This window comes from Camellia sinensis, chromosome 6 (assembly GCF_055761805.1).
Source record: "Camellia sinensis isolate YWXY chromosome 6, ASM5576180v1, whole genome shotgun sequence".
Lineage (NCBI taxonomy): Eukaryota > Viridiplantae > Streptophyta > Magnoliopsida > Ericales > Theaceae > Camellia > Camellia sinensis.
The window spans coordinates 28,893,207-28,965,295 of NC_138966.1; the positions used below are offsets into that span (position 1 = coordinate 28,893,207).

Below are 72,089 nucleotides of genomic sequence, written 5' to 3' on the forward strand. Positions count from 1 at the left end.
GTATTTTCACATATGTATGCACGACCACTCTTCCTGTTATTGCACAAGCTTTAGAGAGTGTAAACCTCGATCCTCGTGCCACCAATCACGTATCTCGATGCATGATGGCCGAGGAGTCGAATTGCACGACTCAATATGAAATGAACGCACATATAAACACAACAAGGCCTAAACTCCATCATGGGTAATCGGGAATGTCGGCGACCGGGAATTGAGACACGTTTCATCACTTTGAGTACAAAACGTCCCTCGTTTCCCGTGTTTGGACTAACCCTACTCCAAACACAATACAATGAGACGGCATACACAATGCGGCTAACATGCAACCTTAAATGCAATGCAACCTAATCATGCTGGCATGCGAGGGATGATATGCACGCATGCAATTAGCATACGCAATGCTATGAACCTAGAATGGCATACTCAATGCACATGAGCTATATGACATACACAATGCAAGATGGACTTAAACCAATATGAGTGGCCTTAGCCACACTCAAATCAGTGGCCATATGATGAAAATGAGACAACCGAAATACATGCAAACATGCACGAATGCAAAGAACCGATCCTAAGGCACAACATGCAACTCTAACAAAGCATGGCAAAGGATGAAATATGGCATAGAATGGCATATGATCATGCTCTGAAATATGATGCACAATGGTCCCAAATCATGCGAACACTTCACACGATGCATGCTAGATGGCCCGAATACCGAAACTAGTGAAGTACGTTACACTAGAGGTACACAAAGCAATGCACAAATGGAAAAACCAACCCCAAATAGACCCTAGGTAGGTCCAAGATAGTGGGAAATCGGTCTAAAACGATGGCTCAGAATGCATTCAAATGAAGCCCATGCAATGGTCAGTAAATGAGGCATACAATCCCGACTCTCTAATGCACTTAAAGAGTGAAAATCATGGGAATATGGCATGCATATAGGCTCTAAAATATGATGTGCAATAACATGAAAACACCTCAGTATATGCATGCGATGGACCTCAAAACTCAAAGTTAAGCATGGATATTGAACTACAGGCATACAAAACAACCATCATTTGACCATGAGACCCAAAAATAGAGCTAAGACAGTCCAAAACATGCACAAAATCAGTTTAAGGCAAGGCCAAAATATGCTAGGAAAGGCGGCCAAAACATCATGCAAAACAAGCTAGTGAACCATGACTTACACTACAACTATATGAAGCATGTGAAGGACTACCGAACCCACCAAAAAACAGAAACAAAACATGCCAAAATATAACCTAAAACCCACTCGAACTCAGCCAACACATGCTAGAATGATGTGCTCCTTTGAAAGGCTATGCAAGGGGTTACTCTACACATGCAAGATAGACATCAAAAATGAAAAAACCACCTCTGGACAGAGGTTATGAGGGCCCTAAAACTCATCAAAAATGGCCTGAAACATGCTCAAGAAGTGTGTAAATATAGGCCCCTTTGTTAGGCCAACAATGTTGGTAAACAAGACAAGGGGTGAGAGGGTCACCCCTCTCTGATTTTGGGGCTCAAAATAGTATGCTAGCCACTAAAAATCCATTGGATTTCAGTGGCTAGAAGGCCAAACGAAGCTCACTTCAAAGGCCTAGATGCATGGCTCAAAACAAGGTGAAAACAAGCATGCAAGGGGGTAGATGACCCCAACAGAAAAATGAACTTAAACAAACTTCAAGAGGAGCTCAAAATAAGATTTTTTTCAGTTCATGACAAATCTCAAATATGCTTGCAAATGGAGCTAAGATGTGAAGCAAAATAATGCTTAAAAGGGGGAAGTGAGTGTTACCCTTGTAGAGAAGACCTCCAGCAGCTTCTGGACCAAAGTAGCAAACCTTCAACCTCTGAAAACCAGCTCCAAGGTGCTTGGATGGATGGTGGAAGGGTTAAGCTAAGGGTTGGTGTGCAAAGGGGCAAGAACTATGGAGTATTTGAGCACAAAAGAGAGAGATATAGAGAGGTGTATATTATATGCCTTAGAAGCAAAGTCTCAACCTTTGCAATGGAAGAGGACCTCTTCCTTTATAGAGGAGAGGGCCTAAAGCTTCTTCAAGAAGCTTAAAACCAAGCTTGAAGATCCTCCATAAACGTGTATGGAGGATCAATTTTGAGGCTTCCAGCTGGCACAGCTGGCTAACACTCAGTGAGACAAAAAATGAGAAAGTTGGCCAACCAATTTAGGTGGTCGGCCGACCCCTTGCCCTGGTCGGGCGGCCAGGTTCAAAAGGATCAATCATCAAAAGCTGGTCAGCAGCCCTGATTGGTGGTCTCCCAGGTGAAAGCAACTCAGTGGTGGTATGGGAGACCAGAAAATGTGGCTCAAAAGTGAAGGAGTGCACTTACCTGTCAAAAAAAATCGGCCGACTGGGGAAAGGTGGTCTCCAAGAAGAAAAGGTGGTCTCCTACCCTTGTACCACCTTCCTAACAATGAAACTAGGGTCTATGCCAAAAATGAACCAAGACGGATGCAAAACGAGGGTTCAAGGGCACAAATCGCGCAGCCAGGTGCCCCGAAAACTGACTATTAAGCATCAAAGGTGGCGTGCGACCACAAAGGTGGTCTCTCGGGCCGTAGTGTCCCTCTAAAGAGAGGAAACAAGGTGTGTGCCAAAAATCGGAGCAAACAGAGGTAGTTAAGCGGTCCCGAACAGAGGCACACGACCGACGGCTTCAAAAATCAGAAACTGGTCTCCAAACGGGAACAGTGGTCAACGACCATGAAAAGTAGCCTGCGGCCACTGAGAGATGGTCTACGAGACCTTTCCCTCCCTTCGTGAAGAGAAAACCGAACCTGGTTCACAAACCGAGGTAAAGCACAAAAAGTCTCGAAGTCCGGAGGCAAGGCTCTCAGCCGAGACTTCATGACCTCAGGACGAGCACAACATGCGCGATCACCGAGCGCTCAATCGATGACATCTGAGTCTTAAGGTCGGTCAAAAATGGGGTGTCTACAGTTGCCCTTCTTTGATAGGACTTGGAAGTCATAAATGACGGGAGTGAATGTCAAAGCCTAGAGACGACCCATTTTTGACAAGGCCGAAGACTTAGACAAACAGGTGAGATAAACAAGAAGTGTGCCCGCAAGCATGCCCGCAGGCAGGGGGCAAAATGCAAAATGACATGCACCAAGCCGAACGTAACTAGTGATCATGCAATGCAGCAAGCTGTAACGAAGCAAATATTCACAATAAATGCAACAATTTTAAGCAAGAATGCGAGGCAAAACTACATTTCATGCAGTAAGAATGTAAGACAATCATTCAATTCTCGCTACGTCTCACATGGAGAAGATGCAATACCTGTGAGGCTCGTCTGGTCGCACCAGCTTTAAATGAACCGTACATACAATATCGTGCCTGCAAAAGAGAGAAACTTAACAAGCACAACATAGTTAGCAACACATGTTTAGCACTACATCGAATGCGGATAGACATGGTGCCGATGAAAAAGCACATCGCAATGCAAGAAGAAACGCGAGCGACAACGCAAATTTAAGCATGGAGGCATGATAATACCAATGAGACGTGCACAACAATGCAAGTGATGTGCATACTAATGCAAGTGACGTGCATAACAGTGCAGGATAAGTGCAACTTCAAAAGCAGGTTTCAAACAAAACATCGAGCAAAGAAATGCAAGCTTTGGCGAGGGCAACTCAAATGCGACCTCCGGTTTACCTCCCAGAGGGGTCGTAATGTACTCAAAAAGGATACATCCTACTCTTGACGAGTAACGATGAAACATGCATCGAAAGTTGGAGTTGAAGTTCCCGCGGAGGGATTTTGTGCCGAAAAGTGCACTTTCCTTGTACTTTCTTGAGTGCCGGGGACTCCAATCACCACCAAAATTTACAGGGAAAACAAAGAGACATTGGAGACCACCCAAGAGTGCCACCGACCAGCCTAGAGTGCAACCAACCAAGTTTTGTACAAGGGGCTGGTCGGCCTATCAGAAAAGGGGGTCGGCCGACCACCTTGCTAAATTTCGGACAGTTTGGTCATTTTACACTTGTTTCTTTAAATACACATGTCCAACTCACTGTTCCTTACAACTTCAGGTCCGAAATCAGCTCTCCTTCCTTTCTAGACCATTTTCTCTCTCAGATCTGCGCTCTATACACGTTTTCTAACGCCCCACGCAAAGTTGTTTCGCGAAATCTTTCAGTTTTCTTCACTTTGGACCGATTAAAATTTGATTTCGGAGCTTCTTTCTCCATTTTCAACACTTGAGGTAAGTTTGTCTCGATATTTGGAACATTTTCACGGGAGTTGACTTTTTTTGACTTTTTCATTTCCGGAGAGTTGACTTTTTCCAATTGTGGCTAATTTTGTTCATTTTTGCTCCTTTTTGCAGATTTCTTGAAATGGCGGGTCATTTTCCTCACGGCGGAGGTCCTCCAGGTGCCGGGGGTGAGCCAGACATTATGTCCTTGCCTCCGAGGATTTGCCCCTTTGATCCCGAGAGGTACGATCCTCAAGAGCATATCCTTTCCCCGAGTGTTTTCTATCATTTTACCGATTTTGATCGACGAGCATCTACAGATCTCCTGCTACGGGAGCCGGAGTCTCACCTCTCTCACCAGACGCGAGAGGTACGTACTTCATTTTTACATTCTCTGCAATGTATTTTGCATTTCTTGCGCATTTCCTGTTTTCGCTATATATGTTCATCTGCTTATTTTGAACACGTTCACACACCATCCGGTCCACTTGGCACACAGCTTATGGGTCACTAGACTTTGCTCGTTTTAGCACACAGCTCAGAACATAGAATTCTATTGAGTTGGTACACAACTTGTTCAGTCTGTAGCACAACATTCTGTTTGCATTTTGAACAAACAGCTCAAGCACTTGAATTTCTGAACACGCGGCTCATGCTTCTGGTTGTGAACACGCAACCCACATTTTTGAAATCTAAACACACGGTTCAAAGTTTTTGTCGTGAACACGCAGCCCATATTTTGGAAGTTAGACACACAGCCCAAACTCTTGATGATGAACACACAGCCCACAGCTTTTGAAAGTTGAACACACAGCCCAAACTTCTCGAGGTGAACACACAGCCCACAGTTTTCTGAAATCTGAACACGCAGCCCAAACTCTTGAGGTGAACACACAATCCACAGTTTTTTTGAAATCCAAACACGCAGCCCAAACTCTTGAGGTGAACACACAGCCCACAGTTTTTGAAATCTGAACACGCAGCCCAAACTCTTGAGGTGAACACACAGTCAGCAGTTTTTGAAATCTGAACACGCAGCCCAAACTCTTGGGGTGAACACACAGCCCACAGTTTTCTGAAAGTCGAACGCACATCCCAAACTTTTGAGGTGAACACACAGCCCACAGTTTTCTGAAAGTCGAACGCACAGCCCAAACTTTTGATGATAAACACACAGCCCACAGTTTCATTTGCACACGGCTCATATACTTTATGTTGAACACGCAGCTCACACACTTCAATTCTGAACACACAGCTCATTCTTTGTGTTTACACGCAGCTGATACATTTTCACTGGTGAACACACAACTCACTCATTGCATTTGTACGCAGCTCATACTGAACACGCAGTCCACAACATTGTATCTGATTTGATTCGTACACAGCTCGTACTTTCATTTTGAAACTGAATACATCTGTTCACTCTGAATGCAGGTATCTTCCCGTGTTACATGGGGCTATGGTTCGATCATCGCCAGGGAGTGGTACGCAGAGCTCCTAGAGACCATTCGTGATCTGGTTGATGAGGCAGGGTTCGGATCCTTCTGCGCGGGGATATCTTACTACCTTGCGAGTAGGACGCTGATGGGGGCACTCGTGGAGAGATGGTGGGACACCACCAACTCTTTCTACTTCTCAGCTACCGGGGATGTGACGATGACCCCGTTCGACTTTGCGATGCTGACTGGCCTTGATGTGGCCGGTCCACCGGTCCCCTATGACGAGGATATGGGCCAGTGGGTGGCTGCCTGGATCTATCTGTTGGGAGCTCGCCCACCGATTGATCGATCTTCGGGAAGAGTCAGGTACACTTGGTTCCCCGTGCAGTATAGGAGGAGTATGCCCAAGACTCTTGAGGAGATAGAGTAGTACGCTCGAGGTTTTTTTATGTTCCTCCTCGGGACCACTTTGTTCTCCGATAAGGGGAACACCGTTGGCCTGTATCTGCTGAGTGCTCTGGTAGACCTATCACAGGTCAGCCAGTATGATTAGGGTGGCGCCGGCCTTGTTACCCTCTACTGCTATATGAGCGTGACCTCCCGCCGGCGGGGGAACATAGTTGGCGGCTACTGGAGAGTTTGGGAGATACTTTCTGCCCTCTTGATTTACATTCCTATTTTTCATTAGTTGTACACTGCACACAGCACACCTTACATTCGGTATTCTATATTCTGCACTCAGCATTCTGTATTTTCCATTCTGTATATTGTAGATTCATATTCTACACTCAGTATTCTGTATTCTCTGCACATTCTGCATTCTAATGGCTATTGCCCTGTTTTCCACAGCTATGGGTTTTAGCATACTTTCCAACACTAGCCCCGGAGCTCGAGGTGGAGGCGCCTCTTGTGATTCCTTACTCGCTTGTATTTGAGGGCCAGTACCGGCCGAGGGCTCGGGAGTCTCTGCCCTACCTACGACAGTTTTTTGATACAGTGCGGACGACCGAGGTAATTCAGAACTCTCAGTTCTCCATGTTTTCATCTTTGATTCATCTTGCACATTTGTGATTTCTAATCGGCTCATGCACCTGATTATCCGCAGATCACCTGGTAGCCATGGGCGCCCTTGGGTGGAGATACCCGATTTCAGTTTCCTGGGGGATGGGCCACTTCTCGGTACAAGATCCTATTTGAGAGGCTAGTTGGCAGGGCTTGGTTTCTGGGGGACCGTTTTCTGTGTCAGACGATGGAGAGCAAAGTATCTCCGCAGCATCTCTGGACGATATGCGGTCCGCAGAGGGACTCACTCCCCAGGAGGTTGATTTGGCTATGCTGGGCACTGATGCAGCTCTACATTTGGAGGAGGGGGAGTACGCGACCTACTGTCATACATACTTGATGCCCCCATTGACAGGTGTCCGTACTCTCACTCGGAGGGCTACTGGCATGCCATCATCGAGTCGAGCCCGGGCTGCAGATATCCCTTCGACTAGTAGGGCTGGCCTATCAAGAGGTGGGGCTGGACTGGTTCCCCTAACTTATCAGCACGCTGGGTGGCCAGGTCTTCCGACCGAGTTGACTGGATGGCGATATGGGTCATCTTACCCGATTCCGATAGAGCCTCCTACGCCCGATCACCGATGTGTCAGTGATCCTGACTCACCACCGGTATGTTCCACTGCTTTTCATTTACCACTCAGATACTTAGGCATTCATTTATTCATTGATGACTTGAGCTTGTATTTGCAGCCTCCCAGGGAGTATACGGAAGGGTTACTCGGGTTAGTAGCCTCACTCGAGGGCATGGTCCTGCGGAGAGAGACGCAGCTGTTCATTGCCGATGTTTCGGTACTTTTCAGTTTTCTTGCATTTATCATACTTTTGATGACATGCCGAATTCGAATATTTCACTACATTGGTTGACTGTATGTGTAGAGCACATCTGACACACACCACATTCATATACTATGTCTGCATGCACCCACTCCATGTAGTTTTCTTGCCACTGCATCTGATATACATATTGGATAATGTATTCAAATTGCACTTTTCCTTTTCAGATGCCACCGCTACAGGCTGGGCCATCTAGGCCTTCTCAGGGAGCCGGGAGAGGGGGTTCAACCCGCAGCCGAGACGGACGCAGAGCGCCTGTCATAGAGAAGGTGTCTAGTGAGGAGGAGGAGTCCGCGTACCCCCAGTCGGAGACATCCGCAGGCAGGGAGGAGGACTCGAGCTCCGGTTCTAATAGTGGAGATGATGCCGAGGAGGGTTCTGAGGACGGCAGCTCTGATTCAGATGATGACGCTGGTGCAGAGGTTGTTCCACAGAAGAGAATGAAGAGGGCCTCTTATTCCTGCGCTTGATAGCACTGATGCAGATGCCTCTGCTTTATTTTCCCTTTTTTACTAGTAGTTGTAGCACATTAGCTTTTAGGTAGTTTTATTTTCTGTAAAACTTGTACCCTTGTTGTAAAATGTTGTGACAAAGGAAGCGTGATGGAATGAAACACCTTTTTTGAAAAAGTGTTGTATTTTATGTTCTCAGCATCGCATCGCATCATTTTGCACAAAAATGAGATTTGAATGAAAATTAAGCATTGAATATTGCCAAGTCGGGTAGTGAACCGACACCACAAACTAAACAACTCAACTTACTAAGAAACAACAAAACCTTAGCAAGTTTACAACTGGATAAGCAAAGCTCGACAACGTTGATTAAACAAAGAGTAACAACTCAGTATACAAATCTCGACAACTCAACAAAACCCAACGAGTCGATAAACAAAACAATCTCAGCAAGCAAAATAACAATTCGATAAGCAAAATAGCAACTCGATAAGCAAGACTTAACAACAACTCGATAAGCAAATGCATTTCAGAGAATCGAGGTAACGGAACGCATCCAAAACAGAGGGAAATGGAGACCTTTGATACTCCCAACACATAGAAATGCTAGGAACTCTCTTCTAGAGGCTAGAATAAGACCAAAGCCACACTTCTCTCCATGGCCGACCACCTAAGGAAGCTGGCCGACCAGTTTTCTCTCTTGGAGACCAAAGGGGTGGTCGGCCTACCAGAAAAAGTGGTCGGCCGACCACCTAGTTTGGCAACCACTAGATTTGTGACACATGTCCCCCGAATAGTGCCTTATCCTCTATAAAGGTCCCATCTTCATGGTTCATTCATTTCGTCTCAGTTTTGCATCAAAATGGAGGCGTTCCTTATTGAAAATTTCATAGCTTGGGTTGCTACTTTGGATGGCTCGAAAAAGTTGAACTTCTGGGGCTTTGGCTTGAATGCACTATTCACGCTGGGCCTACTCCGCTGCATCTTCCTTTCCTTCATGCCGCGACGAGGTTTTGGAATCCAGTAACACACGTCTTTAGCTTTAGTGGACAAGAAATGTGTCCTATTTTCGAAGATTTCCAAGCTTTGATGGAATCCGAGCGCAACGAGGAAATCTTGCCTCAACTCCGATTCGGCCACGTCCAAGCCTTAGGACAAATGTGCGGCCCCACTTTGCATGACGCTCGATCATTAATTCACGACAGGGAGCTGGACATCCCAAGCTTGGTTGGCTGGTTTTCTGATGCTGGTAACCGCGGCGACCATCAGTGGCAGGGCTATCGGCGACACGCGCTTTGCCTATGCTTGTTATCTCATTTCTTGCGTGCCCTGGGCTCCGGTGGGTTTAGCACTCATTTGATTGAAGTGGCCAAGGGCCTGAAAGAGGGCAAAAACTGCATTGCCATGACATTGGCTGAGACATTGATGGGCTTAGACGCTTTTCATCGCCGGTGGATGGCTAGGTTTGCGGGGAGCCCACTACTATTGCAGGTAATGTTTCCTACCCCATCTCACATATATATTGCTCACATCTCTCAGCCCTCAGGCTTGGTTCTTCTCACAAAACCCTTTTCTCGCTTTTCTCTCATCGTACGTCTCTCTATTCTTTAATCTCTCATTTTTCATCCTTCCCCAGGTATGGTTGATGGACAAGTTGAGAGTAGTGGACTCGTGTCCGGTATACTCAGCTCGCAGCTATTTATTCCGACGACGTCTAGTCGATGCCCGGGATGAGGGGTGGTGATACAACTGGATGTGCAGTTTGTCCGCGAACCACATTGCTTGGCCTTGCCCTTGGCTCAATCTGCCGGCAATGAGTTACAACATGACCCGTCAACCTGGGATTCAATTGATTGGCATGACACACTGTATCTTCTATTTTCCGTTCCGGTTCCGGCGCAAATTCGGACATGATCAGACTTGCCCGCCAAAGGAGATAGAGTACCCTGCTGCATTCCCAGCCCGAGGCGCACAGCTTGCCCGGTATGCCACAGCATGGAGGACTAGAGAGCTCCTGGCCCTCGCTCCCACTTTCAGTTGCACCTTGTCTGATGAGTGCATAGATTGGCTCAATGAAGAGGAACAGATTGGGACCAACTTGGCATCAGAGGCTTCGGCTAGCTCTAGGAGGGGGCGCAGGAACATCTGACTTATCTATGCCCCGGATTTATTGCTTTATTAGTACTTTCAAGTTTTCTTTATGAATGTAATAAAAAACAACTTCAATTTGTATGCAAGAGCAGGAGAACTCTATATTGAAATCAATGAAATTGAAGGTTGTGGGTACTAAATTTTTTTCGCTTTGGTCCAAAAATAGTCTAAGTTGTAAAAAGATTAATTTGAGCAAAATCAACTTTTATTAAAAATTTTCAAAACCATTTTCGGAGTGGATCAGAACTGGACACGCCTGAGATCTGTCACTAAGATGCACAACCCTGGATCCCAGCAACTGGAAAGTTACCCCTAGTTTGAATAGCACTGCACCGGAGATAACAATCGAACTCTTGAATGCTGAATAGCCAAAGATGACTGGGATGATCGAATGGACAAAGTTGATCGGGGAAAAGTTTATGGCTGAACTTCAGGATGAAGTTGCCTACGTATCCCAAAGATGGGAATCAAGCCTTACATAGTTCAGGCTCGGGTTCACTCGAGTATTTTCACTCTCCTTTTGTGCTCTAACTTTTGCCAAGGCCGCCCTTTGCGGGTTTTCAACCTTGCGAGCTCAGTTTTTGTAATTTCAAATTTTTCACGCTCTAATTTTTGCCTAGGTCGCCCTTTCGGGTTTTCGGCCTAGCGAGCCTCTCAGGGGTAATATTTATTCAACTTGTCCATGTTGATCGGCTGTGAGAACTCTAGGCCATCTACCATCAGAACGACAGCTCCACCCGACCAGATAGACTTAATGATGTAGGGACTAGTTCGATTGGGTCTGAACTTGCCCCTAGGGTCGTGGATGGGAGCTCGGTTGTCTTTCCGCACCAAATCTCCCTCTTTTAGATTCCTGGACTTAACTTTCTTGTTGAAAGCCCTGGCAATTCTACTTTGATAACCTTGAACATGGTATAGTGCTTTCAGTCTTCTTTCATCGAAAAGCATGAGTTTTTCAAATCTGCTCTACTGCCAATCTGCTTTGGCTATCTGACACTCAGTCAGCACTCTTAGTGATGGAACCTCAATTTCAATAGGTAGAACAGCCTCCATCCCATAAACTAATGAATACGGAGTCGCCCCAGTAGAAGTTCTAATTGAAGTCCGGTAGCCCCACAGAGCAAATGGCAGTTTATCTGGCCAGTCCCGGTAGGTTTCCACCATCTTCTACAAGATGCGTTTGATGTTCTTGTTAGCGGCCTCAACTGCTCCATTGGTCTGAGGTCGGTATGTGGATGACTTATGAAAAGCTACGTTGTATTTCTCCAACAAGTCAATCACCTCCTTTTTGAAGTGGGAACCATTATCTGAGATAATCTCGTTCGGGACTCCATAGCGACAGATGATGTTGTTCCTGATAAACTTTGCAACGTGCGGCGCTTTTAACACCGCATAAGATTGGACCTCAACCCACTTTGTGAAATAGTCTATCGCGACTAGAATGAACTCATGCCCATTAGACCCTTTTGGAGTGACAGCCCCGATCACATCGATTCCCCAAACTAAAAATGGCCATGGCGAAGTCATATTGTACAGCTTCGACGGCGGGATGTTCATGCGGTTTGCATGGATCTGACATTTGTGGCATCGCCGAACAAAGCCGATACAATCCTTCTCTATGGTGGACCAGTAGTAACCCTATCTGAGGATCTTCCGAGCTAACATTACCCCGTTCATATGTGCTCCGCATTCCCCTCCATGGATGGCCTCCATTAGGTGCTTCGACTCTTTAGCCTCAACACACAACTTATGCATTCCCAGATGACCCCTCTTATACAATTTTCCTCCGCAGATGATGAATTGAGCAGCCATTCTTCTGATCGCCCTTTTATCCTAGGCATTTGCCCCTGGCGGATACGCCTCTTTTTCCAGGAAATTCCAAACATCGTAGTACCAGGGGTTCTCATCTTGAATCTCTTCTATGGCGGCAATTGACTCGTAGGCCAGTGCAAACTTCTGGTCAATAATGATCGGACGTATCCGGACTCCAAAAGGGATGTCTATCATGGAAGATAGAGTTGCTAGTAAATCTTCGAACCTGTTGTTTTCTCTTAGTAGATGAGTGAAGTTTAGCTTCTCAAACCGAGGAGTCAGCAGGTCCAAGGTCTGGTGGTACTTTATCATCTTTTCCTCTTTGACTTTCCAATCCCCCTTAGCTTGGGATACAACAAGGTTCGAGTCCCCAATGACGTCCAACCGTCTTGCCCCTAGTTCCAGGGCTGCTTCTAAACCAGCAATGTATGCTTTGTACTCTGCTTCGTTGTTCGAGACTTTGAATCGGAGTTTAAATGCTAAAGGGATATGGGAATTGTCGGGTGCTATCAGCAACACCCCTATCCCATACCCATACTAGTTCGACGCTTCGTCAAAGTACATCGTCCAAAACTCATCTTCGATATGCAAAATGGCCTCATCTAGGAATAAGTACTCAACTACATCACCTCTTTCAACTGGATGATCGGCTAAGAACTTCGCTACCGCTCTTCCCTTGACTGACTTGCGCGTCACATATTTCAGATCGAATTCGGAAAGCAACAGCAACCAACGAGCTAGCCTACCCGTAAGTGCCAGTTTCTCGAAGAGATATTTGATGGGATATAATCTTGAAACCAGCATTACAGAGTGAGCTAACAGGTAGTGCCGCAGCTTCCTGGTAGCCCATACCAAGGCTAAGCAAGCCTTTTCCAATGGTGTGTAGCGGATTTCATACTCCAACATCTTCTTGCTCAGATAGTAGATAGCCCTCTCCACCTTGTCCTCAGACTCTTGCGCAAGCATGCAGCCCATTGTGGTCTCAGTCACTGAAAGATACAAAATCAACGGCTTCCCCGGCTCAGGCGGTGACAGCACATGCGGGTTCTGTAAGTATTCCTTGATTTGTTCAAAAGCAACTTGGCATCGGCCGTCCCATTGGAACTTCTTTCCTTTCTTCAGGAGGCCAAAAAGTGGTTCACAAGTCAAGGTTAATTTTGAGATAAACCGTCTTATGAATTGCACTTTACCCAGAAAGCCTCGCACCTCATTTTCAGTCCTTGGTGGTGGCATTTCTAGGATGGCCTTGATTTTGGAAGGGTCGACTTTGATACCTTTCTGTGTAATCAGAAACCCCAGCATTTTCCCTACTGTAACACCAAACGTACACTTCTGAGGATTCAGCCGCAACCGAAACTCTCTGATCCTTTGGAAAAACTTTTGCAAGGCGGTGTAGTGGCCCAATTTTTCTTTGGACTTGACAATCATGTCGTCCACATATACCTCAACCTCTTTGTGGATCATGTCGTGCAATATTGTGGTCGCGAATCGTTGATATGTAGCTCCAGCATTCTTCAACCCAAATGGCATTACCCTGTAACAGTAAGTCCCCCACGGTGTGGTGAAAGCAGTCTTCTCTCGATCTTTAGGTGCCATCACTATCTGATTATAGCCCGAGAATCCATCCATGAACGAAAGCAAAGCATGCCCTGCTGTGAAGTCTACTAGCTTCTCAATATGCGGTAAGGGAAAGTCGTCCTTCAGACTGGCTTTGTTTAAATCCCTGAAATCCACGCATACTTGGATCTTACTATCCTTCTTCGACACCGAAACAATGTTGGCCAACCAAGTTGGGTATTCGGATACCAGCAGGAACCCTGCGTCAATTTGCTTGGTGACCTCTTCTTTAATCTTGAGGGCCCAGTCCGGGCGGATCCTTCTGAGTTTCTGTTTAACGGGTCGGGCCTCTGGGTCAAGAGGGATCCGGTGCTGTACAATCTCAGGATCGATTCCAGGCATGTCTTCGTAGGACCACGCGAAAACATCTTTGAAATCTTTTAATAAAGCGACTAAGCGCTCGCGTTCCTCCGAAGACAACGTGGACCCGATCTGGACCAGCTGCGGGTCCTCCTCAGTACCAACATTAACAGTAGTGATTTCATCAACTAAAGGTTTAACAAATCTTTCATGCTTTTGATCAATTAAGCGTTGCAAAACCGGAGGAATTTCTTCCTCGTCATTTTTATCAAAATTTTGTAAGTCCTAATTAATACAATAAATCAAGGGCACAGAAAAGTACTCAGAAACCACATCCATTCCATTCTCATTAAGTATTTCCAAATCGTCCAATTCTTCTGTTACAACAGACTCAAAAGAGAAAGAAAAAGACAACGTAGACAGGACTGTAGGATCCGGGTTATCACCCCCAGGAGTACCGGACTCAGACTCAGACTCAGACGAGTTGGAACCTGATTCCGACTCAACAGATTCGGTGGAATCAGATTCCGGCTCACTACCTGACCCGATGCTGCTTGACAAAAATCTCTCTTCATACTACCAGATGAGAGAGGGTGCGATGGATGCATCCAAAATGTTTGATGGTAGGCCCGTAGCCGTTTCATTCCCAATCATGGACACCGAGAAGTTATCCCCCAAGAACTTCTGTATGATCGGAGGATCTGAAAGTAGACAAGCCAGTGCTACCCCCATTTCAATTTCAGCACTCTCGGAATCCACATTTTTACACTGCTCAACCTCAGCTGATGGGTCTGTCTGCTCCTCGGCAACATCATCCCCGTATAACTGCAGGTCGAAGAAGATCTCAAAACCTGGCACGCGCTTCATCTCCGCATTCAACCATGGCTCTGGGAAGCCGCAGAATGGAAAATCCTTCCCCTCCCGGACAAAGCGTCCGTTTGGGGTACCCTGAATGGGTCAGTGCATTAACTCATATGGCTTCCCTTCCTTCTTTGCTCTGGCTCTTCCAGCTATCTCCTTACCTTTCCTTACACAATCCTCTTTGGTGGGCAGATAACCCAAGCCAAAGGTATGCGGGTTGTGCGGCGCTTCGGCCGATACTGCGATGCCTTTCCGGCCACTCTTTCCCAATCCCATCCCGGGGATATGTTGAAGCTTGTTCATGAGGTATATTGATTACGCGCTGACATACACCCCCTCATCAAAAGCCAAGATGTTTTGCACGACTCGAGCCTCAGCCAAAGTAAACCCCGATAAGAACACATCCTCCATGCCGTGCTCGATTTCCAAGACTGGTATAGACACCTCCGGCGGTGGATGGATTGATGAGTTTCCAAAAACTATAGCTACCTCCTTTCCGTGAAGGTATTTCAACATCTGGTGCAAGATGGAAGAAACTGCCTTGGAAAGTAGGTTAAAGGTTGCGGGAACGTCCAAGACATGGAAATCAATCTCTGGTTGTCCTGGACCAACTTGGGTCTGAATTTTGACAGTCCCCATTACCTCCCTGCTTGTGTTATCATATGCCCAAATCACCTAGACAGTTGGCACGAAGTCCGCGGGCTTCAACCTAATTGCATATGCCATCCTCGACGGGCACACATTAATGGCGGATCCCGTGTCAACAAGAACCACTGGTACCCACTTGCCTCTACATTCCACAGAGACGTAGAGAGGTTTTGTTGTGATTTGCGCCCTCAGGCGGTAGTTCTTTGTCCGAAAAGGTCAACGTCGGGGAACCTCCTCCCGGAAAGACCAGTCCAACTAGCTGCTCTGGTATGGTGTCAATGGAGAGCTTGGCCTTGTCCATGGCTGAAAGGACGGCCTGTCTGTGTACTCGAGAAGCCATAAACAGTCCCTAGATGGAGATGTCTGCTTGTATCTTTTTCAACTGTTTCAACACAGCCTCTTCTTCGAGTTGCTTCTCTTTTTGTTTCTCTGCTTCCTTGTCCTTCCCGGATGCCTCTAGCTGATCTAGGTGTGGAGGCTTGAAATACCGCCCGCTCCTAGTCATATGGTCAACTTCACCAATGTACCAGGTATCATCCGGTTAATTGCTTCCCCAGTCCTCATCCGTGTGGGCAAGACATAGATCATCGTCCTCCCACCACATTCCATCGGCAGCCAACAGACACCTGTCTGGCCCCGTTACCACTGTCTTTGTACTCACGGTACTTTCTGTCCAGGCATTCGCAGCACCTTCTGTTCCTGTGCACACAACACTCTCAGTCCCCGCAGGGGCCTTGGCTTTTCTGGCTCTTTCAAAGTCTTCAATTCCTTTCCGTTCTAGCTGCGTCAATGCAGTCTGTTGTTCAACATCTCTTATATTCAAAATGCCTAGATCCAGTGCGAAATTCTTGGCACCGGCGCTCTCCAGCGATGTATTTTGATCCCCGACCCTTCCGGCCACAATTCGTGCCCCTGACGGGCCCTTTTCCACTTGAGATTCTTCGACAATATCTGGTTGGTCGTCAAGCCACCTTGTAACCTCTGCTGACTCCTCAAAATTAGACCAGTTGACTGCCACGCCCCCTGGATCTTGTTCATTGAAAAACTGGAGGTTAGCAAAATCCCCCTCCACAGTCGCCAAGTCATCTATCCTCTGACGAAACCCATCCCCCTGTATCACACAAAGTTCTGCCCCTGCCGGCAATTCCACATTTGACCCAACCTGGCCTACTGACAGAATGTAGTCACTCAAACTGTATACCTCCTCAGCAAAACTCCCAGATTCCTCAGATTCTAACTCAACAATCCCATTCTCCACTGAAGTCTCCCCTGTTCTGTCTTCGACAGTCACCACCATGGGTTCAGGTTGGGTTCTAAAGATGTCCAACATGCACAAGTCAGTGCAGTCAGGAAGGAGCACCTCCGACTTGGGTAGGTGAGACGGGGTAATATGTATGTTAGGATCATAAGACATGACCCCAGTCTGGATAAAGTTGATGCGTTTGGGAGGTGGAGCTTGGTTGTGCGATGGGAGAGGGTTGGTTGTGACGTTGGGTTTTTCTGGAGGCACAATCACCTGTTTGTCAATGAGGTCTTGAATCTCATGACACAATCTGAAACATTGGTCGGTGTCATGACCGTGTTGTTAGTGATATGCGTAGTATTTTGCCGGGTTATGAGAGGGTGGGAGTGGATTTGGCAATGGCCTCAACTCCAGGGGCTTCAAGTGCCCTTTTCTGATTAAAACCCCCAGAGCTTTGGACAGGGGCATATATAATGGGGTGAAGGTTCTTTGGCCTCGAGGTTGGTATTTGGTTGTTTGTGTATTGCTTTCGGATGAACCAGAGAATGGTGTAGCTGCCGGAATTCTTGGAGGCGGAATGGTGGTGACCATGCTTACTTCTGAAGTTCTATTATTTGCGGTGTTGCTGGTGCCTGTATTGGTGTTGTGGTTGAAGGTTCTTCTGGGTTAGTCTCTGTCATTATCAATCAAGCCTCGCTCAAGGCATCCTCAATCTGTACTCTTATCTCATGCAAATCTGAAAAGATAGGGAAGGGGAGTACGATCATTTTCTGCATAAGCTTAGGCTGGAGATTGCGCACAATCATCCGTATTTGATCTTTGTCAGTTGGCCTAAGGGTCATCATCGAGGCCTTGGCCCTTCAGCGGGTTACGAATTCAGAGAAACTCTCCTTAGGCTCCTGCCTAGTCGTCTCGAGATCACGGGTTGTAATCTCGATTTGCGTGTAATAGGAGTACTGTGCAATGAAAGCCTCGGCCATCTCATCCTAGTTCCACCTGACATCGTCTTCCAATTTTGCGTACCAGATGGCCGCCACACCCAACAGGGTCCGGCCAAACAATGAAAGCTTCTGTAGTCTGGTGAGGCCCACCGGCCTTAGTATGTCTGAAAACAAACGTGGATGCACCATGGGATCCCCAGACCCGTCAAAACGGTCGATTTGTGGCATCTTGAATCGATCTGGCAATGTTACAACCGTGTCGGTATACCCGTCCTCAATGTCTGGGATGGACTTTACCCTTTGGGATTTCTTGAACAATTTTTCAAGCTTGCTCAACTTCAACGCTGTAGGATCGACCTCGAACTCAAAGAGAGAGTCCGGTTGATTGATAGGCGTAGGTGCCTTGGATAGTTGAGGTAGAATTGGAGGCATAGCTAGCCCTGTCGGAATGTCCGTCTCTCCCTGGACATTTGGTGCCTCCCCGAGTGTTGGAACTCCTGGTGGGGGAGGAGCTTGGTGCAAAGCAGATGCTCCGGTTTGCTGTTGTAGCCGGGTAATTAGCTCTGCCTGTTGGGCCATGACAACGGCCTACTGTTTGGCAAATTCTGCTTGACGAACAACATCCTCTTGCATGGCTTTCATGCTCTCCTGGAGCTGATGCACCATGTCTTCCATCCCTGACATATTGCCCCCTGACATACTGCCCTGATTTATCTGAATTGCCGGTGTATCTATCTTTGTAGTAGACTCGGAAACCTCAACCTGACTATTCAAAGACCACTGATCTGGCAACCTCTGCTCGGATACACTGCGTCTTCTCGACCTCCGTCTGATAACCGGGGGTAAGGAATAAAACATTGGTTGTCCGTCGACCAGATCATCAGATCGATTGAGTCAGCGATCTCTAGTCCAGAGTGCTTGGGGAATATCTGCTTGGTCTGTAGCAATTGTGCTAAACTACCTATCAAAAAGATAAATAAAGCAATAATAAGGACATAAACAACCAGATAAACGGACGGCATAACAGCGTAAATAACACACAACACGCAGTTGGGCATCACAACACACAGTCGATAAGCTGAATAGACTGTTCTCAAACACTGATCATTGTTCCCAAATCACTGCCCCCAAAACTGAATCTGAAACTCGCAGATAATTGATTCCCAAGATACTGAACCGGTGCCCGCAGGCCTGATACCCAAACTTGTAAACTGATACATAAAAGCATATAGCAAACAAGTGAGAGCCAAAACACCCCTATGTTGGGGTAGGGTTTCCTTGTCCTATTTTGTCAGGAGCTAAGGATTCACTATGCACGCAGCGGTTTCAAAGAACCTATGATCGGGTAAGCAACCTGTCCTAGTTTGGAATGGTCACTATGGATTCCGAATATGCGCTAGGTCGAATGGTCAAAGAGGGTGCCCCAGTAAAATCGAGGTTTGTGTTCCCGTCGTGGTAGAGCCAGCAACTGGTCAGCTTTATGGCACGCTTCTCGAAGTGAGCCTCCGAAAAACTATTCAGGAATAGCATACGGCAAACACGGTGTCCTAGGCGCACCAATGCATATGCAATGCAAAGAAACACATAAGTGTAGTCAAAACACGACATCATGAGTTCGAGTTAAGTTCTCTAACTCCCCAGCAGAGTCACCAGAAACTGTAGACATCCCCGAACGTCCCGGGAGGGAATCCCGTTTTGTTCATATGGGCCTACTACAGTTCAGGACTCAAATGTCACGGTCCTGTATCTAACCTCACAGAGTGCAATGCAAGACCGATGAATCATCAAAGAGTCCAAATCTAGCAAATCGTTTTTGAAAACAAATTTTTTTGTAAGAAGTGCCAAACATGGACTGCTTTGCCAGATATAGAGTCGCCACCTAAATATTTTATTTTGGGAAATTTAGGAAACCCTGACTCGTTTGCCTAAGGCCACGCGTCCATCATCACCAAAGTTGTCTCGGCTTGGGAACTTGGGTACGATTGGGGAAGGTCACTTCGTGAGCACCCCCGCTCGCCCGATCAAAGATCGGCCTCAACTAACCATGATATCGAGTTTTAAAAACATTATGTGGTCTTATTCTAGTTATTAGCCTAGATTTACTACGTGATGCACACAGCATACAAGTATAGATTGGATCGCCTAATTGGAACAAAACACCTCATGTTTACTTTTGAAACGGTTTGCTACTCGCAAGTAGGCTAAAATGCGAATTTGCCACCCTCAGGTGGGCTTAGAAAACAAGATGATTTGCCACTCTCAAGTGGGCTTAAAACTCACAGTCAATGCATTATTCCAATTCAGATAATCCAACCTTCACCCACAGGCATTCAGGCAGGTATATCACATAAGCAGTTAGCCTCATGGTAAACATGCTATCATGATAGTCACTCACACGCATGCAAGGATGCTAAAGCATAAACACTTACCGAGTACTCCGAGCCAAAACAGAAACTAGTTAGTAATCAATGCATGATCCTAGTTCATGTTAAGATGTCTAATACAACACATGCAAAATGCAACTAGAAATAAGCTCGGCTATCCTAAGAATGGCATATGAGATGCTACAGCTAACACGTGTTCAACTTGAAATTGGAATACAATGCAGTTAGTATGATGCGAGCCTGGTGCATGCAATACAGATGAATGATGCAAACATGCAAGCATAAGTATACTAATTGAAACATGCCCTAATCTAACCATCATAAGTTGGTAAATAAAAAGGAGAAAGACGTGGGGTTGGAAGACATACATCACACACACGCACACTTATTACAATTGTGTCCTCGCTCGGAGGGTCCGAATAAACAATACAGTCCGAATAAATAATTAATTGCTCTAGCTAATTAAATATTACAAAACCCTAATTAATCAACAAATTAACTAGAAAAGCAAATAAATTAGCATGCAAGCCAAATGGACCGCCTCAGCTCTGTTCCGAATGATGAAAGATGCATGCATGCTCGAGCCGCCACGTCGGGAAATTCCTCGCGATGCCCCGATTCGCCTCTGTTTACAATTGATCCCGGAGTGCTGTACAAAACTCCAGATGGTTGTTGACCGATTTTTGCTGTCGGTTTCTAGCTTGCTGCAACAGAGAGCAAGAAAGGGTCATGGCAAAGTATTTTCACATATGTATGCACGATCGCTCTCCCTGTTATTGCACACGCTCTAGGGAGTGTAGACCTCGATTCTCGTGCCAGCAATCACGCATCTCGATGCATGATGGCCGAGGAGTTGAATTGCACGACTCAATATGAAATGAACGCACATATAAACACAACAAAGCCTAAACTCCATCTTGGGTAATCCGGAGTGTCGGCGACCGGGAATTGAGACATGTTTCATCACTTTGAGTACGAAACGTCCCTCGTTTCCCGTGTTTTGACTAACCCTACTCTAAACACAATGCAATGAGATGGCATACACAATGCGGCTAACATGCAACCCTAAATGCAATGCAACCTAATCATGCTGGCATGCGAGGGATGATATGCACGCATGCAATTAGCATACGCAATGCTATTAACCTAGAATGGCAAACTCAATACACATGAGCTATATGGCATACACAATGCAAGATGGACTTAAACCAATATGAGTGGACCTCAGCCACATTCAAATCAGTGGCCATATGATGAAAATGAGGCAACCGAAATACATGTAAATATGCACGAATGCAAAGAACCGATCCTAAGGCACAACATGCAACTCTAACAAAGCATGGCAAAGGATGAAATATGGCATAGAATGGCACATGATCCTGATCTGAAATATGATGCACAATGGTCCCGAATCATGCAAACACTTCACACGATGCATGCTAGATGGCCCAAATACCGAAACTAGTGAAGTACGTTACACTAGAGGTACACAAAACAATGCACAAATGGCAAAACCAACCCCAAATAGACCCTAGGTAGGTCCAAGATAGTGGGAAATTGGTCTAAAACGATGGCTTGGAATGCATTCAAATGAAGCCCATGCAATGGTCGGTAAATGAGGCATACAAGTCCGACTCTCTAATGCACTTAAAGAGTGAAAATCATGGGAATATGGCATGCATATAGGCTCTGAAATATGATGTGCAATGGCCCTAAAACATGAAAATACCTCAGTATATGCATGTGATGGACCTCAAAACTCAAAGTTAAGCATGGATATTGAACTACAGGCATCCAAAACAAGCATCATTTGACCATGAGACCCAAAAAAAGAGCTAAGTCAATCCAAAAAATACACAAAATCAGTTTAAGGCAAGGCCAAAATATGCTAGGAAAGGCGGCCAAAACATCATGCAAAACAAGCTAGTGAACCTTGACTTACACTACAACTATATGAAGCATGTGAAGGACTACCAAACTCACCAAAAACAGAAACAAAGCATTCCAAAATATGACCTAAAACCCACTCGAACTCAGTCAACACATGCTAGAATGATGTGCTCCTTTGAAAGGCTATGCAAGGGGTTACTCTACACATGCAAGATAGACATCAAAAATGGAAAAACCACCTCTAGATAGAGGTTATTAAGGCCCTAAAACTCATCAAAAATGGCCTGAAACGTGCTCAAGAAGCGTGTAAATATAGGCTCCTTTGTTAGGCCAACAATGTTAGTAAATAAGACAAGGGGTCTCACCCCTCTCTGGTTTTGGGGCTCAAAACAGTATGTTAGCCACTAAAAATCCACTGGATTTCAGTGGCTAGAAGGCCAAACGAAGCTCATTTCAAAGGCCTAGATGCATGGCTTAAAACAAGGTGAAAACAAGCATGTAAGGGGGTAGATGACCCCCAACAGAAAAATGACCTTAAACAAACTTCAAGAGGAGCTCAAAATAATATTTTTTTCAATTTATGACAAAGCCCAAATATGCTTGCAAATGGAGCTTAGATGTGAAGCAAAATAATGCTTAAAAGGGAAAAATGAGTGTTACCCTTGTAGAGAAGACCTCCAGCAGCTTTTGGACCAAAGTAGCAAACCTTCAACCTCTGAAAACCAGCTCCAAGGTGCTTGGATGGATGGTGGAAGGGTTAAGCTAAGGGTTGGTGTGCAAAGGGGCAAGAACTATGGAGTATTTGAGCACAAAAGAGAGAGATATAGAGAGGTGTATATTGTATGCCTTAGAAGCAAAGTCTCAACTTTTGCAATGGAAGAGGACCTCTTCCTTTATAGAGGAGAGGGGCTAAAGCTTCCTCAAGAAGCTTAAAACCAACCTTAAAGATCCTCTATACACGTGTATGAAGGATCAATTCTGAGGCTTCCAGCTGGCACAGCTGGCTAACACTCAGTGAGACAAAAAAAGAGAAAGCTGACCGACCAGTTTAGGTGGTTGGCCGACCCCTTGCCCTGGTCGGCCGACCAGGTTCAAAAGGGTCAATCATCAAAAGCTAGTCGACAGCCCTGATTGGTGGTCTCCCTGGTGAAAGCAACTCAGTGGTGGTATGGGAGACTAGAAAATATGGCTCAAAAGTGAGGGAGACCACTTACCTGTCAAGAAAAATCGACCGACCGGGGAAAGGTGGTCTCCAAGAATAAAAGGTGCTCTCCCACCCTTGTACCACTTTCCTAACAATAAAACTAGGGTCTATGCCAAAAATGAACAAAGACGGATGCAAAACGAGGGTTCGGGGGCCCAAAACGCGCAGCCGAGGTGCCCCGAAAACTGACTGTTAAGCATCAAAGGTGGCGTGTGACCACAAAAGTGGTCTCCCGGGCCACAGTGTCCCTCTAAAGAGAGGAAACAAGGTGTGTGCCAAAAATCGGAGCAAACGGAGGTAGTTAAGCGGTCCTGAACCGAGGCACACAACCGACGGCTCCGAAAATCGAAAACTGGTCTCCAAACGGGAACAGTGGTCTACGACCACGAAAAGTAGCCTACGGCCACTGAGAGATGGTCTACGAGACCTCTCCCTCTCTTCGGAAAGAGAAAACAGAACCTGATTCGCAAACCGAGGTGAAGCACAAAAAGTCCCGAAGTCTGGAGGCAAGGCTCTCAGCCGAGACTTCGTGACCTCAGGACGAGCACAACATACGCGATCATCAAGCGCTCAATCAATGACATCTGAGTCTTAAGGTCGGTCAAAAATGGGGTGTCTACACATGCATGCACCATAACATACCGTATAACTAATGTGACAGTTGATATCCAAAGATATATAGATATGTTTTCTTATTTCCCAAAATGTTCTCTTAACTCAACACAGAATAAAATCATTCATTTTCTTTCTAACTTTTGTTTCATTTCAAAACCATTTTCTTTACTCTTAAACTTTTTTATGTTGACATACAAGAGTCCCATTCAAATTTTAGTTTTGAAAACACGTTCACATCTACAAGTCATAACTTGGCTCCACATGCTAATACACTGCACACCTCACCAACACATCTACCACATTTCCTGGATATAGGCCCAAGGGCATGAGACAACCATAATTTGAAATCGAAAACGTACACATCCAAAAATAAATAATTGATAGTAATACAAATTGCAAATCCTATTTCTACCGGTATATAGCACATATGGCAAACGATGCAACCCAACAACATATAACGCTTTATCGGCCTCACTCGGAGGGGAACAACCCAAATCCTATTTCCACCTGCATACAACATAGATGGAAAATGATACACCAACAACACATAGTGCTTTACCAGCCTCACCCGGAGGGGAACGACCCCAAGGTCATACTTTACCGAGTGCAAACTGGAAGGGAGAAGAATCTATCACAAGACACCACACTTAGCGGGCTCAATATGGCAAGAAATGGACATCTTTTCACACTTTACCGGGCATAAACCGAAAAGGATGAGGAAACTTCTGTCAATGTGCGATGCTTTACTGGCTCAATACGGTGGGAAACGGACCCCCAAACAACGTCACAACAACGTACATACTAGATACACAAATAAATATACGAGTGAAATACATATACTTAATCCACTCAACACCACAATAATCTCTAACTGTTATGTAATGCCCCAAAACAATTGCTAAAACCCATACTCAACATTAATAAGTGATCAAGATGACAAAACAATTATCTCTCATTGATTCACAATTAAGCTTTACAAAAGTTGACATATTAGAGAGTCAAAATGAAAATTAGACAAATAAGAAATGCCCTAAAGGCTTACATCTTTCTAAGATGATGCTTGGTGTAGCTTGCTTTTCCTGCTCCTTTTGAATATGATAGCCCTACAATTTGGACTCCCGTGATTCTAAATTTGATCTTACAAGTGTAATGTGAAATAGATAAACACAAAAGAGTCTAAATCCGACAAATCTTTTGAAAAATTGATTTTGAATAAAAAATGCCAAAAAATGGACTGTTTTGCCAAATTACAGAGTCGCCACCTAAATATTTTTGAAAAATTTAAGAAACCCGAGACTCGTGCCAAAGGCCACTTATCCGTCATCACCAAAGTGTCTCGGCTCGTGAACATACGTACGAGAGAGGAAGGTCATGAATTGAGCACCTTACTCGCCTGATCAAAAATCGGCCTCTACTAATCATGATGTGATTCTTATTTACATTATATGCTCTTCTTCTGATTATTAAGCTGACTTACTATGTGACGCACACAAGTATAGACCAATTTGCACAAGTTAGAACACTTTGATTTATGTGTGTTTGAATTTTTTTTGAATATGTACCCCTTGAAAAAGTGATCTCATATGTACATTCATCAAATTATCCCAATTTGAGCAACTAGCCTTCATCCACAGGCATTCAAGAGTAGATCAACTAAGCACTTAGCCTCATGGAAAACATGCTTGTCATGGCAACAATCACACGCATGCAATATGCTAAAGCAAGAAATGCTCATTGAGTACTCCAAGGCAAGCCAAAATAAAGAAAAATAATTAAAAAACATACATGTCTCTAACTAATGTAACATGACTAATGCAACACATGCGATATACAACTAGTAGGCTCTGCTACTAGTTATGACATATGAATCAACTTGAGAGCATGTAGTTCAAGCACGTATTCAAGTAAGTAATGAGTAATAACGTGAGTTAGAACGATGCGCCGAGCCTAATGCATACAAGACAATGGATGCAAATCATGAGAAATGTTAAACATGATGCTCTAAACTATTCATCATAAGCAGGTAAATAAAAGGGAGAAAGACGTGAGGTTGGAAGACATGCACATTATTACAAGTTTGCGCTCGCGTAGGAGGGTCCGAATGAACGAATTAGCTAAGCTAGCTAACTAATTATTACAACACCAAATTTAACTAACTATTCTAGCTAATTGAATAATTACAACACAAAATTAATTAACTAAGTAATTAATTACAAGTTCACTACTTTAGGTACAACATACTACCATTAAAAAACAAGTTTAACGGGTCCCAAGGAGCAAGGAAATAGCTTATGCATGCACATGAATTTCTCCCCCAAGAATGCCTCTGCACTGTTTTACACGCCAGCCTCTGCTTTGCTCAGCTTAAAAAGTGGTACTGCCTGTCTGAAAAAGGTGGCCGGCAGGCCAAAAGTGGTGGCCGGCCGCCCACTAATAGTGTCTACCGTACGGTAAAGGTGGTCTGCCAACCACTAATGTTGGGTTTCTCCTGCTACAACAAAAAATAAACAAAGCACAAACAGAGCATTCTTAGGGAATGTTTATCCAACTTGCCTCTCCTTATCATCAGACAGATCAAAGGAGGGGTAAGCTTGATTCACAAGCCATCAATCGGCGCAAATTCATTGTGTGATGACTTATGAACCAAGGGATACAATTTCAATAAATGAAACTAAAGACCAACAAAAACATCCTCCTTATCATGATATTGATCAAGGGAAGGGGTTGACATTGACTCTTGAACCGTTTTCATCACTAACAAGTATGAAACGACTTGAGACTCAATGGGTTCAATTAACGTCAGATTGAACCCAAAACCATTTTATTATCTTGTTCCATTTTATTCCAATTTTAATACCTCTTTTAATTATCTTTCCATTCCTTCGTCATTTTAGTCCAAAAATGATAGTTAAGTCCACTAATGGAAATAAGTGTTAAACAAAGGGTTGTTTTGGGCATGAGAGAGATGTCATGCCATTGGTAATGAACCTTCGAAGAGATTAAACCATTAAGCACAATGATCTCTATCTCAAGCTTAAACAAACAATTGTTTTGAAACGACTCTCAAAGCAAGGAAGTGGCCAAGAAATGAGATAAGTACAGAGATGATTAGAGGTGAACACAAGTATGGAAAGCTTGAAATAAATGCTATCAACTGAAATAGGTTGGTGTCTAATGCCTAAAACCCCAAACCTATGAGGACTGTTACACTACAAGCATGCAATACAAAGAATAAATGACATGAAAACTTAAAACAGTCCTAAAATCGGCTAAAACAACACTGAAATTAAGATAAAAACATTTACAAAAGCAAGATAAAATAATGGAGCAATTAAGCTAGTAAACAAGTCAAAGGAGGGGAGGCTAACCCCTCCATTTTTGGGACTTCAAAACCACATTTTAGCCTATGAAAAATCACCGTTGAAAATCAGTGGTAAAAATCAGAAAAAGAGTTGATGAAGAGATGGGAAACACAAGGGTAAAGGCCTAAGAAACAAGGTTCAAAGAAGGGTGATCCATCCCTCTACCTTTAATGGCCTTAAACCACAAGTTTCAGCCCATAAACACAGGTGAAAAATAGTACAAAAACAACAATAAATGATGGTAAATAAAATAGGGGAAATAAGCTTGGAGTTATACCTCTTGAAGAGGAATGACCCTTTGGATTACAAACCACCAATTTCACACCCTCAAGAACTTAAAATGCAAGCTCAAACACCTCAGCAAAGAACCCTCAAGGTTTGGTTTAGAGTGTCTAGGCAAAGGGTGTAGAAGTTGTAACAGAGAGAGAGAAACATAGAGAGAGAAATATTTTCCAAAATGTTTGCTATACAAATTTTTCTAACCCTAATTTTTGAGAGAGAGTCATCTATATATAGAAATATATGAGACTATCTCGAAAATATCCATACAGGTACAACTGGTGTAATGCATGCATCTGTGGAGACAATTGGCACAGCTGGCAAAAAGATCTGATTTTTTACACAAGTGCCCGGTAGGCCACTAATAGGGAGCGGCCGTCCACCATTAGTAGCCGGCAGGCCACTAGTGGGTCTGCAAGCCCCTTGGATGGTCAGGCTTGAAAAACCATTATTTCGGTCCAAAAACAAGGTATAAGGTTTGTAGGTTCAAAACTGAAGTTTCCTGCTAAGGAAATCAAGCATTTGAACAAGTGTATAAATTCATCAGTGGGTGATCAAATCAGTGGCACCCAAGTCTTAAGGGCAGTAAAAAATGAGTGTTTACAGTTGCCTCTCTTTGACAGAGCTCGAAGTCATGAAATGACGTGAGTGAATGTCAAAGCCCGAAGACGACCCATTTTGACAAGGCCGTAAGACTTGGGCGAACAATCAAGACATAAATTAAATTGGTTAAGCCTACAAGCTGCCTATGTATCCCTTTACAAAGAATCAAACTAGCGTAGTTCAAGGGCAAGATACAAATGTTATACACAAAGAATACACTTTGAAAGCTGGACTCACACGCTTCGCGAAGTCGGCTATTTTGAAAATCCCTGATCATGGAAGATGATGCAATGAGCAATAACAAGATAATCGCAAATAAGTCCAACCACGTTTCACGTGGGAAGAAATAAAAACACACTCTAACCACATCGAAATCGTGAGAAGAGGAGAAAAATCACTCATGGTCGTGCCTCCGCACATCGCGAGATGATATGATAGATGCAAAAAGTATGAGATTGCGTGATAGATGCACAAGGCAGTAAGAGTGTATGATAGATGTACAAAGTAAACAGGTGCGATAGATGCACAATGTGAACGAGTGTAATAGATGCACAAAGTGAGCGAGTGTGATAGATGCACATAGTGAGTGAGTGCGATAGATGCACAAAGTGAGTGAGTGCGACAGATGCACAAAGTGAATGGGTGCGATAGATGCACAAAGTGAGCGAGTGCAATAGATGCACAAAGTGAATGGATGCGATAGATGCACAAAGTGAGCGAGTGCGATAGATGCATAAAGTAAACAGGTGCGATAGATGCACAAAATGAGCGGGTGCGATAGATGCACAAAGTAAATAGGATTGAAAATAAATACAATGACAACGCATGTTCTATGCAAGATACTAAACAGCCGACATATGATGTTAATTGAAAGCATGTTCTATACAAGAATCGAAATGCAAGATAATTGAAAGCATGTTCTACGCAAGATAATCGAAAGCATGTGCCATGCAAGATTATGCAAGATATTTGAAAGCATGTTCTATGCGCTATGCAAACTAGATAAACATATGAGTTACGAACGATGCAATGCGCACATGCAACATAAGAGGTATGTGAGCATAATGGTTCTATGTAGAAAAAGATAATAGATATGTAAATTGACAAAACGAACAAAAACGACGTTCGACGGCAACCTCCAACTTACCCCTCGGAGGCTGTGCAAAATGTTCAAAAGGATACAACTTGCTTATATTTAAAATTAGGGCACGTTCGCAGGTCGGAGTACAATAGGCATTGGAACGGCGCAATCAGAACACAATTTCGAGCTCCTCGGAAATCAAATCCAATTCAAATACCTAAATCCTTCTTTCCAGACCCAAAATAAGGCCTCCCATACACTGTTAGGGCAAAAAGGGGAACAAAACTAGCACTGGGCCACAAAAGAGGCCGGCTGGGCGGCCACTAATGCAATTTTCGGGGGGCACTTTGGTCTTTTTGGCATAGGTCTCTTTAAATATGCCACTACACCTCATTTCCTCATACCCACATGATCGAGATCACTCTCCCTCTCTCTCTAGGTGCTTCCTTTCTCTAGATTTGTGCTTTATACGCGTTTTTCAATGCCCCACGTAAACTTTATTCGTAAACCTTCTTTGGCCCTCTTCACTTTGAACCGATTTTTTCGGGTTTTCAACACTTTGGGCTTGTTCCCCTCGAGGTTTTCTTGGGTTTTGTGAACTTTTTCGGGTTTTGACTTTTTCTCCCATTTTCTCTTTCCTAGGGTAGAATTTTTCCAAGTTTTTTCCTTATTTTTTCATTTTTCACCCACTTTCCAGATGACAGATGATGTCCCTTATGACGACACTCCTCCTGAGGTACCTATGCTTCAGCCTGCTGTCGAGGTTGAGGAGCCTATAGCTGATGAGGCTGGTGAGGCAGCGGAGGGCATTGTCACTGACTTCGAGACAGAGGCAGAGGTCTTCGCCCCAAGGCCCGAGCCTGAGTTACCACCATTGAGGGTGAGGCCCTTTGATCCGACCACTTACCACTCTCGCACGCACATGATGGCGCCTAGAGGCATGATGCGTTTTGACAACTTCATTGATGGCGTGCCCGAGGATATTTTGCTGAGAAAGCCAGACTCCCACCTTTCCTACTGCGCTATTGAGGTACAAACTTTATTTTCATGCTTTACTGCCTTTTATTTGGCTGTCTTGCACTGTATTTCATCTGACTCTTCTTTTATCACCGTCTTTCATCTGATTCACTCTTTGTTTACCACAGGAGGACTCTCACTTCTGTAAAGGTTACGGTATAGTGATGGCCAAGGATTAGTATCATGAGCTCTCCCCTGGTCTGCGACCTTGTCGACGAGGCAGGTTTTGGCTTACTCTGCACCGAGCTCACGCACCACATGGCTAGCCAGGCCCTACTCGGAGCATTAGTGGAAAGGTGGTGGGATACCACTAACTCCTTCTACTTTTCTTCAGTTGGGGAGATGACGATAACCCCTAAGACCTTGCGATGATCATAGGCTTAGGAGTAGGGGGTGATCCAATCCCTTAGACATGGACATGGGCCAGTAGAAGGCTGCTTAGATCTACCTGCTCGGAATGAGCCCGTCTCTATATAGGCCAACTATGGTGCGATACAGTTGGTTCCCCGAGCGGTTCCGTAGGAGTCAGCCTGAGACATAGGAGGAGGTAGAGTAGTGCACCCGAGGCTTCTTCATGTACCTTCTCGGCACCACCTTGTTTGCGAACTGGTGGAATACCGTGGGTTTATACTTGTTGAGCGCCCTTATGACCTTGTCCCAGGTCCGATTTTACGACGAGAGTGGATCCAGCCTTGCCACACTCTACGACTACATGAGTTCCAGTTCTCGCATGAAGGGAAACAGGATCGGAGTCTACTGGAGAGCCTGGGAGGTATGCGCTGCACTTTTGACTTTATTTACTTCTTCTTATGCTTTCTGCTTTGCATTTTCTGCCTTATATCTGTTCATGCATTGTGCTTTTTGCCTTGCATTTTCTGTCTAATATCTATTCACATACTGTGCCTTCTACTTTACACTTTTTATTTGATATCTGTTCACACACTATTTAATTCACATTGCCAACTTTTTCTTGCAGCTGTGGGTTAACGCCTTTTTCCCGGCCTTTGTTCCAAAGCCAATGGATGAGATTGCTTCGACCGTCCCCTACTCGCGGTGGTATGATAACAGGTGATGCCGCCGGAGCCGCAAGGATATAACCTTTGCCTTCTATCGTCGCTACTTAGACATAGTTGTTGCCTATGAGGTAACCCAAAACTCACAGTCGTTTCTGCTTTATTTCCATTGCTATTGTTCTGAGCCATATTCTGACAACTGATATCAACTAACAACTTTTAAATTTTCTATTGCACATCACCTAGCAACCATGGGCGACGATGCCAGCTGGAGTTAGAGACTAGTATGTCGAAGCCTAGGCTATTTCTCGATACCAGATCCTGTTGGAGGGCCCATTCTGTCAGGCCTGGTTCTTGGGAGAGCCGTTTGTACGCCAGACACTGGGCTTGCCTATCCCGATTTTTCTTATGTCTCCAGCATCCATAAGGACAGCTGATAGCCTCTTAGCTGAGATTATTATTTAGTTCATGGTGGGGCATGATGCTAACTACTTCCGAGGGGACAAAGATTACACGGCTTTCATCCAGACTCATCTTATGCCGCCCCTAACTGGAGTTCGCACCGGCGATGTAGCGGGTGCTCCCTTGGCTGGAGGGGCTGCTCAAGAGGTCGAGGCTAGTATTGGAGGGACCCCTCCTGCTGTGCGGGCTGGCGATTGGCTGGTGATTCCAACCACAATCCTTTGCGGCACTACAACAAAATTGACTTTTTATGGCACCACATCAACGGTATACAATAAATGCATGCCGTAGGTTCTCACTTTTACGACTTGCTTTTTTTGCACGTCGTAAATATTTTTCCAACCACGGCGTGTCTATTGCATAGGCCGCGAATGGTAATAATGATGATTTTTTTAAGGCTTGCAATGCACGCTGTAAATAATAAAACTTTCTATGACGTGCATATGGCGTACCATTAATACATCAATTATACACAACACATATATGCCAGTCGTGAAAAGTGAATACTTTTTACAACGCACACAACGCCCGCCGTTAAAAGTGTTTCACTTTTTACAAAGCACATATCGCTCGCTATTAAAAGTATTACCTTTTTACGACGCACAATGCATGGCGTGAATTATATAAAAAAAAAAAAAAAACAAACAAATAAACAACACAAAACAAAAGCGCGAAAATGAAATTTGAGCGCCAATCGCCCAAAAAAATATCTTAGAATTTTTTTTTCCCCACAATAACTATTTTGCTTCCTTTAATTATAATGGAACATCACAAGTTTCAATCTCTCTCTCTGATGATGATAGAGGTTGAATCAATTGCTAGGTTACCAGGATCATCTCATCTCATCTCTTCGGTTGTGTATCCGAAATCAAAGGTATATATCATCGTCTCATGCTTCTCTTCTCTTCTCTTCTTGGTTGTGTATCTGAAATGCCTAATTTATTCTCACTCCCAACCCAGTCCTGCCCTAGTCTCTTTCGCTTCTCTCTCTCTTTCAACGTTCGACGCAAAATCAAACTCTGTTGTTGTCTCGTCGGAGCAACCAATGACCACAATCGGTGGTGAATCCGTGAAAGAGGAGGTTAAGCTTGTCGCAGTGAAGGTTTCGAACCCTTGCCCAGACATGCCTTCGTTGAAGCTCCAAGCCGACGAATGTGACCACAACACCAACCCTATTGTTCTCTGGCAGGTACTGTATTATGTAATTCAAGCCTTTGCCAATTTTCAAATTGCCTTTTTGAGTTTTATTTGTCTCTTACTTCGTGTATATTCATGAATTTGTTGTTTGTTTACTGACAAAATCATCCAAGTTGTGAGTATTTATTTCTTTTATTATAAGGAAAGAAGAAGAAGAAAGAAAGAAAGATACTCTAGGTCATGGATTTGAGATTCATCACTTATTTGTGAGATAGGAAAAGAGATTTGATACCCACAATTTAAAGTCCCACAATTGTACTCACGATGACATAGCAAGTTATGTGTAATAACTCCCTTGTGGGTGAATTGTGGGACTTCAATTGTGATCTCTAGCATTTCTGGATAGTTTGGTGAAATTGGGATTCAGATTGGAGTATGCGCAAAACTGGGATAAACTTTGGCTGTTAATTGACAATACTTTGACCAAACTTGGGTTTGGACTGGATTCAGAATTTAGTTAAATATGACAAGTAAATTGAATATTCGTTCGAGATTTAGTGAAAGAATCTCAAATTTGGATGAATCATAAGAACCTAAGTCGGCGACAAACAGAAGGGCAAATAATGTTTTGGTTTTATTAGTAGAGGTTTCAATAATGTTTCTAAATTTTCCGTTGTTTTGGTCGTATTCTCGCTGACCAGACTACTATATTAGGAAGAAAATATCAAATATATGAAGTTTTCATTATTGGGATGCTTCTGGAAAGATTTGAGATTAGCTATAGTCTCAAGATTTTGATTTTATTGACATTCAATTGTGTAAACGAATTTATAGAATCTAAACCACACATTTATTTTGTAACGCTAAGAAGCACGGACACATGACACAACACGGATATGACACAGACACGCAAACATAGAAATTTAAAAAAAAAAATGCAAGACACAACATGCCAGGGGCACGTGCAAAAAAATATATTTTTATTCATTTACTATATGTCATAATTTTTAATGTTATATATTTATTTTATATCAAATATTTAATCTCATCAAATTCATTAATTTGGGTATGCTATTTCCGTAAAAATTTATTTAAAATAAATAATTAAATAAGACACAAGGTGGACGAATGTCGAACATCGGTATGTGATTTGTACAGAGGTAAACGCGCTTCATAGTTGTAAAGATTGTACTAAAAATTTTATGCCTGTCTGTAATAGTTTCTTGGAGGAGGGTATACGTGTTATTTATAGAATGTAACAAAGTGTTTCATTTCACGTGTAAGAAAAAGTCTGGGAAAGAAAAATTTAAGGTGAACTATATATTTGTCTTTAAAAGAGTGGCCTCCATCTCATAAAAAAAGGTAGCAATAATAATGATAAGTTGTGCTACTTAAAAAATAAATAAATGAATGAGATGTATGAGAGGGTTGCCGAAGTAGAGTAATAGAAGAATGGTACTCAAGATTAGAGACAACAGGTATTTGGTATTGAACAGTGTTACATGGACTCTTCCATGGACCCAATATCCCCATGTCCACCAAATATTATAAAGGTAAGGGTGTGGGATAGGTATCTAACGCCTACACTCAAATTAAATACTTGGATGCTGTATTTTCTTATGATGTTTAAAGAAGTAGAAACTTACTTTTGATGGTAAAGAAAAATTCTAACCGCTAACATGGGGGGAGGGGCTTGTTAATTGTGAAACTAAAATGACTGAAATAAAATTTTGAGAAATATAAGAATGCCCTCATTAACATAGTGCCAATGCCACATACAATTCCATCTTCACAATCCAACCCCTTCTCTCTAAACCTCTTTTTGTGCCATTGTCACCACCCTTATAAAACCCTCTACAAGAGTAGGTCCACCACCCAGTGGTTACATCCTACGTTACACGGACTCGAGTGCGGACATTGGGTGTGGATATGTATCTAGGGGTCTGACACTTCAAAACTAAAAATTGGGGATACGTAGATATGAATCCAAATGAGGATACGGGTACGGGAATACGTTAAATATTTAATTTTTAAAATATATTTATTATATAAAAATAAGTTAAATAGTTATTTTTTAAATATATTTATTATTTTTATCTTATGTATTACTTTTATTGATAATTTTTTTATATAATTGAATTGATATGTATTATAAATAACAAAAATATAATAACTAAGGAATAACAATTTATGTTAAAATAAATTATATTATATTATATATTATTTAATAACAAAAATAACAAATTGAAATATATATTATTTATATATTATTATATAAATTATATAGAAATAACAAAAATATAATAACTAATTGACATATATATATTTGTATTATTTATGATAAATTATATTATATGTATATTATTTATGATATAATTTATAGTATATATTATTTATATGATTGGCATTGATTAAAACGGAGAGAGGAGAGAATAAAGTCAAGAGAGAAGAATACAGAGAGAAGAAAACAGAGGGAAGGAGAGACGAAGTTGATCGAACCAGAGAGAAGAGAGAGATGAAGATGATCGAGAGCGAGAGAAGAGACAGACGAAGAGAACGATTGAGAGTGAGAGTGAGAGTGAGAGAGAAAAGAAGACAGTTCGAGAGAAGAAGATCGCATCCCTAATCGCAGGATCGAAGCCCTAATCGCAGTTTTCGTAGCCCTAATCACAGGTATGCCATCTTTCTTCCATATGCTATATTCACTTCTTCCATGCCGTATCCCGTTCGGATTCCGTACCCGTACCCGTGTCGTGTCGTATCGACATGGGTACTTTACCAAAACTGACGAGTCCATGTAACGTAGGTTACATCCACCAAGCATCACTACCTCGTGATCTACCACCATCGAATAACCCTTTCCCCCACAAAAGGAAAGGTGTCGGTATGGAGTCATGTCAGTTGTGGACCATCTCGTGAGCTCCCCCACCATCCTACAACCCCTTCCCTGCCACCCTTGTGAACAACCACCAGTGAACAAACCTTATATCACCAGCTCACGAATGCTACCCAGATGAAGATCTTGATGATAAAAGCAAGCATAGAAGTTTCTAGAATTAGGCCTTCCAAGTAAAAAATCTAAACCAAAATCTCCTAATTTGCAGCAACAAGGTGATGCATTTTCTATACAATTGGAAGTCAATATGAGCATCCATGTTAACCCCCATTGCTGTGTGTTTATATTTACATGTATATAGTGTATATATTGATAAGAGTATAGCTCAAGACCACAGTGCAGCAAGTGCAACCAGTGCAGATGAGTGCAGCAACACAGCAACAGCACCACAGCAAGTGCAGTAGCACCACAACAGTAACAGAGGATAATTTCTCTGTTCAATTGATTCAGTTAGAATAATATTTATATGTATAGAGTGTATGAGTGTTGGTAAGTAGTTGGTTAGATTAGTTAGATTTTCTGTATAAATACTGATGTAGTATCTCTTTATCAAATAAGATTGAAGATTTCACATTTCTTATCATAGTATCAGAGCATCTACACTCCAACGAGTTATGATCCTACTCTTTCTTTTCTTCTTGCTTCCATTTCATTGTTGAGTTCCAGTTCTTCAAGCTGCTACAATGGCGACTGGATCCTCTCTTCCTCCTAGCCTCACACTTCTAATCTCCAATCTCAGTTCTTTTGTTACTGTCAAATTAGATTCCACAAATTATATTGTTTGGAAAACACAACTACAGAACATACTTCGAGCAACAAATCTGCTCTGCTATGTTGGTGGTACTCTGGATTCTCCACCTGCAACAGTCAAAGATTCTGAGGGAACAGATGTAATCAACTCCGAATTTCTGAGTTGGACACAGATTGATTCACACCTATTAAGTTGCATTACAGCAACCCTAACTTCCTCAGTATTCACTTCAGTGTTGCATTACAAAAGCTGTCATGAAGTTTGGATCTATCTTGATAAACGCTTCACATCACTTTCCAGGTCTCACATCCATCAACTCAAGAATTGACTAAATGGTGTCAAGAAGAAATCTGAATCCATTGAGGATTATCTTCTTCAGATCAAGAATTTTGCTGATCAACTGGCACTTGCTTCCTCTCCAGTTGAGAATTTTGATGAATCTTTTTTTTCCTTTTACTTCTTCTTCCCCTACTTCTTCTACACCTAGTCTTTCTCAGTTATTTCCTTTTTCTGGTCCTCTTTGCCTTCCCAGTCCTCTTTTCCTCTATCTTCAATCTCTGTTCCAGTGGTTTCTTTCCTTCAGCCATCAGTTGTTCTGCCTGCTGCTTCCACAGAGCCAGCAGGACAGACTGCATCAGTGCAGCAAGCAAGACAGACTGCACGACAGACTGCATCAGTGCAGTAAGCAAGACAGACTGCACCAGTTCAGGCTGCCCCAGTTCAGCCTTTCCTATCTCAACCTATCCCTATTTCTTCTCTTACTGTTGACCTTCCTTTATCCACACATCACTCTCCTTCCAATATCCATCCCATGATCACTCGGTCAAAGGCTTCTTCAGCAGGATGTTCACAGAAGCAATATCTTCTTTTGTTTCTGTCCCCTGGCATGCCCATTATGTTCAAATTTGTGGTGGTGTTTATGTGAGGTTGCTTTTGTTTTTGTTTTTGTTTTTGTTTTTGTTTTGGTTTTTTATTTTTTATTTTTGTTTTTGATCTTTGCAATATCGTTTCTGCTTCATTGGAAGATATTCAATCTATTTTTATTTGCAGTTGGACCTCATTTATTTAATTTCTATCAATGCTCAGAAATTGTTTTGCATTTCTTTTCCAATGCTTGTAATAAAAAACAGAATAACTGTATTCTTATCTTTACTAATATTTGTTGCTTCCTCCAGATACATGCATGATGAGCTAATTCATTGCAAGGTATCCATTGTTGAACCAAGAGAGTAACAAGAGTTGCTAAGGTCATATTCGAATCATTGATATGATTAGCATATACCCCACACTGAAGCTTCAATCCTTTGAAGTTGCTGCAAAGCAATAAATATTGAGCTGAAGCAATTTTCTCATCATGAGTGTTTATGTTTTTTTCAGGTTATGGTTAAGAAAATGGGACTTCCTGATGGATTGGATTTTGGTACATCTAAAGGTTATGGTGATGTTCTACGTAAGTTACAATTATAACTTATGTTTTTGTTGTTTACTAAACATGTTTACGTGGCTGCTAATGTGTTCCATTTAATTTTATGTAGTTGAAGGTTGTTGTCAGACGTGGAGTAAGATTGAAAGACGGATTGCCACTCTTGAGTTTGACCATGATAGGAAATCGATGGGAGTTATAGTGAGTTCCAGCTCAGGAAGAAAGTCATTGCTTGTAAAGGTGCATACACCACCTTTTCCCTCCCTCACTCTTCTTTCATTCAACCACGTGGAGTTTTATAGTTTTTAATTCGATATATTGTCACACAGGAGAAACTGATTTTCTGATAAGAATTGCAAAACTATAAAATGTGGTTCCACCATTTTAATCTTTGTTTCAATTTTTTTCGTCTCTTTGCTAGTATTTTTTGCTACTTCAATTTGCGTGCGAGATAGATTGTGAACAAATTTACTTGGAACTTTAATGGGGAAGAGTATGATGAATGGGTGCTCAATGAACAAACAGAAAAAGGGTTGATGGAACTTTAATTCCATAAGTTAAATTAAAGATTATATTTTTGTTTTTGTTTTGTTGTTGTTGGGTTAGTAATCTGATTTTTTGAAAATTTATTTACTATTCTAAAATCATAGGAAATGGTTACAAAAGGCTTCACTATGTACTAGGTGCATGTGCTCTATGTGTTGACTTGAAATCTAAACAAATCTTAAGAATTTACTTGGGGCTTTGTAGGCAATAGTTAAACCAAATATTAGAATTCAACATTTCAATTTATTTCTCCACTTTAAACTTCAAATATTTAAAATCTAAATTCTTTTTGAATTTTTCTCAGAATATAATTCTTTTTGGTTTTTCTTTGGGATCTTTGTATGTTTACTTAGAATGGAGATCCAAAGGCAACACAAACTTTTTCTAAAAAATTGAAAGAGTTAACCCAATCAAATACATTTTTAAGTATGCAAAAGGAATGATGCAACTCATAGTAACTTTTTTTTTTAATATTTTTTTTAATGTGATGAGATCAATTATTTATGTGATGAGATCAACTCTTAGTTAGATGATATATAATTGATTTTTATGTGATGAGGTCAATTATTTATTTATTTTGAAATTGTGACTCATTAGGCTCATTCTTATATTGTCATTGTGTTGGTTTTGAGAAAAATGGATTTTGATTTTACTCTATTTGATAATCTTTCAATTTGCTTATGATTGTGTATGCTAAGAAAGTGGGAACCAAACTTAAAAAATCGGGTACTAATTGATTAGGAATGCTTCATGATATGTTATGACAACGCTCTTGATTTCCTTTTTAATAAATGAAGGACTGATTTTTGAAACCACGATGATTTAATTATGAATCAAATAAATGTAATACTTGCGAAATATTTCAAGAATAAGAGCTGTAAATTTGATTGTAAGAAGAGTTGGTCATTGTCTTTTATTTGGCAATAGACAGGTATACAGGGAGGTGTTTGAATCCCTTGCTGATTTCTGTGCAAGGAGGGTGGTGTAGGAAGGGATAAAGTCTTAAGACTCTATCATTGTGCTCTATCCCTCGCTTGCTCTCCCTTAACTTCTATGCCATGTGAGTTATACATTTTCTCATGTTCTCTTTTGCATCCCCAATGGCTATGTATATGTCTTGTTTTCCTTTGAAAATAATCTAGAATAGAAATTGTATCCCTTAGCCTTTTTGTAACTTTGTTGATAGTTGTGAAGTATCTATGATATAATTGTGCTTTGAAGCAAGCTTTTCAGTTGGCTAATGTTTCAATTCTTTTGGTTAAACTCACCATTTTTCTCCTACATTATTTATTTATTCAAAGCTAATCTTCTTTTCAAAGAACCATGGTCCTTGATCCATCCAAATTTCTACTTAACCAATGCCATAGGTTTTAAGCCATCGGGATTATGATAGTGTTGCAGCAGATGTCTGATCATGTGGAGTCATCCTGTATGTTTTGATGGCTGGATATCTTCCATTTGATAACATAAACCTTCTAACTTTGTACAAAAAGGTTACTTGTTCTTATTCTTTTACATGCAATTTTGCTTCTCTCTAGTTGAATTAATTTCAGTGTGTGAACACATTGCTCAACTGATCATAGAAAAAAAAAAAAAAATTGTATTTGACAGATTGAGATAAGTCCAGTTATCTCCATCCTAAACGAAACCCGCCTTAGCTTCCATAACTATTGCTTAATCTTTTGTTGTTCTTTAACTTGTTCTTGATCGTTAAGAAATTAGAACATGGTCAAAGCAATTCTTTTCAACTTAGAAAGTAAAGTTCTGGATAAGTTATTCTTTTCAATTGGAGGAAGAGACATGTAAACTTATATGTTAGGTATTATAGAGCTTAGAATGCATTGTTTGGTTGCTGAGAATCTGGGAAAAATATGAGGAAAATAGGGAATTACTAGTCTTTAGGTGGGTTGGAATTTGTTGGATCCTAAATGAAGTATATTTGCTCCTATATTGTTAGTTTAAATAGATTTATCTCATCTCATGCTTATGTTTCTTGTATAATTGTATTGTTTACTTCAATAGGTCAGATCACCATATTTCTATATGCTAATAATTCAATAGTTGCACATCCTGGGTTCTTCACAATCTATTGAATATGGCTTCTGCTAAATGCTAATAGCGAGAACTTAAACTATTTTCTCCTTTTCATCTTCCCTGGAGAGCAGATAGAATGGTTTTATTGGTTTGTATTGCAATCTAGATATTTGCTTGTCTGGTGTTTGACTAGACTGTGCATTATTGTTTTGTGCCTTTAGGTACAACAGTAGCACTTTAAAATAAAGATTGAGATATTTGCTTGTTTTGTGCCTAAAATCTTTCAGGTTTCTATTTTTATGGCTATGAAAATCGTGGCAGAGAAGTGTTTATATTGGATATTTATTTCTTGGTGGTGATGTGAGTTTAGGGTGCATTGTGAAGAAAGTGGTGAAGAAATCTCAGAGATGGAATCGGTGTATGCACTGAAGTGCCACATATCACATGAAGTGAACCATTTACATGAGGGGCTTAAGCATGTAAGTGCTATTGATGAACTGATGTAAGGCTTCTCCTTCTTTGGGCCATAGTGCGATTTACATTAAAGATTCACGTATCACTGGCTTGCCAAGGTAAAAACTGGCTTTAAACTTTTCTTGATTGTTGTCTTGAAACATGAAGCATTAGGTCTCAAATAGTACTTGATTTGTTTATTATTTTATTATTTTATTATTTTATTATTTTATATTTTATATTTTTGTTCCCCCCTCCCCAAATAAACAGGTACTTGACCATTCAGTTTGTGCGGTTTCTGGAAAAGGGAATCAAATCAGAAGGCCAAGATTTTGTGGGTAACTTCAGTTTTCAACATGCTCATATTTTTTAAGGAGAATGCATCCCTGCACTGTACCCCTGTTTACTGTGGCATGGTTAGGTCTTATCTGGTGAAGTTGGTGGTCAAGCTCCCAAGAGAACAAAAACCTTGATACTAAGAGAAGTCCTTGGTAAAAGCTTAAATGGTTGGATAATGGGTGGTCTATCAATCTAAGTTCATGCAACTTGGGCCTGTGACCACCTCTCAGGTGCTTCATTGTAAAATAAATGTACTGTATTCTTTGAATTTGGCCAGGAAAACTTTAAAAATATTTTGATCATACTTTTGTATGCCCTTTTAATAATATTTTTTTTGGACGGTTTTGAAGTTGAGGATAATTTTTAATGTTTAGAAATATAGTTTTTGGATGGTTTGGAATGCACAGATATTTTTTGGATGTTTGAAATTTATGTATAGTTTTTTTGATATTTGAAATAATATTTTGGTGGTTGATTGATGTTTTGTAATGTTTGTAATATTTGTTAGATTGTACAAAACTAATTAAATAGAATTTGCTGATTTTTTTTTTTTTTAAAAAAAAAAAATTGTACATTCTACGGTAGGCATAATAAGTTGTTTTACATATTTTACGACGTGCAATCAGCATCGTTATTTGTCTTACCAATTAATGGCGTGCAAAAGTAGTCATAGAAAAAATAATAACGACGCACAAAATCTGTAGTTAAATAGTTTTTAATGGCGTATTATAGCATGTCGTAGAAAAAATAATAACGATACACAAAATCTGTTGTTAAATAGTTTTTAATGGCGTACAAAGCATGCCGTTGAAAATGAATGACTTTCCATGACTGGTCATAATATGACGCGCGTTGCACGTCGTAAAAGGGTTTTTACGGCATGCATTGTGCGCTGTAAAAACCCTTTTTTGTTGTAATGCGGGCGGTTGAGCGAGACGACCTATTAGTTCCCGATAGAGCCCCTGGAGGTAGGGCAAGTGTATGTCAGAGCCTCAGGCGCACCTCAAGTATGGACCACACTTGACAATTTGCATTCCACTCTTTTCCTTTTCAGATACTGATTATTCAACTTCACTTGCAGGCACCCACAGAGTATACGGAGGGCTTTCTTCAGCTGGTTGCCTCCCTAGTTCACATGGTGCAAAGAAAGGAGATGCTGCTCGCTTTGCACGGTATCTAGGTATACTTCCATTCCCCTCATGCATTGCATTGCTTCCCACACTGTACTGATATGCCATATTTCCACTGATACACGATACTCATACTGCGCGACACTCACCGTGATACAATGCATACTGACTTACATTTTGATACTACTTCACACTGCACTGACACACTGCACCCATGTTACATCTATCTTCTGTACCATACTCACACTGCATACTACATTCTGTAACAATACATACACTGTATCTGATATGTTGATGCTTGTTTTTCAGGTTTCACCTGCGCCGAGGGCACTAGCAGCAGCAGCGACACCTCCTCCAGCGGCAGAGAGGAGAGGTAGACAGGCTCCAGCACGCGGCCGAGACGAGCATCGAGGCCGAGGTAGACGCAGAGGTGCTCAGAGTCGGAGTGGCTTAGAGTCGATTTTGAGTAAGGATGATACTAAAACTAGTGATTCCGAGGAGGCAGTGAGTCAACGCTCTGAGTTTGAGAGCGGGGATGATGATGCTGGCTCGGGATCAGTAGGAATGGCAACGGGGCGAGGCGGGGCGGGGCGGGGCCGGGGATCACCCTCCCTGTCCCCGATCCCCGATGGTCAAATTTTCCCCGACCCCGGCCTCGATCCTCGATGGGGAACGTATCACAGCCCCCATCCCCGTCCCCTAACGGGGATCAGGTTTCCCTGACCCCGAACATTCCCCGGCTTAAAAAAAAAAAAAAAAAAAAAAATACAACCATTCATCATCATCAACTAAACAGATTCAAACAACACAGATTTATAATCATCATCATCCATTAAACAGATTCAAACAAGACAGATCTAGAATCATCATCATCCACTAAACAGATTCAAGCAACACTAATCTAGAAAATGAGATCGGCAATGGAGAGACTTGAGATCGACGATGGAGAAAATGAGATCTGAGGTTTTTGTCCTAAGTCGATGTCGTTATCTGTAGATCGAAGTCTAGACCAGCGGTGGTGGTGGTGTCGACGACTGGTGTGCGATCAGCGGCTGAAGAGGAGAGATGAGAGAGCAAACGAGGTGTGAGAGAGAGAGAGTGGTGATGGTGTTGCCGTGTCGGTGACTGAGAGTGAGAGAGAGACGAGTCGGTGACTGTGTCGCCGTGTCGGTGAGAGTGAGAGAGAGAAGAATGAGAGAGTGAGAGAGACAAGAGAGTTGAGAGAGTTAGAGAGAGAATGAGAGTTGAGAGAGTGAGTCAGTGAAAGAGTTGAGAGAGTCAAAGAATGAGCGAGGTATATATATATATATAATACAACTAAACACACAGGCAGGGATTTCTTGGGGAAATTTTGGGGCCGGGCCGGGCCGGGGCTAGGGCCAGGGCCGGAGAATCTATCACCGTCCCTGGCCCAAAAATCATCGGGGATGTATTTTTCAATACCAGCCCCGGCCCTATAGGGAATAATTTTTGAAAAAACCCTATTTATCGGGACGGGGCGGTCCGGGTCCCCGTCGGGTCGGGTTCATATTGCCATCCCTAGGGATCAGAGAGTAAGGAGGACGCTGAGGCTGGTTTTGATTTAGAGAGCAGAAATGATGATACTGGCTCTGGCTTGGAGTCCGATTCTGATAGCGGCACCGATGGAGATAGTGCCCCTGAGTCCCCTCCAAGAAATATGACGAAGAGGGCCTCTTGAGCTTGATACGATTGGCACAGATTTTTATACTTTTTACTTAGTTTTTATTTTTTATTTTATTTTGGTAGCTTAGCACATATATAGCTTCAGATAGGCTTACTTTCGCTTTTGAAAACTTGTACTCTCTTTTGTAAAAAACTATGATCAAAGTAAAACCTCGTAGTTTTATGAAAAGAGTTATTGTTTTTGCATCATGAGCATCACATTTGCATAGAATGAAAATGAAATTGGATTTGAAACTGAGAATGCTTGTATTGGAATGATATTCTTAATTGGATAATGAACCGACCAACGACTAATATACAAAATACAACTCGATAAATGGAAAATAAAGTAAAAACAACTTAAACATGACTATGTACACCTGCTAAAAACAAAAGACTCAAAACAAGACCTAAAACACAAAGACCAAGACAAAACCAAAACGCCAAATTGCCAGGCCACAAAAGTGGACTGCCGACCACAAAAAGTCGGCGGCCGGCCACTTGTGGTGATCCACCAGTTAGCTGATAGCTGGCCTCCACTCACAGTCTTATCTTCTACAAAAGGTCCTCCTTCTCCATTTCTTCACTAGAACCTCATTTCAACTACTATTTCCCTTGAAAATGAAGATCTTCCTTGCCGAGAAGCTCATGGATTGGATAGCCACTTTAGACGGCACGAAAAAGGTAAATTTTTGAGGTTTTGGCATAAATACGCTTTTTCCGTTGAGATGTACTCCACTTTGTTTTCCATTCCTCCACGTCGCGGCCTAACATTGGGACCTAATTCCGCATGTATTTTGCTTTGGAGCACAGGAAATGTGTCCGACTCTTGAAGAGTTTCAAGCATTGCTAGAATCCTAACGTGACGAGGAAATCATGCCTCAGCCCCGTTTTGACCATGCCCTGGCTTTGGGATGGATATGTGGGCTTACTTTGCACGAAGATCAATCTTTGGCTCATGACGGAGAGCTAGATGTACCTAGCTTGATTCATCGGTTTTCTGATGTTGGAGAAAGAGGTGACCTTCTTCAGCAAGGCTTTCGGCAACATACCGTTTGTTTATGTGTACTCACGCATTTCCTTCTTGCTCCTAGTTACAACGAAGCCAACATTAAGCTAATCTAAGTAGCCCATTGCTTGAAAGAGGGTAAGAGTTGCATTGCTTTAGCACTGGCTGAGACCCTGATGGGTTTAGATGCTTTTCATTGGCAAAAGACCACAGGGTTTGCGGGGAGTCCACTATGTGATTCTCACATCACTCGGCACTTACGCTCTATTTTCTCTCAAAACCTTTTTCTTTCCTGTTCTTTCCATGTACATATCTATATTCTTTAATCTCTCTTATTTTTCGTCCCTTCCCAGGTATGGCTCATGGATAAGCTAAAAGTGGTGGACCCTTGCCCCGAGTATTCAACCCGTGCTTACTTCTTCCGCCAGCGACTAGTGGACTTTCCCATAGAGAGATGGTGGTGCAATTGGATGTGCGGTCGATCCGCAGCTAACATAGCCAGGCATTGCCCCTAGCTTAACCTGACAGAGATGAGCTGTAGTATGACCCGACAACCGGGTATACAGTTGATTGGCCTCACGCACTACGTGTTCTACTTCCTTTTTTGGTTCAGATGCCATTTTGGACATGATCAGACCCGACCAGACCAGAAGAGGAGGTAGAATACCCCATTTCATTTCCTATTCATGGTTCACACCTGACTCGATACCTCACTGCTTGGAGGACGAGAGAGCTTCAGGTCCCTGTCCCTAGCTTCAGTTATGCCCTTTCTGGCGAGTGCTTGACTTGGCTCGAGGACGAGGCACAAGTTGGGCCAACTTTTGCTGCAGAGGCTTCCGCCAGCACGAGCAGAGGACATAGGAACACCTGACTCACCTATGCCCCTAGTTTATTGCTTTTACATTTCTTTTCAAGTTTTACGATGTAAAAGCAACTTTGATTGCAATCAGAGAGTTGGAGAATATACTTTGTGTTGAAATCAATGGAATTAAAGTTGTGAGCACTAAATTTTTTTCTTTTGGTCCCAAACTGGTCTAGGTTGTAAAAGGTAAAATTTTAAGCAAAATCCACTTATTAAAACCTTTCAAAACCATTTTCTCGTGTGATCACTGCCTGACACGTATGGAATCAACCCTCAGGATGCACAGCCTCGAATCAAGAGATCGCAACTGCCCATAACTGCGTTCGACAACACTGCTCTATCTTGAAACTGGCCTTTCTGCCAGAATGAAGATCACATAACCGAGCTAACTAATAATAGAGAAAGATGGCCTGATCAAAATGAACGTATAGGATAGTTGAGTCAAAGATGATTACGGCCGAACTTCAGGATGAAGTTGCCTACGTACCCAAAAATGGGAATCAGGCCTTATGCAGTTCGGTTTTGGTTCGCTCGAGTATTAACTCTATCTTTTTATGCTCTAACTTTTGCCAAAGGCACCCTTCCGGGTTTTCGACTTTGCAAACTCAGTTTTTTTTTTAATTTTTAATTTCTAAATTTTCATGCTCTAACTTTTGCCTAGGTCGCCCTTCCGGGTTTTCGGCCTAGCGAGCCTCTCAAAGGTAATATTTCTTCAACTTGTCCATATTGATCGGCTGTGAAAACTCCAAACCATCTAGGTCCATGAGAATAATTGCCCCTCCTGACTAGATAGATTTGATGATAGAAGGACCAGTCCAATTGGATCTAAACTTGCCTCTAAGGTCATGGATAAGAGCTCGGTTGTCCTTGAGCACCATGTCGCTTTCTTTGAGATTCCTGGACTTGACCTTCTTGTTAAAAGCCCTAGCAATTCTGCACTGGTAGCCCTGAACATGATACAATGCCTTTAGCATTCTCTTATCAAACAACATCAACTCCTCAAACATGCGCTGTTGCTAATTCGCCTCTGCTATCTGACACTCAGCCATAACTCGTAGTGACGGTACTTCAATCTCTATTGGCAGAATGACTTCCATCCCATAGACGAGAGAATATGGGGTTGCCCTTGTGGATGTTCGAATTGATGTCCGGTAGCCCCAAAGTGCAAACGATAGTTTATCCGACCAATCCCTGTAAGTTTCCATCATCTTCCGCAAGATATTCTTGATATTTTTGTTCGCGGCCTCAATAGCTCTGTTGGTCTGTGGTCTGTATATTGACGACTTGTGGAAAGCCACATTATATTTCTCAAGTAGATCCAGCACCTCTTTCTTGAAATGTGAGCCATTATCGGAGATGATCTCGTTTGGAACCCCATATCGGCAGATGATGTTGTTCTTGATAAACTTAGCCACATGCGATGCCTTCAGCACAACATAGGACTGAGCTTTTACTCACTTCGTGAAGTAGTTGATTGCTACCAAGATGAACTCATGCCCGTTTGACCCCTTTGGTGTGACTCTACTAATAACGTCGATTCCCCAAAATGAAAAAGGCCATGGTGAAGTCATATTGTAGAGCTTAGACGGCGGTAGGTTCATGCGATTAGCATGGATCTGACATTTGTGGCATTGCCGTACAAAACCAATGCAATCCTCCTTCGTGGTTGACCAGTAATAACCTTGTCTGAGAATCTTCCGCGCTAGCATCACACCGTTCATGTGTGCTTCACACTCCCCTTCGTGGATAGCCTCCATGAGGTGCTTCGATTCCTCCTCTTCAACACACAACTTGTGCATTCCCAGATGGCCTCTTTTGTACAATTTATCCCCGCAGATGATATATTGGACGGCCAGACACGGTATGCCCCGTTTGTCTTTGGCATTTGCCCCTGGTTGATATGTCTCTTTTTCTAGAAAATTCCAAATATCATAATACCAGGGGTTTTTGTCTTGCACTTCATCTATAGCAGTGATGGTCTCATAAGTCGGCATGTATTTTTGTTCAATGATGATTGGACGCATCTTCACTCCCAACGGGATGTCTACCATAGAAGATAGAGTTGCCAGGGCATCAACGAACCGGTTGTTCTCTCTAAGAAGATACATAAATGTTAGTTTTTCAAACCTCGGAATCAGCATATCTAGGGTCTGATGATAAACCTTCATTTTCTCTTCTTTGATCTTCCAGCCGTTGTTTGCTTGGGAAACAACCAAGTTCGATTCTCCGATAACGTCCAACCTTATTGCCCCTAGTTCTAGGGTAGCTTCTAAACTAGCAATGCATGCTTCGTATTCTGCTTCGTTGTTGGACACTTTGAATCCGAGTTTGAAGGCTAAGAGTATAAGGGAATCATCGGGTGCTATCAGCAACACACTTATCCTATAACCGTATTGATTGGACAGTCTATCAAAGTACATCGTCCAAGTTTCCCCTTCCACTTGCAAAATGTCTTCATCTGGGAATAAGTATTCCACCGCCTCATCTCCTTCTACTGGATGATCTGTCAAGAATTCCGCTACAGCTCTCCTCTTAACAGACTCGCCCGTAACAAATTTGAGATCAAATTCGGAGAGAAGATGTAGCCAACGAGCTAGACTACCTGTAAGTGCTAGTTTCTCAAAAAGATATTTGACGAGATCTAATCGCGAAACTAGGATTATAGAGTGAGCTAACAAGTAGTGCCTCAACTTCCTGGTAGCCCATACTAAGGCTAAGCAAGTTTTCTCCAAGGGAGTGTAGTTGGTCTCATAGTCTAGCATCTTCTTGCTTAAGTAATAGATGGCTTTCTCCACTTTACCCTCATATTCCTGGGCGAGCATGCACCCCATAGTTGAGCCCGTTATTGAAAAATATAGAATTAGAGGTTTCTCCAGTTCTGGTGGTGACAACACGGACGGATTTTGGAGGTACTGCTTGACCTGTTCGAAAGCAAACTGACAGCGATCGTCCCATGGAAACTTCTTTCCTTTCTTTAGGAGACCAAATAGTGGTTCACAAGTCAAGGTTAATTTGGAAATAAACCACCTTATAAATTACACTTTACCCAGAAAGCTGCGCACCTCCTTTTCAGTCCTTGGTGGTGGCATTTCTAAGATGGCCTTAGTTTTGAAAGGATCTACTTCAATTCCCCTCTGAGTGATCAGAAAGCCCAGCATTTTCCTTGCCGTTACGCTGAAGGTGCATTTCTGCGGATTTAACCTCAATCTATATTCCCTGATCCTTTAAAAGAAATTTTCCAGGGTGGTGTAGTGGCCTTCTCGCTCTTTGGACTTGGCAATCATGTCGTCCACGTACACCTTAACCTCTTTGTGGATCATATCATGCAGAATGGTGGTCGCAGCCCTCTGATAGGTAGCCCTAACATTTTTTAACTCAAACGGCATGACTCGGTAGTAGTATGTACCCTATGGCGTGGTGAATGCAATCTTTTCTCTGTCTTTCGGTGCCATTAGAATATGATTGTACCTAGAAAACCCATCCACAAATGAAAGTAAAGCATGGCCTACGGTGAAATCTACTAGCTCATCTATGTGTGGCAGTGGAAAGTCGTCCTTCAAACTTGCTCTTTTTAGGTCCTGAAAGTCGACACAAACCAGAATTCTGCCATCCTTCTTTGGCACTGGGACGATATTGGCTAACCAGGTCGGATACTCGGACACTAACAAGAATCCTGCATCAATCTGCTTGGTGACCTCTTTCTTGATTTTCAGTGCCCAATCCGAATGAACTCTGCGCAAGTTCTACTTTACTAGGCGAGTCTCAGGGTCAAGAGGGATTTGGTGCTGTACTATCTCAGGGTCGATTCTAGGCATGTCTTCGTAGGACCATACGAAAACATCTTTGAAATTTTTTAACAAAGCGATTAAACACTCGCGTTCCTTCGAAGACAACGTGGACCCAATCTGGACCAAGTGTGGATCCTTTTCAGTGCCCACATTAATGGCAATGATTTCATCAAAACAGGGCTTAGCAAACCTCTCCTCCCCTCAATTAATCAAGTTTTTCAAAGCCAAAGGAATTTCTTCCTCTTTGTTTTCGTTAAAATTCTAAAAATCTTGGTCAATACAATAAACCAATGGCACAGAGAAGTACACAGAATCTACAGTGTTTTCATTCAAAAGGTTTAGATCTTCGGTTACAGACTCCCCAGTCTCCCCCAGAAATACTAGATTTAGACTCCCCAGACTGACTTGAATCTGATTCTGACTCCTTAGATTGACTTGAATTTGATTCCGACTCCGTAGACTCAGTGGAATCATATTCTGGTTTAGCACTGTAGACATCCCATTTTTGAATGCCCTTACGACTTGGACTCTATTGCTTGCACACCCAATGATGAGTCTATATGCTTGTCAAGTGCTCGAAGTCCTTAGCGGAATGCCACAGCTTTGAGTTTTTCAAACCATGCACCCCTGTTGCCTCATTTTTGAACCAAACCCTGTGCTTTTCAAGCCTGCAATCCTTGGTGGCCTGCCGGCCACCTTTTTGGGCTGTTGGCCATCCCTCTTGGTTGCCAGCCACTGATGTGGCCTGCCGGCCACCAATGATGGCCGGCCGACCACTAGTGTCTTTTGTAGATATTTTGTGCCAACTGTTCCAGCTGTTTGCACAGATGCATGCATCTGCTCCCACGTGTAGGGCTGGATATTTATGAGGGAGATTCATGTTTTCTATATATAGAGGGCCTCCCTATCATGTTTTAAGGTTAGAAAAATTTTGGAGCAAAATTTTTCCTCTCTCTCTACAATTCTCTCTCTCTTGTGCAAATTTCTACACTTTTGTTTACATATCCTTCACCTTTGCCTATACATCCTTAACCAAATCTCTCCATATTTGAGCCGAGATGTCTTTGAGGATAGTTGAAGCTCTTGAGGGTGTGTTTGCTTGGTTTTGTTGCTTGGGCCTTTGCCTCTTTACTTGCTTTAACTACTCTTTTTCTTGCAATTTTCCAAGTGTTTTTGGGCTGTAAAAAACTCTTATTTTTTGGTTGAAACTTGGGTTTTAAGGCCATTGAAGGTTGGGGTGGTTCATCCTTCTTTGTACCTTGTTTTGAAGGCCTTTTCCCTTGTGTTTCCCATCCTTTTACTATCTTTTTTTGAGCTTTTAAACATTGATTTTTTGAGTTATTTCAGCGGCCAAAATTAAGTTTTGAAGCCCAAAATTGGAGGAGTTAGCCTTCCCTCCTTGTGTCTTGCTTACTAGTCTAGCTTGTGCTATGTTTTAGCTTATTAATCTGGGTTTGGTTATGGTGTGCAACTTACACCTTACACCTTATACCTTACACTTACACTTACACCTTTTGTAAAAAATTAAACCTTACACTTACACCTTTTTTGAGGTTGCACACCATGTGCAACCCACTTACACCTTACACCTTACACTTACACCTTACACTTACACCTTATACTTATACTTACACCTTACACTTACACTTTTTGTATAAGTGGCACATGGTGTGCACTTGCACACTTAAGAAAACTCCTATTAATCTAGCATTTTTTGTCTTAATTTCAGCATGTTTTAGGACTGTTTTTAGACTATTTTAGCTTTGTTTTTGGTTGATAGTTGCATTTGAGATTTGTTTTGTATGCTTATAGTATAATTGTCCTCATAAGTTTGGTGTTCTAGGCCTTAGACACCATCTTATTTGAGTTGATTGCATTTATTTATGGCTTTTCATACTTGTAATCACTCTTAATCATCTCTGCAACCTCCCTCCTTTCTTGGCTTTTGTTTTGCTTTGAAAGTGGTTTCAAAGAAACGTGAGATTGAGATGTCATGCTTAATGGTTTAATCCCTTAGGGGGTTCATTACCAACGGTATGATGTCTTTTTCGTGCCCAAGACAACACTTGGTTTGAGCCCTCTTTCCAGTAGAGGACTTAACTTTACCCTTTGGACTCAATGAACTAAATGATGGTTGGTAGTTAAAATGAAGTAAATAAAGTGGAACTAAAATAGTGCAAGATAAGAATTTGGTTTTGTGTTCAACCGAACGTTAATTGAACACATAGAAGCTTGAGGCATTTCATACTAGTGATGAAATGATTCAAGTTTCCAAAGTCACCACTTCTCTTGATCAATTTATGAGAGGGAGGAGGTTAGAGCCTTATTTTGTTGCATTTATTGAAATTGCACACTTTGATTCACAAGCCATCATGCAATGAAATTGCTTGAGTTCGTGGTTTGTGGACCAAGTTTACTACTCCTTTGATTTGTTCGTGATAAGGAGGGGTGAATTGTGAAAACAAATCCTTGAAAATACCCTGTGCATGCTCTGTTTGTTCTCTTTTGTAGGAAGTTGAACCCTACAGTGGTGGCCGGCAGGCCCTTACTCCTGGCCGGCCGGCCACCAATGCAAAATTCAGCAGTGTGTTTTTTGAGCAGGGCAGAGCTATTTTGGAGGTGGACAAAGGTGTAAGTGTGCTACTGTGCAACAGAGACCTTCTAGAAGCAAAACAGTGGCCTTTTCAGGTGGAAACCGAGCACGTGCATGAGCATTCCTCGCATACCGAGCATATTTAAGTTTAAATATTTAGTTTAGATATTTTTTGTAATTAATTAGTTGTAACTAGTTAATTTTGTAAAGTGTTGTAATAATTAGTTAGTTAACTAGTTGTCTGATTTCGTCTTGTAATTATTTTAGTTAACTACAATAGTTAATTCATTTGTTGTAATAGTTATTTAAGTAGTTTAGCTAATTTAATTTGTTTTGTAATAATTAGTTAGCATAGCTAGTTAGTTAGTTAGTTTATTCGGACTCTCCTTTGTGAGAGCGAAATGTTGTAATAATGTGTATGTCTTCTAACCCCACGTCTTTATCCCTTTTATTTACTATTTTATGATTGTTAGTTTAGGGACATCATGTTTTGTTTAGTATACTTCATGTTTGCATCCATTTGTATTGCATACACCGAGGCTCGGTTTATCATTCTAACTTGCATTGTTAGTTTAAAAATTCTTTGAATACGTGCTTAAACCGCATGCTATCAAATTGATTCATATGCCATGTTAAGTAGCCGAGCCTATTTAGATTTCATATTGTATGTGTTGCATTAGTCATTTTGCACAGTTAGAAATCATGCATTTTTCTAACTTATTCCTTTTTTGGATTGGAGTACTAGGTAAGCCTTTACTTGATTTAGCATATCACATGTGTGTGATTTTTGCCATGTTTAGCATGCTTGCTATGAGGCTAATTGCTTAAGTGATATAATTGTTTGAATGCCTATGGATGAAAGCTAATTGCTTGAATTGAAATAATTTGAGTAATGTTTTTATGCGATCACTTTTTCAAGTGATACATATTCAAACCAAGTTTCAAAACAAACATGAATCAAGTGTTCCAATTCTTGCAAATCAATCTATACTTGTGTGTGTGCGCATCACATAGTAATGCTAGCCTAATAAACTAGAACAAGAACATATAATGTACATAAGATTCATATCATGATTAGTAGAGGCCGATCTTTGATCGGGCGAGCGGGGGTGCTCAATTCATGACCTTCCCCTCTCGTACCTAAGTTTCCGAGCTGAGACAATCTTGGTGATGACGGACACGTGGCCTTTGGCATGAGTCGTGGGTTTCCTAAATTTCTCCAAAATAAAATATTTAGGTGGTGACTCTGCATCTGGAAAAGCAGTCTACTTTTGGAATTTTTTGATTCAAAATTGATTTTCCAAAAAGATTTGCCGGATTGGGACTCTTTGCTGATTATCTATTTCACATTGCACTTGTGAGATCAGATTCAGAACTGCAGGAGTCCGATACTGTAGGGCTTATTTCGACTTCTGAAAGGGGGCATGAAAAATCCGAGCTACAGTTTCTGGTGACTTTGCTGGGGAAATTAGAGAACTTGACTTGAAATTTGTGATGTGAAATTTTATCTACATACATATGTTTCTTAGCATTGCATTTGCATTGGTGCACCTAAGTCACAGTGTTTGCCATCTACTATTCCTGGACGGTTTGCCAGAGGCTTACCTGAAAAGCTTGCCAAAAGGCTGATCGGTCACGGGCTCTGCCATGATGGGAACACAACCCTTGGATTTGGACTATCGCTGTACCGTTTGATCCTCCTTTCACTTCTCGAAGTTAGGTGTGAGAGGTTTTACCGAGGTACCCTTCTGACCAATTGGCCTAGTTGCATATCGAAAAGCCGTAGAGACTGTTCCAAACTAGGACAGGATGCTTACTTGAATGTAGGATTGTGTGAAACTGCTTTGTTTGAATAATGAATCCTAGTTCCTGAAGAAACTAAGACAGGGTAACCCTACTCCCTCATAGGGGTGTTTTGGCTCTCGCTTAATTGGTATGTGCTTTACAGTGAAACTGTACAAGAATGTTCGTATCAGTTGCAAGTTTGGTATCCATTTTGAGGGGTAGAATTCAGTGTTGAGTGCAGTCTTACAGTTTTGATTACATCTGTGTTGGTAACATCAATAGCTGGGGTCCTGTGCAGTTTCTGATTACTATTTTCTTTTTACTTTGTTTCTTTTTGCTAGGTAGTATAACACCATAGCTTCGAAAAGTTCAGATATCTCCTAAGTGCTCTGGACCTGAGCCAGGAGGCTTTGCAAAGCCGGAGATCTTGTTAGGGGACAGTCCGTGTTTACTTTGCTTCCATTGGTTACTAGATGGAGGAGAGTCAGGCAGAGTTCATCGGTCCAGTTTCTACAATAGTCACCCCTCACTTCACCTGCATCTAGTCAGGCTCAGGGATAGTCTTCTACATCTAGTCCAGTACAAGATCACTCGCCTATTCTGATGGCACATTATCCTCCAGTCAGTATAGAGGACTTGATTCATTATCTCCAACAAACAATTGAAACCTTACAGCAAGATGCTGCTCATCAGGCCGAGGTCATAGCTCGTCAGGCTGAGGTAATTAACAGGTTGCAACAACAACAACCACAGCCGACAGCGGCTTCTGCATCTCATGCACCTCTTACGGGTATCGCAGTGCCCAAAGCCACTGCCCATACTGCTAATGCTCAAGAGAATCAGGGTAATCCAGCAGAGCCGATTCCACCACAAGCCTCTAAAGCACCTGTGTATCAAACTGAGGCTCCATTTGAATTTGAGGTTGACCCAACTGTGCTTAAGGTCAACAAGCTAGAGAAGTTATTCAAGCGAGCACAAGGTGTTAACTCCATCCCCGACATAGAAGATGGGTATACCGACTCTGCAATGACATTGCCAGATCGGTTCAAAATGCCACACATCGATCGATTCGATGGCTTTGGAGACCCCATGGATCATCTTCAGTTGTTTTCAGACATCCTACGGTGGATGGGCCTGACCAGGCTACAAAAGCTCTCTCTTTTTGGCCGGACCATGTTAGGAATAGCAGCTATATGGTACGCGAAGCTAAAGGATTCTGTTAAGCAGAGTTGGGAGGAAATGGCCGAGGCCTTTGTTGCTCCTTATTCGTACAACACACAAATTGAGGTCACAACTCATGATCTCGAGGCAATGAGCTAGGAGCCGAAGGAGGACTTCTCAGAATTCGTGACGAGGTGGAGGGCTACGGCTTCAATGATGACCACACGGCCTTCTGAGAAAGATCAGATAAGGATGGTAGTCCGTAATCTACATGGGAAGTTGTTATAGAAAATGATCATCCTACCTCTGTTCACATTCACCGAGCTTTATGAGATGGGAGTTCAAATTGAAGACGCCATGAAACAAGGACTGATTATTGATGAGAAAAAGCAGGCCAAAAAGCCTTTTGTACGCAGTTCCAATGTAACACCAGTGGTAGCACAGCTGCGCGGCGGTCGAATGTGAACGTTGTCACCACCACAACCAAGACTGCCAATCCCTTTGCTAATACAACTCCACAAACTTCAAACAACTCTACCTGATCCTAGAGGTCCTTTACCCTACTCTACATGACCCTATCCCAAGCCATAAAGGTGTTGGTCAAAAAGGGGCACCTCAAACCATTAGAGCCTCGCCCACTACCTGATCCTCTTCCACTGAAACATAACCCAACAAAGTACTGTGCGTTTCACCAGCAGCATGGTCACGACACTGACCAATGCTTCAGACTGTGTCATGAGATTCAAGATCTCATTGATAACAAGGTGATTGTCCCACCCCAAAAGTTAAATGTAACTATAAACCCTTTCTCGACCCACAATCAAGTTCCCCTACCTCAAAATCTAAACCTAATCCATACACTAGCCATCCCCTACGACTCCAGCGTATATATTACCCCTTCCCACCTACCCAGACGGATGGTGTTCATTCTTGAAACCACGTTCGCACTTCAACCTAAACCTGTGGTGGTGACAATTACAGTAGAAGGGAGGCTGGCCTTAGAGGAGAGTACGAGGCCGTTGCCTGAGTGCTTTGAGGACTTGTCTAAGTAGGAATGGCAACGGGGCGGGGCGGGGCCAGGGATCACCCTCCCCGTCCCCGATCCCCGAAGGCACAAAAGTCCCCGTCCCCGTCCCCGATCCCCGGCGGGGAACCAATCACCCTCCCCGGCCCCGCCCCCTAATGGGGATCGGGGATCCCCGACCCCGAAAAATTCCCGTACAAAAACAGCGTCCACAACAAACAACAACCACCCCAACAAATCAACAACCACAACATTACAACAGATGAACCAAAAAAAAAAAAATGATGAACCAAAAACAATAGATGAACAAACAACAACCCAACACAACAACAGATGTATATATATAACTTAAAAAAAAAAAATTATTCATCAACAAGAGAGAGAGAGAGAGGGCTTTTGCAGCTTCAGCTTCAAAAAAATTTGTTCATCAACGAGAGAGAGAGATCGGTAGCTTCAAATCGAACCACGATCCAAATCGGTAGCTTCAGATCGAACCACGGTCTGTCCAAATCGAACCAACCACGATCTTGGTCCTGTGTACGGATGAAAGATGGTGAGGAAGAAATGTTTGAACCACGATCTAAGTGAAAAAAGCTTCAGATCGAACCACGATCCCGTGAGTGAGGGAGAGAGAGACGATGGCGATGTGATCCGTAGAGGAGGAGCAGGATGCCGTGAGTGAGGGAGAGAGAGACAATGGCTATGTGATCCGTGGAGGAGGAGGAGGAGGAGGGAGGAGGGGAGTGGTGGGAGTATTAGTGGAGGAGGAGGTGGCGGTGAGAGATGGTGAAGAAGGAAGAGAGACCAGAGACGGTGGAGAGGAAGAGAGATGTGAGGAATGGAGAGAGAGAGTAGATCTACATCAATGAATGAGAGAGAGAGTAGATGGAGATGAGAATAAAAAAAGTATATATACCTAAATGAATAAAAGATAGGGATGACTTATCAGGGATATATAATATATATATATATATCATTCGGGGGAACAAACGGGGCGGGGCTCGGGGCCAGGGCCGGGGTGGGCCGGGACTGAAATATGTATCCCCGTCTCCGGCCCGAATATCATCGGGGATTTTTTTTCTATCACCATCCCCAGCCCGTCGGGGATATTTTTCGGGAAATAACCGTTATATTTGGGATCGGGGGGTCGGGTCCCCATCGGGTCGGTTTCAGATTGCCATCCCTATGTCTAAGGGGGAGTATGATCCAAGCTGCTACATTGTGCCGATTGATCAAACCAAGTCAGAAGTGGTATTGACAACTATAATAGAGGTCAATGTGGTTAGGGAGGATGGCCCGAGCCAAGGTTTGGATGATTTGGCGGAACTTGAGGAGGACTTAGACAACCTGCAGCTCTTTGACGAACAAGATCAAAGGGATGTGCAGATTGATTAGTTCAATTTGAATGGATCAGCTGACAACTCTGGGTGATTGCGTGATGAATCGGACATGGAGGAAGGAATTGAAACAAAATCGGAGGAAAAGAAAGCAATTGCTGTAGTGGCTGGAATTACCGATGAAAAGGGGAAGCTCCGGAGAACACCGGCATAGGAAATTCAGCTTAGGAATTGGACATTGTAAGCACTGTGGACACAGAATAGGAAGCTACGTTAAAACAGTTTGAACAAGAGAGGGTTGAAGACAACCAGAAAGCAATAATGGCCCAACACCCTGCGGGGATGCCTGTGATGTGAAACTGATCAGAATAGAGCCGGAAAACTGTTTGTCGGCTGCCGAAGGTGTATGGTGGGATGATGATGATTTACATCTGGCTTACACCGACGAGGACTGGAGTGAGTGCCTCTTAGACAACACCTGGTATGCAGAAGAGATAGACCACACGACAAGAAGTGGGTGGTATTTCAAGCCATAACACTTAGATCAAGCTGAGACATCTGGGAAAGACAGAGAGGTTGAAAAACAGAAAGAGAAGCAACTGGAAGAAGAGGCAGTGTTGAAGCAACTGAAGAAAATCCAAGCTTACATCTCAATTTGGGGTTTTCTCATGGCCTCTCAGGTGCATCGACAGGCAGTGCTGTCAGCAATGGACAAAGCTAAATTGTCCATTGATACTACCCCTAAACAGCTTATGGGATTGGTCTTCCCGGGTGGTGCTGGGCCAACCCTAACCTTTTCCGACAAAGAACTGCTGTCGGAAGGCTCTGCTCACAACAAACCTCTGTACATATCTATTGAGTGCAAGGAAAAATGGGTATCGGTGGTGTTGATAGATACTGGCTCAGCTATCAATGTTTGTCCTTCTCGCGCAGCTTATACCATCGACCTTAAACCAGCGGACTTCGTACCCACAGCCCAAGTGATTCGGGCATATGATAATACAAGCAGGGAAGTTATGGGCACAGTACAAATCAGAGTCCAGGTAGGCCCAGCTCAGCAAGATGTCGAGTTCTATGTCCTGGATGTGCTAGCCACCTTCAACTTATTACTAAGAAGGCCCTGGTTGCATCTCGTGAAAGCTGTCTCCTCTACCCTCCACCAAATGCTGAATTACCCTTACGGGAAGGGAGTGGCGATTGTTTTCAGGAATTCATCCATCCATCCCCCGCCAAAGGTAACTACACTAGTGTTGGAAATCACACATGGCGAGGAGGATGTTTTCCTCTCACGGTTTACTCTGGCTGAGGCCCGGGTAGTGCAGACCATTCTGGCTACAAATGAGGGCATGTATGTCAGCGCCCAATCTATCTATTTCATGAATAAATTGCAGCATGTGCCAGGAATGGAACTTGGAAGAAGTGGCCGAAAAGGTGTCATAGCATTGGCCGATGTGGCGCACAATCTACATGCCTTTGGTTTGGGTTATGTACCCACCAAAGAGGACTGGATCAGGAAAAGAGAAGAGATGATAGGCAAAGCCAGAGCCAAACAGGTCGAGAAACACTATGAGCTCATTTACAAGCCAATTTGGGGAACGCTGAATGGCCGCTTTGTTTAGGAGGGAGAAGATTTCCCCTTTGGCAGCTTTCCCGAGCCCTGGATAAATTTTATAAGGCAGCGTGTCCCCAGATTCAAAATCTTCTTTGATCTGCAGTTGCAAGATAATGATGCCGAGGAAAAGGCTAAACCAAGTGCTGAAGCTGAAAAGAGCATGGAAAGTGACTCGGACAACAGCGAGCTCGGAATAGGGGTAGCATTGGCATGTCTCCTTACAGATCCTCCAGCTGACTCAGAGAATTTGGGGGATAACCTTACCATCTCTATGATCAAGGAGGAACCGGATGTGAACCCAACTAGTAGTGTTTTGGACGCATCAGAAGCACTATCTCTTATCTGGCAACTGAAGGAGGGCTACCTGTCTAGTTCTGAGTTGGGTGATGAGCCAAAATTTGATTCCACTGAGTCTGTGGAGTCAGAATCAGATTCTGGTTCTTTTGAGTTCGAGTCTAGTATTCCTGGGGTGATAACCTGGATGCCAAGGTTTTGTCCAGGTCCTCTTTTTCTTTTGCTTTTGAGTCGGTTGTAACCGAAGAGCTGGACCTTATGAATGAGAATGCTGTTGATTCTAAGTATTTCTCTATGCCGCTTGTGTATTGCATTGACCAAGATTTTCAAAATTTCAACGAAAACGAAGAGGAAGAAATTCCTCTGGTTTTGAAAAACTTGATTAATCGAGAAGAGAAGAGGTTTGCAAAACCCCTTGCTGATGAAATCATTATTGTTAATGTAGGTACTGAGAAGGATTCGCGTCTGGTCTAGATCGGGTCCACGTTGTCTTTAGAGGAGTGCGAGTGGTTAGTCGCTTTATTAAAAGATTTGAAAGATGTTTTCGCGTAGTCCTACGAAGAGATGCCTGGAATCGATTCTGAGATTGCACAGCATCGAATCCCTTTTGACTCCGAGGCCCGACCCATTAAGCAGAAGTTGCGAAGAATTCGTTCGGATTAGGCGCTGAAGATCAAGGAAAAGGTTACCAAGCAGATCAAGGCAGGTTTCTTGTTAGTATCTGAATATCTGACTTGGTTGGCCAACATCGTCCCAATACCGAAAAAGGATGGTAGAATCCGGGTGTGTGTGGACTTCCAGGATTTGAACAGAGATAGTCTGAAGGACGACTTTCCCCTGCCGCACATTGTTGAGTTAGTGGATTTCACTGTGGGCCATGCATTACTATCCTTTATGGACGAGTTTTCTAGGTATAACCAGATTCTTATGGCGCCAGAGGACAGAGAGTAGACCGCATTTACTACACCGTGAGGTATCTACTCCTACCGGGTTATGCCGTTTGGGTTGAAAAATGCAGGGGCTACCTATCAGAGGGCTGCGACCACTATTCTACATGATATAATCCATAAAGAGGTCGAGGTGTACGTGGACGACATGATTGTCAAGTTCAAGGAAAGAGAGGGCCACTACACCGCCTTGAAGACATTCTTTCAACGGATCAGAGAATACAGACTGAGGTTGAACCCACAAAAATGCACTTTCGGCGTAACAGCAGGGAAAATGTTGGGCTTTTTGATCACACAGAGGGGCATCGAAGTAGATCTTTCCAAAATCAAGGCCATTATAGAAATGCCACCACCAATGACTGAAAAGGAGGTGTGAGGCTTTCTAGGTAAAGTGTAATTCATAAGACGGTTTATTTCAAAATTAATCTTGACTTGTGAACCACTTTTTGGTCTCCTGAAGAAAGGGAAGAAATTCCGATGGGATGATCGATGTCAATTCTCTTTTGAGCAAATTAAGTAGTACCTCCAGAATTCACCTGTGTTATCACCGCCAGAGCCGGGGAAGCCTTTGATTCTGTACTTGTCAGTGACAGACACGACAATAGGATGTATACTTGCTTAAGAATCTGAGGATAGGGTGGAGAAAGCCATCTACTATTCGAGCAAGAAAATGCTGGATTATGAGACCCGCTATATTCCGTTGGAGAAGGCTTGCCTAGCCTTGGTATGGGCCACTAGGAAGTTGAGGCACTACTTGTTAGCTCACTCTGTAATTCTGGTTTCGAGATTAGATCCTATTAAATATCTCTTTAAGAAACCAGCGTTTACAGGTAGGCTAGCCCGTTGGTTGCTTCTCCTCTCTGAATTTGATCTCAAGTATGTCACCCGCAAGTCAGTCAAGGGGAGAGCTGTAGCGAGTTCCTGGAAGATCACCCGGTAGAAGGGGATGAAGCGGTGGAATATCTGTTCCCAGATGAGGCCATTCTGCAAGTTGAGGAGGAGACTTGGACAATGTTCTTTGATAGAGCGTCCGATCAGTATGGCTATGGGATAGGTGTGTTGCTGATAGCACCCGATGACTCCCATATACCTTTAGCCTTCAAACTCCAGTTCAAGGTGTCCAATAACAAAGCAGAATATGAAGCGTGTATCGCTGGTTTAGAAGCCGCCCTGGAACTAGGGGCAAAAAGGTTGGATGTTATCAGGGACTCAAACTTAGTTGTTTCTCAAGCGAATGGAGACTGGAAAGTCAAAGAAGTAAAGATGAAGGCTTATCACTAGACCCTGGACGTTCTTATTCCTAGGTTTGAAAAATTGACTTTCATGCATATACTGAGAGAGAACAACAGGTTTGCTAATGCTTTGGCAACTCTATCTTCTATGGTAGACATCCCACTTGAAGTTCGGATGTGTCCGATTATCATTGAACAGAGATACATGCCGACTTATGAAACTATCGCCGCAATAGATGAAGCGCAAGACAAAAACCCTCGGTACTACGATATTTGGAACTTCTAGGAAAAGGAGATTTATCCACCATGGGCAAATGCCAAGGACAAAAGGGGAATATGGCAAATGGTCATCTAATTTATCATCTGCGGAGGTAAACTGTACAAAAGGGGGTCATCTGGGAATGCACAAGTTGTGTGTTGAAGAAGTGGAATCAAAGTGCCTGATGGAGGCCATCCACGGTGGGGAGTACAGAGCGCACATGAACGGAGTGATGTTAGCCCAAAAGATTCTCAAGCAAGGTTACTACTGGTCCACTATGGAGGAGGACTGTAATGGTTTTGTTCGGCGATGTCACAAATGCCAAATTCATAGCAATCGCATGAATATCCCAATGTCAAAACTGTACAACATGACTTCACCATGGCCTTTCTCGGTCTGGGGAATCGACGTCATCGGTGCTGTCACACCAAAAGAGTCAAATGGGCATGAATACATTCTAGTGGTAATTGATTACTTTACAAAGTGGGTGGAAGCTTAGTCCTATGCAGTGTTAAAAGCATCGCATGTGGCCAAGTTCATCAGAAATAACATCATTTGTTGATATGGAGTCCCAAATGAGATCATATCAGATAATGGCTCCCACTTCAAGAAGGAGGTGATAGACTTGTTGGAGAAATACAATGTGGCTTTTCATAAGTCATCTACATACTGGCCACAAACCAATGGAGCTATTGAGGCCGCTAACAAGAACATCAAGAATATTTTGCAGAAGATGGTTGAGACCTACAGAGACTGGCCAGATAAATTGCCATTTGCACTCTGGACCTATAGAACTTCAATCCGTACGTTTACAGAGGCAACTCCTTATTCACTTGTCTATGGGATGGAAGCTATTCTACCAATTGAAATAAAAATCCCGTTGTTGCGAGTTATGGCTGAGTGTCAGATAGCAGAGGTGAACTAGCAATAGAACAGGTTCGAGGAGTTGATGCTATTTGATGAGAGAAGGCTAAAAGCATTGTATCACATTCAGGGTTATCAACGCAGAATTGCTAGGGCTTTTAACAAGAAAGTTTAGTCCCAGAATCTCAAAGAGGGAGATATGGTGTTGAAAGACAACCGAGCTCCCATCCATGACCCTAGGGGCAAGTTCAGACCTAATTGGATTGGTCTTTACACCATCAAAGCTATCTGGTCTGGTGGAGCTGTTATTCTCATAGACTTAGATGGCTTGGAATTTTCACAACCGATCAATACAGATAAGTTGAAGAAATACTATCTCTGAGAGGCTCGCTAGGCCGAAAACCCAGAAGGGCGATCTAGGTAAAGGTTAGAGCATGAAAAAAAATTAGAAATAAAGAAAAACTGAGCTCACAAGGTTAAAAACCCTAAAGGGCGACTTTGGCAAAAGTCAGAGCGCAAAAGGAGAGAGTTAATACTCGAGTGAACTTGAACGAAACTACGTAAGGCCTGATTCCCATCTTCAGGATATGTAGGCAACTTCATCTTTAAGTCCAGCCGAAAACACCTCAAACTCAATTGTCCTGTCTATGTGCCTGATCAGGTCATCTTTGTCTGTTATTTACCTGAGGGTTCGGTTGTGATCTCTACTCTGAGAGAAGAGCTGGTTACAATGTAGAGCAGTGGTGTTCAGTCAGGGCATTTCTAATCTTTCGATTCGATGCTGTACATATTGAGGATTGATTCTGTGCGTGTCATGTGGTGCTTAGTACTCACAACATTAATGTCATTGATTTTAACTTAAAGTTCTCCAACTCTTTGATACAAATCAAAGTTGCTTTTATTACATCGAAAAAACCTGAAAAGATAGGTCAAAGTAATAAATTAGGGGCATAGATGAGTCAAGTGCTCCCGCGTCCTCTGCTCATGTTTGTGGAAGCTTCTGAAGCCAAAGTGGGCCTGGTTTGTGCCTTATCTTCAAGCCAAGCCAAGCATTCGCTAGAAAGGGCGCAACTAAAGCTAGGGGCAGGGGCCAAAAGCTCTCTCGTCCTCCAAGCAGTGAGGTACCTAGCCAAATGTGAACCACGGAGGGGGAATGAAACCGGGTATTCTACCCCCTCCTCTGGACAGGTCTGATCATGCCTGAACTGACGTCTGAACTGGAAGGAGAAGTAAAACACACAGTGTGTGAGGCTGATCAACTGTATGCCAGGTTGTCGAGCCATGCTGTAACTCATCTTGGTCAGATTAAGCCAGGGGCAACACCAAGCTATGTCAGCAGCAGACCTGTCGCACATCCAGTTGCACCACCATCCCTCATTCGGGAAATCCACTAGTTGGTGGCGGAAGAAATAACCTCGAGCTACGTACTCAGGGCAAGAGTCCACTACCTTTTGCTTATCTATAAGCCACACCTGGGAAGGGATGAAAGAAAAGAGAGATTAAATAATAGAGAGATGTATGTTGAGAGAAAAGTGAGAAAAGGGTTTTAAGAGAAAAATAGAGCATGAGTGCTGAGAGAAGTGAGAAACAGATATCGGGAAAGGTGGGAAATAATACCTGAAGAAGTAGTGGACTCCCCGTGAATTTGGTATTCTATCGCCGATGAAAGGCGTTTAAGCCCATCAAGGTCTCGGCCAACGCCAAACCAATGCAACTCTTGTCTTCTTTCAGGCCTTGCGCCACTTCGATCAAACGAATGCTGGACCTACCGAAACTAGAGGCAAGAAGAAAATGAGCAAGCATACATAGGTAGAGGGCATGTTCTGTCACCGACGTCAAAAAATTGATGAATCAAACTGGAAATGTCTAACTCTCCATTGTGGGCCAAAGATTGAGTCTCGTGTAGAGTGAGCCCACACATCCGTCCCAACACTTAGGAGTGGCCAAAACGGGGCTGAGGCATGATTTCCTCACCGCGCCGGGATTTCATTAGCGCCTGAAATTCTTCAATTGTCGGGCATATTTCTTGTCCCCCAAAGTGAAAGACATGTGTAATCAGGTCCTAGCATCAAGTCGCAGCATGGAGAAATGGAAAACAAAGTGGAGTTCGGCTCAACAGAAAAAGTGCATTTCTGCCAAAACCCCAGAAATTTACCTTTTTTGAGCCGTCTGAAGAAGCTATCCAATTTGAAAGCTTTTCAATGAAAAATGGCTCCATTTGTGAAGAAATTGCAGCTGAAATGAGGTTCTGAAGAAAAGTCACAAAGCTGAACCTTTTCTAGAAGATAAGGCTGTGAGTGGAAGCCAGCTGCCAGCAATCCAACGATTCTCACATTTTGTGGCCAGCTGCCAGCAATCTGGCCGGCAGTCCCTTTTTTTGGCCTACCGTCCATCTGTGTGCTGAATAGTGCTAGAAGCTCATGTTTTGTCTTGATCTTTAAGTGTTTTAAGGTCTTGTTTTGAGTCTTTTTGGTTTTAGCGAGTTTGTTTATTTGTATTTGAGTTGTTTTTGCTTTGTTTATGGAGTTGTATTTTGTATTTTGGTTGTTGGCCGGCTCATTACCCGATTAAGAACATTGTTTCAATCAAGTGCTCTATTGGCCAATTCAATTCCATGTCCATTTCATGCAAATATGGTGCTCATGATGTAAAAATAAAAAACTACGAGGTTTTATTCCGATCATGGTTTTTTTTTACAATAGAATAGTAGAAGTTTCAAAGCAAAATAAACCTATCTGAAGCTATACATGTGCTAATGCTACCAAACAAAAAGAAACTAAGAAAAAAGACAAAAAAAAAAAATCAACGCCAGTCGCCTCAGGCCCGAGAGGCCCTCTTTGTCGGAAGAGAGGACTCAGGGGCACTATCTCCATCAGCACCATTATCAGAATTAGTCCCCGAGCTAGAACCAGAGTCGGCATCATCTCCGCTCTCTGCCCAGAACCCTCCTTGGCAATACCTTCACTCTCGGAACCTAAGCCAGTATCATTGTCTCTGCTCTCAGATGACTCAGAATGCCGACTCATTGCCTCCTTGGAGTCACTGGTCTCAGCATCATCATCACTCAAGATAGGGGCTCTAGAGGACTGCTCTGGCCTCGGGTACCCCTATCTCTTCCTCTTCTCCTTGCTGCTGGAGGGGGTACTGCTGGTGTTGATGTTGCTGCCACCGCTGGTGCCATTGGTATAGATAGGATCTAAAAAAAACAGTTGTCAACATATCAGCTACAATGTGTGTATAGATGCAAGCATAGTATGTAGAATGAGTGTATGTAGAAATCGGACACAATATGAGTACAGTGTGCTAATGCAGTGTATCAGTGCAGTTTGGGAAAGACTATGGTTGAAATGCTAGTGTATCAGTGGAAATTTGATAGCATGAAGTGCAAACTGAAGAAATTACCTGGATACCGTGGAGCTTGAGCAGTGTCTCCCTCCTTTGTACCATGCCCATCAAGGAAGCTATCAGCTCGAGATAGCTCCTTGTGTACTCTATGGATGCCTGCAAATGCATTTGAATGATCAGTATTCGTAATAAACATATTTGAAATGAAATGTAGCGTGCAAATCGTAAAGGATGGTCCATACTTGAGTCGTGCCTCGAACTCCGACAAGCTCGTGTCCAGCCGCTGCAGACTCAATCGGGATTTAGTAAGCAGCCCAGTATACCGCCAGCATGTGAGTGGGGTAGGAAGCTCTGGCCAACGGGTGCTCTACTCCGTAAGGGGAGTCCCTCTAGCACGGGCCCTAGTCGTCTCTCTTGCCACAGGAGCCCTCGCCCCCTCGCCTCCTTGAGCCCATGTCAGGAGTGGCATGAGGTGGGGCTGAATAAAGGTCGTGTAGTCGCCCTCACCCCTGAAGAAATCAGCATCCAAGCACACCATGAACTGAGTGACTGCATCAACGGATACGCTGTCTGCTAACCTCATAGACTCTGGCTGTGGCATTGGAACGACCGGATCCGGCGAGCCCACGGTCTAGCGGACGAACTGCTCACTCAAGAACCAAGCCCGGTAGACTGGGCCCTCTAGCAGAATCCGGAATCGAGATATGGCCCAGGCCCTAGGGTACTGGTCCATTACACCAGCTAGAATCATGGCCCAAGGCTACCACATGATCTGCAAACGGAGAGTGAACAAATTGTTAGTTGTTGTCAGTTACTAAAATGTGAATCAGAGCAGTTGTAAAACAAAAATGACTGTGTTTTGGGTTGCCTTGTGGGCAGCCATAGTGTCAAAATAATGGCAAAAAAAGGCAAAGGACTCGCGAGTTCGGCGCTGGCATCGGCCATCATATCGCCTCGAGTAGGGAACTTCCAGGGGAGCTCCTCCATGGGCTCTGGAGCCAGAGCTAGAAAATATGCATAAACCCACAGCTGCAAGGAAAATGCAGTGTTATGTGATCAACAGAGCATGAACAGATATAGAAAGTGTAAAGCAGAAAGCATGCATCCTGAATAGATATAGAAAGTGCAAAACAGAAAGCATGCAGCCTGAATAGATGCAGAAAGTGCAATGCAGAAAGCACAGGGTATGAATAGACGCAGAAAATGTAAAGTTCAAAGAGGGAGCTGAAATGCATACCTCTCAGGCTCGGCAGTAGCCTTCGATCAACTCTCCTTTCAGGCGGGAGGTAGAGCTTATGTAGCCGTACATAGTGGCAAGGCTCAGCTCCACCCTAGTCAAAGAAGCGTACCCGGGAAAGGGTCACCAGGGAACTCAACAGATATAAGCCCACGATGTTCCTTCTGTTTGAAAACAAGGTAGTACCGAGGAGAAACATCAGGAAGCCTTTGGCATACTGCTCCATCTCCTCTAATGTCTCGAGTTCGCTCCCTCTGAACTGCTCAGCAAACCAGCTATATCTAACCATGGTTGGTCGGTATAAGGAGGGACACGCTACCAGCAGCTCGATCCAGACCACCTCTCACTCCTCCATGTATGCGTCGAAAGGGATCGGATCGTCCCCTACTCCTAAGCCAGTGATCATGGCAAAGTCATAGGGAGTCATCATCATCTCCCCGGTAGTAGAGAAGTGGAAGGAGTTGGTGGTGTCCCACCACCTCTCCACAAGCACTCCTAGAAGAGGACGACTCGCAATGACCCGTGTCAGGCTGGAGCAGAAAAGGCCGAAGCTGTCTTATCAACAATATCAGAGACTCCTGCAGGGAGCTCGTCGTACTAATCTCTCGCTGTTGTAGCTCATTACCCTCTGTAGGCACGGACATCTCCCTGTGGCAAAGAACAGATGAATAAGATGAAAGGCAGTGATGAAAAAGTACAGTTAGAAGAAAGGCAATGCAAGAAATGTATTGAAAAGATGGGCAGGAATGCATGAAAACAGAATTCATACCCCAATAGTGCTTGATGAAAGGTGGGAGGCCGGCTCCCTCAGCAGGAGGTCCTCTAGTACACCGCGAGCAAAGTTGCTGAAGCGCCTAATGCCTCCGAGTGGCAATACGTGCATGCAGGCATGGTATCTCGCTAGATAAAAAGGCTGTACCCTCAATGGTAGCGACTCAAGCTCAAGCTCAGGCTCAACCTCCGCCTCGAGGTCGGCTTCAATGCCTTCAGCTGCCTCTCCAGCCTTGGCAACTACTGGCTCCTCTACCTCAGGAACAGGTGGAATCTCGGGAGGAACCCTGTCATGTGGAATGTCGTCTGCCATTTGGGAAAATAGGTGAAAAGTGGGTGAAAAATGAAGAAAAATGGAGAAAATAGGGTAAACTTGGAAAAAGTCAACCCTAGGAGAGAGAAAATGGGAGAAAAAGTCAAAGCCCGAAAAAGTTCACCAAACTCGAGAGAAACTCGAGGGGAACAAGCCTAAAGTGGTGGAAATCTGAGAAAAAGTGTTGAAATCAAAATCTAATCAGTTCAAAATGAAGAGAACTAAGAGGGTTTTGTGAAGAAAATATGCGTGGGGCGTTGGAAAACGGGTGTAAAGCTTGGATCTAGAGAGAGAAACTGTCTAGAGAGAGAGAGAGCAATTTCGGACCTAGGGTTATGAGGAAATGAAGCCTTGAGGCTTGTACTTAAAGACCCGTGCACGAAAAGACCAAACTGCCCCGATCTGCCATCGGTGGCTAGCAGGTGGCCGACAGGACACATTGGTAGCAGGCAACATCTCCTAGTGGCCGGCAGGTGGCCAGTGGTTCTCAGGTAGGTCCTGGTGCTATTTGGAGCTTCTTCTTCCTGAGTGGTGCATGGAAGGTTCTGTTTTGGAAGCTTGCAGTTGCGTTCCAGTGTGTGAATGTGTCCCACTTGCTACTCTAAACAAGGTGTATCCTTTTGAACGTGTTGTAACTCTTTCGAGAGGTGAATTGGAAGTTGCTACCAAATATCGTTTTATTTGTTTTGTTAAATTATGTCTTTGCTCTCTTTCATTGCATAGAATATGCATTTCACACATATGATTCATGCATAGAACATGCTGTCAATCATGTATAGAATATGCTCTTATTTTTTGTATATAATTTGCTTTTGGTTCTTGCATAGAACATGCCTTCAATTAATATCATACATCGGTTATCTATCTCACATGGAATATGCTTTGTGCATCTATCGCATACCTCTCTGTTTCATCTTGGGACGCGTGAAGTGCGAGCCTGAGCAGTTTTTCTCTCTATTTTATCTTGGGACGCGTGAAACACGAGCCCAAGCTGTTTTCTCTTATCTCAGGACGCGTGATGTGTGGCCTTGGACGAGTTTCATCTCGAGACGTGTGAAGTGTGAGCTCGAACAGTTTTTCTTGTCTCTCAAGATGCGTGATGTACGGCCTAGGTGGGTTTTATCTCGGGACATGTGAAACGCGTGCTCGAGTGGTTTTCTCTTATTTCAGGAAGCGTGATGCGTGACGCTAGGCGAATTTTATCTCGGGACGCGTGAAGTGCGAGCCATAGTGGTTTTTCTTGTATCTCAGGACGCGTGATGGGCGGCCCTGGGCGTATTTCATCTCTAGACGCGTGAAGTGCGAACCTGATCGATTTTTCTTTTATCTCAGGAAGCGCGACGCGCGGCCCTAGATGTGTTTCATCTCGGGACACATGAAATGCAAGCTCGAGCAGTGTTCTCTTATCTCAGGGCGCGTGACGCGTGACCCTAGACGGGTTTCATCTCGAGACGCGTGAAACACGAGCCTGAACAATTTTTCTTATATCTTAGGAAGCATAATGCGCGGCCCTGGGTGTGTTTTATCTCAGGATCTGCGAAGTGTGAGCCTAAGCGATTTTTCTTGTATCTCAGGATGCGTGACACACAACCCTGGGCATGTTTTATCTGGGGACGTGTGAAGCATGAGCCCGAGCAGTTTTTCTTGTATCTCAGGACGCATGATGCGCGACCTTGGGCGTGTTTCATCTCAGGACGCGTGAAGCGTAAGCCCGAGCAATTTTTCTTATATCTCAGGACGCGTAGCACGTAGTCTTGGATGTGTTTTATCTCGGGACGCAGAAGTGTGAGCATGAGTGGTTTTCTTGTATCTTAGGGCGTGTGTCGCGCGGCCCTGGGTGGGTTTTATATCGGGACATGTGAAGCGCAAGCCTGAGCTGTCTTTCTCAGTTTCTCAAGATGCGTGAAACGGAACCCTAAGCAGTGCTTTCTTTCCTCATCTCTTGTTTTGGCATGGTCAAGGTGTGGTTATATCTTCTTTTTGCATAGAACCTGTGTTGGTTTTAAGCTTGAAGTTGCACATTCATATGTTATTATCTCGTTATCTTGCTTATCGTGTCTTGTTATTGCTTATTGCATCATCTCGCATGATCACGAGTTTTCAAAATAGCCAGCTTCGCGAAACATGTGAGTCTAGCTTTCAAAGTTGCATTGTGCATATCATTTGCATTTTGCCCCAGAACTACGTTGGTTTATTCCTTACAATGGGATATGTAGGCAGCCTGCGGGTGTAACCATTTTATTTATGTCTTGATTGCTTGTCCAAGTCTTACGGCCTTGTCAAAATGGGTCGTCTTCGGGCTTTGACATTCACTCACGTCATTTCATGGCTCCGAGTTCTGTCAAAGAGGGGCAACTGTAGACACCCCATTTTTTACTGCCCTTACGACCTGGATGCCATCGCTTGCACACCCAATGATGAGTCTATATGCTTGTCAAGTGCTCGAAGTCCTTAGCGGAATGCCACAGCTTTGAGCTTTTCAAAGCATGCACCCATGTTGCCTTATTTTTTGACCAAACCCTGTGCTTTTCAAGCCTGCAACCGTTGGTGGCATACCGGCCACCTTTTTGGGCTACCGGCCATCACTCTTAGTTGCCGACCACTGATATGGCCTGCTGGCCACCAATGTCTTTTGTAGATATTTTGTGCCAGTTGTGCCAGCTATTTGCACAGATGCATGCATCAGCTTTCACATGTAGGGCTGGATGTTTATGAGGGAGATTCATGTTTTCTATATATAGAGGGCCTCCCTCTCATGTTTTAAGGTTAGAAAAACTTTGGAGCAAAATTTTTTCTCTCTCTACAATTCTCTTTCTCTCTCTCTTGCAAATTTCTACACTTTTGCTTACATATCCTTTACCTTTGCCTATATACCCTTAACCAAATCTCTCCATATTTGAGCTGAGGTGTCTTTGAGGCTTGTTGGAGCTCTTGAGGGTGTGTTTGTTTGGTTTTGTGGCTTGGAATTGATTTTCTCTTCAAGAGGTATAAGCCTTTGCCTCTTTACTTGCTTTAACTACTATTTTTCTTGCAATTTTCCAAGTGTTTTTGGGCAGTAAAAAACTTTGTATTTTTTGGCTGAAACTTGGGTTTTAAGGCCATTGAAGGTTGGGGGTTGGTTCATCCTTCTTTGCACCTTGTTTTGAAGGCCTTTTCCCTTGTGTTTCCCATCCTTTTACTATCTTTTTTTGAGCTTTTAAATACTGATTTTCAGAGTTATTTTAGTGGCCAAAATCATGTTTTGAAGCCCAAAATTGGAGGGGTTAGCCTCCCCTCCTTGTGTCTTGCTTACTAGCCTAACTTGTGCTATGTTTTAGCTTATTAATCTAGCCTTTTTTTTTGGTCTTAATTCCAGAATGTTTTAGGACTGTTTTTAGACTGTTTTAGCATTGTTTTTGGTTGATAGTTGCATTTGAGCTTTGTTTTGCATGATTATAGTGTAATTATCCTCAGGAGTTTGGTGTTCTAAGCCTTAGACACCATCTTATTTGAGTTGATTGCATTTATTTATGGCTTTCCATACTTGTAATCACTCTTAATCACCTCTACAACTTCCCTCTTTTCTTGGCTTTTGTTTTGCTTTTAAAGTGGTTTCAAACAACTTGTTTGTTAAAAGCATGAGATTGAGATGTCATGCTTAATGGTTTAATCCCTTAGGGGGTTCATTACCAACGGTATGATGTCTTTTTCATTCCCAAGACAATACTTGGTTTGAGCCCTCTTTCCATTAGAGGACTTAACTTCACCCTTTG

General features: G+C 43.1%; 2 protein-coding genes and 1 long non-coding RNA gene across 24 annotated transcripts; 2 read left to right on the forward strand and 1 right to left on the reverse strand.

Moving 5' to 3' along the window:
• Nucleotides 1-32,231: 32,231 nt before the first annotated feature.
• On the forward strand, nt 32,232-41,495 carry LOC114258309 (calcium-transporting ATPase 1, endoplasmic reticulum-type). Of its 22 annotated transcripts, none has more exons than XR_014332100.1 (8): nt 32,232-32,386; nt 32,473-32,701; nt 37,472-37,543; nt 37,674-37,746; nt 37,832-37,959; nt 39,193-39,325; nt 40,670-40,871; nt 41,023-41,495. XR_014332100.1 is itself a non-coding variant. In XM_082873523.1 (8 exons), the coding sequence occupies exons 3-6, from the start codon at nt 37,476-37,478 to the stop codon at nt 39,214-39,216; spliced, it is 252 nt and encodes an 83-aa protein (XP_082729649.1). In that variant the 5' UTR covers nt 32,233-32,386; nt 32,473-32,701; nt 37,472-37,475; the 3' UTR covers nt 39,217-39,325; nt 40,670-40,871; nt 41,023-41,495. The 22 variants fall into 22 exon arrangements, 17 of the variants coding, with proteins under 17 accessions (XP_082729649.1, XP_082729650.1, XP_082729639.1 ...); XR_014332101.1 differs by having other exon boundaries at nt 32,233-32,386; nt 37,838-37,959; XR_014332102.1 differs by having other exon boundaries at nt 32,233-32,386; nt 37,838-37,959; nt 39,197-39,325.
• Nucleotides 41,496-42,086: 591 nt separating this feature from the next.
• Nucleotides 42,087-43,023, forward strand: LOC114304311 (uncharacterized). The gene is made up of 2 exons (XR_003644014.2): nt 42,087-42,271; nt 42,531-43,023. It is a non-coding gene; the product is annotated as an uncharacterized LOC114304311 (long non-coding RNA).
• A 3,768-nt stretch (nt 43,024-46,791) lies between these two features.
• LOC145793240 (uncharacterized) lies at nt 46,792-50,037 on the reverse strand. The gene is made up of 3 exons (XM_082876010.1): nt 49,845-50,037; nt 47,734-48,416; nt 46,792-47,172 (listed from the first exon to the last, which is right to left on the reverse strand). Exons 1-3 carry the CDS (start codon nt 50,035-50,037, stop codon nt 46,792-46,794), a joined length of 1,257 nt encoding a protein of 418 aa, XP_082732136.1.
• Between the last annotated feature and the right edge of the window lie 22,052 nt (nt 50,038-72,089).

Excerpts from the sequence above, each read along its gene's own strand:
- LOC114258309 (XM_082873509.1), top strand. The coding sequence starts at position 32,558 with ATGACCACAATCGGTGGTGAATCCGTGAAAGAGGAGGTTAAGCTTGTC. Across the intron at positions 32,702-37,673 it reads ACCCTATTGTTCTCTGGCAG|GTTATGGTTAAGAAAATGGG; the intron begins GTACTGTATTAT and ends TGTTTTTTTCAG. Across the intron at positions 37,960-39,196 it reads GAAAGTCATTGCTTGTAAAG|GTATACAGGGAGGTGTTTGA; the intron begins GTGCATACACCA and ends GGCAATAGACAG.
- LOC145793240 (XM_082876010.1), bottom strand. The coding sequence starts at position 50,037 with ATGATTCCACTGAGTCTACGGAGTCGGAATCAAATTCAAGTCAATCTA. Across the intron at positions 48,417-49,844 it reads CTCTGTGCCATTGGTTTATT|ATCTCGTCAAATATCTTTTT; the intron begins GTATTGACCAAG and ends TTTCGCGATTAG. Across the intron at positions 47,173-47,733 it reads CCATCACTGCTATAGATGAA|AACAACATCATCTGCCGATA; the intron begins GTGCAAGACAAA and ends AAGTTTATCAAG.